Source organism: Hyposmocoma kahamanoa, unplaced genomic scaffold, assembly GCF_003589595.1.
Source record: "Hyposmocoma kahamanoa isolate Upper Pololo Valley unplaced genomic scaffold, ASM358959v1 102, whole genome shotgun sequence".
In the NCBI taxonomy this organism is placed as follows: Eukaryota; Metazoa; Arthropoda; class Insecta; order Lepidoptera; family Cosmopterigidae; genus Hyposmocoma; species Hyposmocoma kahamanoa.
Window position 1 is genome coordinate 12,671,640 of NW_020653337.1, and position 72,089 is coordinate 12,743,728.

The window sequence follows — 72,089 nt, forward strand, 5'->3', positions numbered from 1 at the left end:
ACTCGCCCATTACTCATTAATTTCCCTCTGTAAATATTGCGTCCGTATTATGCGATTGTTTTACGATTCTTTCTCCACCCGTCCTTTTTTTTCATTTTAGAGTTCCGTTTTAAGTTCTTCGAACGTGGAACGAACTTCTTGTAACTCAATAAAAATGTCAAAAAGGCGTCAAAATGATTGCCAATAAACATTATCACGTGAGTCTAAAATACTTTTGATTTATCGTTTTCTGTAATATTTAATCCTATTAAATAGATACAAAAACTTGGTATACCATTTATTCCAAAAAACATTTACACTTAAGGCTAAAATTAACAATACAAATTATCACAAAACGCAAACCCCATTATGTTTTTCTCGTTTAGAGTTCCAAAAGATTAATCGAAATTTAAAACAATAAACTGGAATGCGGAAAAGTACATATCACAAATTTTATAGCTTAAAATTAATGTCCGCCTTACATCTCTACATCGTTATACCCACTTACGCAGTTCAGAGTTTCGGACAAGTTAAAATTATGTGACAATAATCACATGTTGTGCGGATTTAACATTTTCCTCGTGCCAATAACAAAGATTGCGCGGATTAACCGTAACAGTACATGTCAATAATTCAACTGGACATGAAGCGTATTCGTCCAATCTTTTCAACAATTTATCTGAATATCGCGAACTGTAATTATGGAACTTACATTCGACGGCGCTGTTACAATTAAACTAGCGGTGCATTCGCGAAATAATAAATAAACGAGATTACATCAACAACATTCATCGGCGTGTTTGCGAGAATTATTCGCGTGATTGTTGAGCACTTAGCGCATATCTTGTCGAGTAGAAAAATAAAACTAATATTTATTCGAGTAGGTAGAAAAAGGTTCTTCCAGTAAAAAAATCGTACAAAAATACATAACAATAGACTAGAACGTAAAAAATATAAAAATATTAGTCACTGTGTTTCTATAAAACCTACATTAAGCAATAAAATAAAAAGCTATAAACTGATTTTGAAGAGAATTAAGTACTTATTACAATTTTTAAATGCATGAATTAAAAATAGCAGCTTATTATTATTTGAGTACATTATGTTAAGAATTATTTTACATAAATGTTGTAAGTAGGTATTATTCGAGTACCAGGTTTTCGCGGTAGCTGTACATTGAAAATGAAACCATTTTCTCTGATCTAAGTCGCGTGTGTTTGTTTTTTCAAACAAACCAAAGTTTCGGGCTTTTTACAGGTCCCATGTCCACGGCTGACTGACAGCCAGTGGCCTGTACTAAAGAGCCCGAAATATCGGTTTGTTCGTAAAAACAAATATACACGAGAACTTACATAACTGTTGAGTTTCACGCTTCAACCCCGTCAACACCATAAAAAGAGCTAGGATACACGTATAGGAAAACACTAGACATGGCAAAAATGGCTGTTTGTCATTAACTAATTGCACTGTAATGCTGTTGTTTGTAACAACTGTTATTGTAAACTGTTGTCAGAAAACCTGTTATTCTGCTGTTTGTAGTTTTGCATAATGTGTAGTGTTGCCAGATGATTACATTTCTTACATTTTTCGTAACATTTGATCTTTTTGCGTAATAGGTAAGTAATTTTTGTTTTTAAGGCAACTTTCGTAACTTTTGAGGCAATCTAACAATATTTGTTAAAACGAGCGCACCCAAATTAGACAAAAACGTAACTTATATATAGTGCAAACAAGATGAAATCAATCAATTACTGGTTATAGCTTGATTTTTCTTGAACGTACTTACTTTATTTATTTTTAGGATTTAGGCGTATATATTATATTTCACAGTTACAATTTTTTATTAAAAAAACGAACATGTAAAATGTTAATTATGCAGACAAAAATGTAACTATTTCGATTCAAGGGCCCTGGCAACACTACGGCAACACTGTTGTGTAACCTGTTATTTGCGACTTAATCACGGTTTATGGTTAGCTATACGGGATTCCCGTAACGAAATGAAATCAGACTCTGTACTCTCGTTCTCCGTGCGACATCCGTCCGAAACAAATACTGTCAAATAAGTAATACTCGGCTAAATTAAAAGAAGCACGATGCGAATGAAGCTTCATACTTGACATCCTCTCTTACTTGGTCGAGTATTACTTATTTGACAGTAATTGTCTCGGACGGATGTCAGACGGAGAACGAGAGAAGACCCACTGCTACGTTATAAAGCTATTGTAGCCATTAAACAGTACCTAAACCAAAACGTATTGGCTGGTTTCGCCACCAGTAGCATTTAAATTAATTGATATTAACATCGACATTATTCCTATTGCATAAAGCACAAAATCGTAGTTTCAAATATCGTGGCCTTACTTTCTCAAACTTGTATCTTAAAGCACAAATGCAAAAAAAAAAAAAAGATTGTGTATACAAATTTTGCAGGCTGATTTCACATCACATTTCCTTCATATTCACACAATGGCTTTACCTATTCTTAAAGTAATGTATCCAAATTGTCACCCTTGATAAGAAATTTGAAATAAATACAAAGTTTTGCCATCTCCTGAATAATCACGCGTTTGAGAAAGTAAGGCATTGATATGTGACTTATAATAGTAACATAGTAGATAACAATAAAATATAAAATGAGAAAGAGAACTTTATGTTGTGCACTGAAAGATCGTAAAATTTACAAATCGTAGCATCGTCCAATCACTTAATTAGTGCCAATTCTATCTCACTGCCTTATTGGCTATTGCATACTTGCTTGTTCGCGCGACTCAATCGTAACAGCAGAATAGCAATATAACAAGAGCAGTTTAAACAGTTGATCGATAATGAGTTATACATTGCGTAAGAATAATGCATTACATAATCTGCTGTTGTAATTATGACCACCTCTAGAAAACACTAATATTACTTAAATAAAAAGGAATGTCTATTATCATTGCACACTAATACTGCGATGTACCTAACAAACAGGGCGTCACACGGCTATTCCACACGGAGGGAAAGTACCTACCTCAAATACGATAGATAGAAAATTTTACTGAAAGAAGACTTAATTTTGATTTTAAAAACAATTCGAACTGCATTGAAAAATTTTTAAATAATCGCCTATCTGAACCGGGAATCGAACCCGCTAAATGTGAAAAAAAAAACCTGTAATTTTATTATACTGATCGTACGCCTCAATCAAGGATAGTTTTCTTCTAAATAACATAGCATCTTAAACAAGAGGAAGACCACGAAATTTAACATTTGATAAAATTATTAGGTACATTTAGATGCAACTTACATCAATTTAAATTATCAAACGCTCAAAATGTGCCCTATTGTAATAGCATACAAATTCTCACTCTTTTGATAATTTCGATACATAATTACGTATTTCGCAAGTTTGTGCTCATTAGTAATACTTTGAAATGATAATGTCGGTTGTTGTAAGCGCGGCAAAGTCGGAGAAAAGGCTGAACAAAATTTCAAATTAAATGTTAAATTTATTTCAAATGCTATGTTTAAAAGAAAACTGTCCTTATGATTGAGGCTTTCGATCAGTATAGTAAAATTACATGTGTTTTTTGTTTCACATTACCGGGTTCGATTCCCGGTTAAGACAGGCGATTATTTAAAAATCTTTGAATGCTGTTTGAATTGTTTTTAAAACCGAAATGAAGTTTTCTTTCAAGAAAATTCTCTATATTAAATACTACGGTATTGAAGGAACTTTCACTCCTTGTGGCATAGCCGTGAGACGGCCTGTATACTGTTTGTGAATACTGAGTTACGATACTACGAGGTTACAATTTTTTAAAATCGATTATTAAGTCATGATTATGTATGTGTAATAATAAAGCAGCCCTTATTAATAAATACCTCAATATAAGTTTACAGTTCAATATGTTGGCCTTTCAAGTTGGCGGCGTCTATGAAGTTCCTGAAGTCTCGTCGGTTACGTACGTGCTTTGCGCACTTTGCCACTAGTCGTACAAACTCCTTAACGTCAAAAGAGTAGTTAGTGAACTTCGCGTGTGCCTTTTCGGGATCTGGACCCAAGCCCTAAGTACAAAATAAATGGTTAAATAGGAACACTTTATGAAGACGGTTTGTCTTTATTATGGTTTTCTTTCAGGTGTCGATATTGGGGTTCTGAAATACAAACTAATACAATCTTCCGTATTTCAGCGCAACGACCTGTGATAACCTAACAATACACTCTTTATTTTGTATCAATAATAAACGTTCGAACCGACACAAATTCCTTCGATCCGGTTGGATTTGAATTTTTCTTTGTTTGTTGGAACACAAAACTACGGGAGTATTTTCACAAAAAAAATTTAATTTTTTTTTTTAATTTAATAAAAGTATGACATTCAATATATAATAATAAGACATTTATTCATAAGCACATTTACAATAAAAAGGTTAACAGTTACCAATTTCAGAAATGTGGACTCTAGTGCCAATAAAAAGGATGGAATCTCAGCACTACATGCTGCTTTTCAGGTTCCACCTTCATACATCCACTGCTGACAATTGTCAAACTTCATAAAAATTACATTTAAAATTTGTAAGACATGCTTAAAATTAATTTATTACATGTAAAAGAACATTAATACTAGATACAAACTTTTAGTTTTAACTAAAATATATGATAGTTTAGTTAAAACTGAAATTTGGAAATATTCCGTTTTTGATGACCTCTGTGGCCCAGAGATTAACAACGAGGGCGCTAAAGAGGAGGTATCTGTTTCGACTCCTGATAGGAACAATATGGAAAACTAAATTTCTAAACTGGTCCTGGCCTGGGTGTTCTGGGTAGTCCTCGGAGTTCATTTCGTTGCTCTGGTGCTCATGGTAGTGAATTTCCGTTTGAGACCAGGTAATCCGTGCGGTTGTTTGGCACTATTACTTTTAATATAACCGCCTCCATGGAACATGCTGGTCTGCCACTGTCACGGTCCCGGGTTCGAATCCCGGGATGAGAGAAATACAATATTCATTTATTTCTCTCGTGAGTTTGGGTGTAGTATGTGGTTGTCTATGCGTGTGTCTATGGCACACGCGATAGAGGCTTTCCTTAGTGCGGGACTATGAGTGTGCGCGTTGTTTTATTTTAATTACTATATTATGTACGGTTTAGAAGGAAAATTTCTGATGTCATTTGTAAAATATGTGTTAAATTTACTATAAACTTTGTGTATAATTATAAGTTATAATTACCTTGTGATCATGTTGGATCATCTTATCTTTATTTTCCCAAGTAACGTATTTCACTCCTCTCAGTCTCGCCAAGTCGAAATAACAATTCGGATCTTTGCAGTTATATCTAAAAAGATAAATAATTATTTTCAATTTATCTTATTTCAATTAAAATTATTATGTGTCACGCGTGTACGGCAGGCAAATACAATTCAAATATTTTAATACTGTACTATATGTAACTTACACTTCAAAAACTGCTGCCCAATCGGGTAGGAACAGTAGATGAGAAAGTCCAGCGCCGTGCATGCCTATAAAAACGTCCGTATTATGCGTTATCTCCAACTGCTTGATGAAAGGAATATTTTTGTCATATACTACTCTTTGAAAGTGATAACTCTTCTCCTTCAACAGCGCTTCCACGATCTCATTTTCGTTCGTTATAGCTCTAAATGTAGTGCCTCTTGAAAGCAAAGTAACCCGTATTTTATCGTTGGTTCGCAGCTGAGGTTTTACGTTTAACCCGTGTAGAATATGTTTTGAAAATGCGTGGAATAATCCGCTCCTGTCGCATCCATAAATCTGAAATGAAAATAATTGCTCTTACTACTTAATAAAAGAATCAAAGAAAAGGCTCACAAGCTACTTTCACTTTATTTTACACTTACATTACATAGTGTTATAATCTCCTTTGTATATTTATCTTATTATTACAGACATTTATTTTACATTCCTACAAAAGTATTTAAGCATCTTATTATACGAGTATAATATTATTATTATTTGTATATTTCTTCTAATAATGTATGGTATTTGATATTATAGTTTATTTATTTACTTTATTGATGAGTAGTGCACTTTCATTGCAAGATATTCTTTGGTTGCACCTCCCATTCCAACTGTTAAATTTCTATACTAAGGTTGCCTGTAAGAAATTGCTACTTAGCAATAAGGCCGCCTGTTGTCTTACTCTGTGATACTTACATTACTGTTCTGTTTGGTCATTGTAATTTTTAATGTTCAATAAAGAATATTTCATTCTTTTTGTTGGAACCTGGCCATCAGATCATGTGTTTGTACTGTGACTTATATGAAATGACAATACAAGTTTGGGTAAAAATCATGTAAAAATTGTTTTATTACTTTTCAACCTTAATGTTTAGGTTGACAGTAGAAGAAACGAATTGTTTGTTTTCATTATTTACGACGCAATGGTATTGATTTAGCAAAACATAGAAATTGAAATCACCAGAAGTGACCTAGGAGACCCAAATACATATTATTATAGGCATAGTAAACCCAGGAGGATGCTGATATTCTTGGACGAGCTCAGGTGGCACGAGTAGGACCTAGCACGCACGCAAAATAGGTGCCAAGACGTCGAGTTGCAGGCAGCAACCCATTACATCGCACCATACCACACATACAGGATGTAATCGTTATGTAAGTCTAGGTGATTATTCCGTAAATTAAAGAGATACCAAAAATCTTTAAACTGATGTCGAAAGCATTTTCTACGAATGTTATATTAAATACATGGGAGCATTTGAATAGTTATGGTTGTCATTGTACTAATTAGGTAGCGTACTTTCGATATCAATTTAAAGGTTTTTTATATCTCTTATATTTACGGAATAATCGCCTATCTACTAACTACATAGGAAAGTTCAAGTGTAGGAAATAGAAGCTTCGGGTCCATTTGAGTATTAAGGAAGTTGATGATTGAATCATTAGCCTATTTGAGTCCAATAAAAAATAATAATGTACCAGATAACCTCATCTATTCCCTGGCCTCAAATTAGGGAATTCCCTGTACTATGACTACCAAAGCAACGGAGTTCACTCCAGGGCACTACCCAAACTGGAACCAAATCAGAATGTTCATTTCTTACATTGGTTCTACCGCGAATCGAATTCGGTTCTCCTCCCACTACGCCCACAATTGATAGAGCGTTGCCCTAGATTGGCATACAGACACAGGTTCGTGTCCTGTCAGATCTACGAAATTTTTCTTAGTCGATCTTTGTTTTAACAATTATAACGACCTATATAGTGCAAATTTCACAAAAATAATTTAATATCAGATAGTAAACCATCATGAAGTACAATAAAATCAATATATTAATTTTGTAAATAATTATCACATTATAAAATCGGTATAATACTTACTAAAGGAGTATTATAATAAAGTCCAAATATCATTCTTGGTAAAAGTGGAAACACAACATTTTTAAAACATACAACTTTTCCTCTAAACTCTTTCAAGTCCCAAATAGGATTTTTTGTAAATGCTTTGAAAGCATCCTGGAATGCTGAATAGTATGTAAAAGTTTCCCATATCAGAATGTTGTTGTCTTTCGAGAAAGTAGAGGGGTGTGTTGAGTTGACGTGGAGTGAAGCATACAGGTTGAAGAAATCGCAGAAGTGGTGATACATGTTCACAGCTGCAACAAAAGAGGAGTAATTAATATATTATTCAAACTTTTGTTACAGCAATCGTCAGAAACCATTTTTGTAGTAGTTTGTTCTACTACAAGAACAAGTGAAAGATCTAGAGTTAGATCTTCAATCGCGAACTAAAGACCTACTTTCTACGCAGAAACAACTAGAAGAACTTTTAGCTGCAACTAATGAGCTTTTAAAGCTGGGTACTGAGTATAGAGAACTTACTCAAGTCCTTCTTCAGGATGAGCTTAGTGAAACAAATGATCCAGTAGAAATAAATCAGACTCCATCCCCACCACCCACATCATCAACGCAACCAGCACGTGCACCGTATGCCAGCGTTGCTGCAGGAAAACGCATCTGCTCCACTACAACTGTTGAAGTTCGACACAGTCAACGGTCAACCAAGACTATTAGAACTCTTACCAGGCCATCCAGAAGAACGGTAGTTTTTTCTGATAAAATAGGCGTAGGACTAGGCCACCACCTAAGTAACCACTTAAAACAAAGGGTAGTCAACTATTGCTATCCAGGAGCTACTTTTAGTCAAATTATTACACTGTTAAGTGGTTGCAACTTTGATAAATATACAACAGTGATTCTTATAATAGGTGATAGTAATAAAATTAGTAAAAAAAGAAGTACCTAAATAGTAGCATTGACGTGTTCTTGAGATTTCATGAGAAGTGTGGGTCTAAATTCATACTAAGTGCATTCCCTTACTGCTCTAACCTTTTTTTTCTTTTATTTTTAACCTAAGCATCGGTCGTAATAAGTATATATATAACATAAATTGGCAAATTCATAACTTGACTTGTCGTCATAGTGACGTTATAATTTGTTTCGACATTAATAAGTTCGTAAGGAACTTCAAACTTTTTGAGGATAATTTACTTTTACCCATAAGATATCTAAAACGTATAGCTAGTGTACTATCTTTTAATATTAAGGACGCTGTTATAGGAGATATAACACAGTCCCACGACAATGCTCCTACTTTAAGTAGCAACAGTATACTTTTTACTAACCATAATTTAAACTGAAAAACACGACAACAGAAAAGTCTAATCGTTTCCATGTAGTACATAAAAATATTCAAGACTTTTCTGGCAAAACATTAGAAATAAGTCTTTTTTTGCACGATATTTCCGTTGACGTGTTTTGTGTTGTTTGTTACAGAACACTGGTTGAAAGACTACGAAGCAATTAACCACATAGAAAATTATGTAATAGTCAGTTCGTTCATAAGAAAGAGCTTAAGTAGAGGCGGATCCATGATTATTATTAAACGTAACTTAAAATTTCAACAAATCTTTCTACTGAACGAACTACTGAGATTTCATGTGTGGAATTGGATCAGTTTGTCGTCTTATGTGTATACAGGCCCCCCTCTGCTAATTTTAATGACTTTGAATTAATTATGGAAGACAGTTTAAAGCGGATTTTTCCAACCAAAAAAAACGTAGTAATATGTGGAGATTTCAATGTAAACCTGTTGGAAAACTGTTCTACTTCTGTAAGACTCATTAATTTATTTAAAAGTTTTAACTTGATTAATCTTTTCTTAGAACCAACTCGCATCACTGCCTCCTCTTTGACTTGTATTGATAACATCTTTTGTAATAGAGACGCAGTGTCTAAATCAATAATAAATTGCTTAAGATCAGACCATAGTGGCCAATTGGCTTCTTTTAATTGTACAATGAGCAAGAAGGTAGACCAATTTCTCTGCAGACCGATTACCACAGAACGAATTATTAGATTTCAAAATAATATCGGCAATAGTTTAAATTCCCTACCCCATATACCGGAGGTTCCAAATACTTTATGTAGCACGATATTTGGTTTAATTAAAAATGAATTTGATAATATATTTAAATCGAAAACGTTAACTCTCCACAGAGAGACTAAATTCAAGGACTGGGCAACAGTAGGTATTCATAATAGTAGGTCTCGTTTGTATGAGCTACATGCTATGAAAGCTTATATTACTAATTCCAATTTTATAGAATATGTTAGAATTTATTCAAAAATATTTAAAAAGGTATGTGTAGCTGCTAAGGTTAACTTTCGCAGCGACAAAATTAGACAATCGATAAATAAATCTAAAACTACTTGGAGCATAATAAATAAAGAGTCAGGCAGAGTTAAACAACACGATGGAGATATAGTGTTAGAATTAGACAGCAAACTTATAAAATCTAAAGATAAAGTAGCCCAAGCTTTTGAATCTTTCTTTTCGGAAATTGCTGTGAACACTACAGAATCATTAAATTCCTCCCCTTCACTTGCTATTAATCTTCTAAAGAAAAATGTTAACGTTTGTGGCAGTTTATTTAATTTCCGTCATGTTAATCCACAAGACAACATATAAGCTTTTAAATCAATACATGTTAAAAAAACTGAAGATCTCTGGGGCATACCAACTAAAGTTATAGACTCAGTTATTGATCTAATTTCCCCACATTTAGCTGTAGCTTTCAATAGGTGCGTTGACGAAGGTGTTTTTCCCGATTTAATGAAATACAGCAAGGTTATTCCCTTATTCAAAAGCGGTAGAAAAGTTGGTCCTAGCAACTTTAGGCCAATTTTACCAGGTTTAAGTAAAATATTCGAAAAGGTTATGCTGACTCAATTACTGTCCTATTTCGGTAGGAATCATATTTTTCATAGTAAACAATACGAGTTTACTAGTGGTAGATCGACTAGCGATGCGGAGGTAGCGTTACTAAAACACATCTTTGATGCTTGGGAAAGGTTCCAGAACGCTGTTGGTGTTTTCTGTGAACTCTCAAAGGCATTTGATTGCGTTGATCATATTACTCTTATTAGGAAGCTGGAACATTACGGTGTAAATGGCAAGGCGTCGAAACTAGTCGCGTCATATCTCAACGGTAGAATTCAGAAAGTAGACATAAATGGAGTGACTTCTTTGGGTTTGGAGCTTTGGTTATGGAGTGACTCCGGTAAAAGTGGGTGCTTCGCAGGGCTCAATACTTGGACCTTTCTTATTTCTGATTTATATTAATGATCTGCCATTCTTTGTTAAGGACCATTGCGAAATAGTGTTGTTTGGTGATAACACATCCTTGATTTTTAAAACAGACAGACATGACATTAACCATGACCATATTAATGATACCCCTTCTGAGGTAGTTTATTGGTTTAATGCTAATAATTTATTGCTTAATGCCAAGAAGACAAAATATGTTAAATTTGAATTACCTAACGTAAAATCGACTAGTCCAAGCATAGAAATAAACGGAGAAAAGTTAGACCTTGTTAATAAAGCAGTCTTCTTGGGAGTGACCTTAGATAGTAAACTTCAATGGTTTCCACATATATCTTCCGTGGCCAACAGAGTATACTCCGCTGCATACGCAGTCCGCAGAATACGTGAGCTTACCGATGTTAGTACTGCTAGACTAGTTTACTTTAGTTACTTCCATAATATTATGTCCTACGGGATTCTCATGTGGGGTAAAGCGGCAGATATTCAAACCATATTTGTATTGTAAAAACGAGCGATTCGTTCTGTGTACCGTCTAGGCTCTCGGGTTTCTCTCAGAGAAAAGTTTAAGGAGGCTGGTATCATGACTGTGGCATCACAGTACATTTACTCAAATGTTTTATATGCCCGTAAAATATATAATTTCAATAAGAAAGAAGATATCAATAATATTAACCTTAGAGCTAAGTCCAAATTCATGGTACCACGATTTCGTTTAACCAAAGTAAACAACTCTTTTATGGGGAACTGTATACGTTTTTACAATAAGATTCCGGAGCATATATTAAATTTATCATTTCCTAAGTTTAAAAACTACATTAAAAATATTTTGATCGAAAAATCATATTACAAAATTGAAGACTACGTGTTAGATAAAGATGTATGGAAAGACGACACGGCTCCAGAATCCATACAAATTTGATTCAAAGTGTATTCCATTGCATTTAAGTTTATTTGAAAAGAGCAATCCCTAGAGTTTCTTGCTCGTTCTTCTCAGAAAGGTCAGCGTAGTTAACGAGCAGTACCTTAAATGTGACGTTTTCAAGTGTAAATATATTTTACCTATGGAATAAATAATCTTTGACTTTGGACTAAATTTACATGAGAATGCTAGTACCTAGCTTAGAAACGCATTACTGTTATTCTGTGTGATAAAAAAAACACACTTACTAGCATCAATTTTCATAATATATGTAGGTTTGTCAATGGTAACATCACATACTCCAGCTGCAATAGGTTTCTCTGGAGTTTGAACAAAGTTGATAAGTTCTGGAGCCCAAGACTGCAATGCGCTCCTATGTTCTGATTCTTTTAGCAACCTGTCTTTGTAAAAGTTGCAGTAACCACCTGTAATAAAAAAAAGTATTATGGCAGTCAATTTATTTTGATTTGATTTATTTCAATTTATTTCTTTTATTTTCGTGGTTTGTAATGTGGCCGCAGGATGAGGTCTCAAGTTAGATTTCCGGTAGGACCAATTTGGGAAATAAACTTTCTGAATTGTTTCTAGTCTGGGTGTTCCAGTTAGTACATTTGAAAATGGAACTCTTTGGCTGTAGAATACAGTTCGTTTCATCTGACTGTCTTGGTTTTAAATTGTGGCGTCATTTTAGAAATTGGTTGTCTACATCGCCATGGATTTAACTCGTGAAAATTTCCACTTTCTTAAGTGTAATTTAACAGCTCAGCGAAGCTTCGCGTGGCTTCAAACTGCGTAACAACGTAAGTATCGTTATTACATGAATTAAAAATAAATCAAATAAGTACGTGAGGTGCCCTATTAGTTTCCGGATTTTGTAAGAAAAAAATACTATAAATGATCAAAAATTAATTTATTGGTTCTCAAAATATTCTCCGTTAGCGTTAATGCGGTTTTTCATACAATAGAAATATAAATTACAATTAACTTAATTGTACACTATACTACAAATTTTCTGGGATAATCCCTGTGACACTTCACTAAAGTCTACATAATATAACCGTGTAACGACGTCCACTAATTTACGGATTTTATAAACTATTTTTATAAGTCTCGCTTTTAAGTAAATAAATTTTGTTTACGCAAATACATAAAATTAAAGTAAAAGTAATACCAAATTAGTGAGAAATGAGCAAAGAAACATTTTTTGGCTTGGATGTACAAAGGTTTTTTTTTAATTATCTGTCTTCGTTTAATTATGTTTCTGTAAATATGGCCGCCACAAAGAGGATAGGCAATTTGAGGCGGCGTGTTTGGATTGACTCGCGATTCCTTACAACGGGCCGATACGGGTATTTTAGTTCGAGATTCGTATAATTTCGCGTTTTAATCTTCGATTAAGGCACAATAGCACTATCCTACTCTACTTTAAACTAGATTTCACAAAATAATTGAAAGTCAAAATAAAAACGACACTTTTCCCTCCAAAAGGCCCAGAGCGAATCCAAAGGTTATTTCATTAGACTGCATTTGCTAGAGATGAGGTATAACGATAAAAAATTTTCGATGTTTTAATGAATAAATACATAGTATGTACACGAGTTCAATATATTAGGTAATTAGTGATATGATATTAATATTTTTAATCTACATTATGAGTCTTATAAACAAAAACTGACTTTACATTTATATCTTCTCTGGTACCTACTACATAGAAAAATCGGTTCGGATATCAAAAATAAAATAAATATTATTTATAGACAATTCATGGGATTTTTTTAAAACTAAATTTTTTTTAAGCCATTATATTATACAAGGCTGTATAAGTGATAACCTTTGCTTCAAGAATCAATGAAACCAAAAATCTATCGACTTTACCTCATCCCTATGACGATTTGTCATGGATATCGTCCTACAAAATTTGTAGTACAGCAAAAAGAAACTAAAACAAATAAGACACAAAACAAGAGAAGGTGTAACATGAAGGCTTATTGCTCTTTTGCTGTAACAATTGCACTCGCACTGCAATACAAATGCACTCAAACTAAATGACGACCTCATATTCCAAAGGTTGCACACTGGTTTTCATGGTGTCGCCATCTCTGAGTTCCCAGGTTTGATCCCCGGCCAGGTCAATGTAGAAAACTGACTTTTGTATATTGTCTCGCGTCTGGGTGTTTGTAGTACCGTCGTTGTTTTCGATTTCCATAACACAAGTGCTTTAGTTACTTTGAGATCAGAGCAACATATGTGGTGTTCTCTAATATTTAATATATACAAAAATATGATCTTATATTAAAATATTAATTTTCATTGCTTAAATATAGCTTAACCACTGTAACGTTCATCTTACCTATTTGTCCACGGGCCAATATATCTGTTTTGTATCTTAAATTGTCGCCTCTGCCCACTAGACCAGTGAAGTTCAACATTATGTTTCTTCCACGGCAGAATCTGCAAATTATAAGCATACAAATTGATAAATAATGACCTTTTTTAGATTGTAATTATTATTTAATTTGCTGTGTTCCACTAGTGCGGTAAACTGGTACCCCAGCCAAAAATGACAATTATATGTTAAATAATAATCAATACATAAAGATTGTAAGTGCCCATGCAATTGTAAAAAATAATGCCCTAAATTGTATTTGTGAATTGTTTTTACGACAAAACTTCAAAATAAACTGTAAAAATATAAATTGTATGATTGGAAAATAAATATTAATAAATTAATCAGCAAATAAACAACAAATTTTGCTTACAATCCCAATCATTATATACTACCATTTTTTCAGTCTGTGGACATATACCATATTAGAGTTTGTAAATTGAAACTTGAATAAAATTATTATGTTATTTTGATGTTTTACATGTTGTGGGCAGTAATGTGGATGACATTTTCATATGAAAAAGAACAAAAATTAACCAATTATATTAGCTGACAATTTGACGACATGTACAAATGAAGAGCATCAGAACAACAATTGCTAAGTAACATTTGGACTTATTATTTTTATAAATGCTAAAAAACAGTAGTTTTTACAAATAATTTATCCAACCGCTACAACCACCTTAAAAATGTTTCAAATGCACAGATCAGGATACAATGCGAAAAATCCATTCAAGAATGAGACTAGTCAGTCTTTTTTGAAGACGGAGTAAAATGACAGTTCATTGTTAAAAGGTGTTGCCCGCTTGAGTGCAGCTAGTGATTGCAGTTGATAAAGATTCTATCAACAGAATGTTGGTCACGCTTATGAAATAAATAGGAAAACTTGTTTCATTTGAATCATCCTCGACCAATTATTCATCCAATCACTGAGCACAAGTTCAATTGAACTGTCAATTTTTGTAACTTAAATACACTGTATTTAGAACTATGTTTATGAAAAATACAAAGGAGACATATTTTAATGTTTTTCATTTTAATTCAATATTAAAATGAAATTCATTTTAATTCAATATTAAAATGAAAATCATTTTTATTCAATATTAAAATGAAAATCATTTTTATTCAATATTAAAATGAAAATCTTTTTATTATGTTGCTTAAAAAGTATATGAACAATAATTGATCTCAATACTAGTACGTCAACTGTCAAAATAAGAATAAAGAAGGAAATAATGCAATTAGTCATCATTAGAATGTCTTAACATTCATAATTTAATCATTTTTGAGAAATTTTTATCTTCTTTCACAATTTATCAATAAAACAATTGACAACATCTACATAACTATTTACAATTTTATGAAAGCTAGCAACACTACAAATGTTATTTTATTCCGTCTTCAAAAAAGACGAAGATGGAATTGAAATTTATCAAATTGACCAGTCCTTGTTCTAAAGCTCCTTAAATATAAATATTACATTCACTTATGTTTTGAAAATATTTCATTATAATATATAGTGTGTACCTTAAATATTTAGAGCACTCCAAAGAAGAGTCACCTTGAAATGAAGCCTCACACATGACCATTGAATCTTCTATCTGCTCCTTTACATATCCTGAAAAGAAAATCAGGAAAACCAATTTAATCTTTAAGAATCTGTGTGAACTGTCCAAAAAAACTATGTACATAATTGCGTGCGTTACATGCACTGTTTACTCATCTTTGCACTTTCCCATAACAAAAGTGTGTAATAGTGATAATAAGACATCAATGTTAAAAAGAAGCGAAGAAGCTTACCAAAATCAGCTTGCGTGTAGAAGGTATCGTACTGCGCATCTTTTGTTTGCACCCACCCACGGTGGTCTCCAGGGCATTGCGGTCTCACGTGGTAAGAATTTGATACGTTGCAATCACGTTCATAGCCCCAACAAACTTTTTTACCTACAACTGCTTTATAGGGACATTCGGGATTTTGTTCACAATCTTTAGCAAGTTTTGGAAAAGCATTGAAAAAGTAAGGAATGTGCTCAGGAGGTAATTCTACATCCTTTAAATCTATTGAGAGTACTGTAGTCGCAACAAAACAAAAGCTGAATAGTTTTAGCCACATTTTACTTAAAATAGACGAGGTCACCTAAGAATATTGATGATTCAGTAATATTAGTTAGTATTCCGTAACATTTCCAATCAATAATTTCTATGCCACAAAATAAAAAACGTAAACCCGCTTCACTTTTTATTTTTGATAAGGCTTCATCTCCATCATATGAACACCGGTCTTTGACTTTGACGGTTTCGTTGACAACCACTTGACAACCGTGAACGAATGAATAAATTGAGGCTGTATGGCTAGTAACTAGCGTTGAGTCATGGAAAAATTTGCATATTGAAAAAAATCATATTTTACAGAAAAATAAATATTTTTCCATTGATTTACAAATAAATGGACGACGGGTCTAATACAAAAACCACGAAAATAATGTCCCAAGTCAACCTATTTAAACGTAGTGACATGTAAAGGAATATGAAAAAGCTAAAACGTTGAATTTAAATTATAATGTCATCGCAATACTGTCTAATTTTGCTTGCTTCGCTGTCAGTCGAACAAACAAAGACTAAAGCGTGAATGACGCTCTGTATACGATTTTAACGCCCTACAAGTTCGGACACTTTTTAGCGCGGACCCGACGTCCATATAATTGTAAAGTCAATGTATTTTTCCATTACTTTTTCTATACTTTCCACATTGACACCTATCAAAAGTTGAAGTTACTCAACGAAAACGATAGAACCGTTTCTCGTAATGTGGCTTTTATTTATCAAGTTTATTTTATAAATTCACGTTTAAGAAAACTTCAAAAGATGTTTCTAAACGTAGAACGCAATATGTATGAGCCTTCTAAATTATATTTTAAATTTGTCCAAAATTGTTCGGGAATTTTTCCGGAAAAATGTCCATTATTTGACATTTTTCGTAATATATCTCAACAGTACTAACAAATGTCATTGAAAATTGTATTTTTTTATTACAGCTGTCATTCCAATACAATTGCTAACCATAAACAAACCCCGGGACATAAAAATGTCGCAAATAGTTTTCACCTTATATCCCTGTACCTCGTAAGTTAGAGTAAAGCTAACTTGCTTTCAGGACTATTTTATTTTATAATTATTACGCTAAAATAAAACTTCAAAAGATATATAACCTAAACGTGGAACATAATATGAGCCTTCGTTTTATATTTTTCCAGATAATCCGATATTCAGGATTTTTTCCGGAAAATTACCGAAGCGCAACAGTAGCCGCATGTTCCGTATCTTTTGAGTAAAAAAATATAAAATATTGTCTATGAGACATCGTTAATAAGTTTCTCGTGTATCCGCTAGATGTCACGTTTTGTTTGGCGCCTTTTCCGGATATTCCAGCCAGCGTCATCCAATCAGCTGGTTTTGATCCCGCCCGCCTGCTGACTCCTTCCGCTTGTCCTCGCGCTATTTTGCTCAGTGTTTGGTTATTTTTCATGTGAATATTATTTAATAAAACAGTGTTAAAGGCTCCCAAAGGGTCTAGTGATTAATGCAAGAATTAAGATTTTATTTTAGCATTTTTTATCCTTCATACTTTATCCCAATAATGTCGCCATTTTGACCATCGTACAGTTGAGTAAATAGTTTTGTTTGGTTTGGTCGACAAATAATTAATAATTTCTGCTTGTTGAATAATGTAAATGGATGTACGATTGCAAGGAATTTGGAGAAAATGTCCCAGAAAAATAGTACGCTAAATTTCTTAATACATGACGCCAATGGTTAGTAGAGACGCTGGTAGGCGCTTTATCCCTTTTTGTTTATTTGTAGGCAGCATATGATCATACTGTTGCTTGTATGGGTACTATTAGTTGCTTTATCATTCACAAATGTATGTCAATAACACCGTAAGTTGTGTAGGTATACTTGCAAATTATATAAAAATGCGGCGTCAATCGCAGAAACGAGCGCTGACCTCCCGGGGATCCCGGCATTAGTTCGTGTTGTGATTGGGGCTGTACAATTTTTTTTATACAATTTTCCGAGTCACATCAGAAGCAATGTTCAGTTTCATTTCTTCAGTTTACATTTCCTTCCGTAATACAATTCTAACATCTGTTTGCTTTGTGTGAAAAGATGTTTAGGACTTAACCTACAACATTATATCAGGGATAGCTTAACTTTACACTCGTACTTTCAATGATTGAATATAGTTACTAATTAATTAGTAATTATAGTTATTTCAGTCTTATGTTTTAGGTCAACCTCAAATGGTGAAAGTTGTCAAAAACACTGGCAACCAACCCATTAGCCACATAAAAATCAAGCCTAATCCTGTTAAAGTTATTAAACTACCTTCATCTGGTGAAGGTAGCACTCAGGTAAATTAAACCAAATTTCCTAATGAACTGATTGCTTGAACACCTTTTATTTGCCAACATTCAGTTTCAAAATAACAAAAAATGTGTATGCTTAAGACTAATTAGTTAATTAGTAAGTTCTATTGTGTTTATGCAAGTTCATTTTATTTACAGACTCCAATAATCCAAACATTAAAATTGACTGGCCTTAGCTGCTCATCAAGTAAGTCTACAAAGCTCTGCCAAATAAATTTATATATGTTTTAACAAATTACTATGAATTGTACAATACAACACATATTTTCAGAATTGGTACAAGTACCTGTTGAGACATTAGCTCGTCTTCAGCAAATTACACCGAAACCAGAGCCAGTTGAACTTCAGGAAGAAGAGGTAAGATGACTTGCCAAACTTTTCAAAAAACATTACTTACTGGAATGGCAAACTAAATATCTTATGATAAATAAAATCTTTTTTAATAAGTAAATGACTGCCACATAAATAATTCTCACTTATATGTATAATAGGTAGGTAGATTGTTTTTCAATAAACATTCAAATATGGCAGATATTCTCTATTCCTAAAGCTAGTTGGCAAGAAATTTTGCTTGACTTAACATATTCTTTGTAGACTTTAAAAAGTATTGAAATGAAATGAGAGTATCTGCTAATTGTTTACTTAAACAATGTAGATTGCTTTTTGGTTCTATGTTAAATGTGATATAACAATTTATGAGTAAATAAAAATCTTGTGGCATTCTTCAAAAGTATAAATTTTGTGTAAAAATTTTGAGCACAAATATGACTTAACATAAATTAGATGAATGCTTGGCTACAATCTAAACTGAGGTTTAGTAACAATGTCACGCGTTTTCCTTGTAAACTGCCTAATCTTCACTCTAGCCTTGAATATACCTGGATTGCAGCTTTTAGGGAAGCAGATGCCTACAGATTTGTATTAAGTAGAAAGAAATTTTTTCCAGGTAGAAGACGTTGAAGTCATAGTCAGTGAGTCGGGACCTGACGTGATAGAAGCAGTTCCAGAACTAGTTCCAATCAGTACAATAGTAGAGTCACAGCCAGTAACAAGTACCAGTACTGCCCCTCCTAAGGTCAGCAACACGCCAACCATGTCTCACCATACATCACGACGGAGACATGACTCTGATAATGAAACTCCTCCTGAGTAGTAAGTGTTAATCCTTACTAATTTTTCTTTTAATGGTATAGTTGACTACCAGTAGTATTATATATTAGAGGTTATGAACAAAATGCTCTAATTTATTTCATTATTGTGCAATGGAAGTTATTAATTGGAAATGTTTATTGTTTGTTTATTATGTTTATTATTTTGGTCAAAAAGGCTATTAGTATGAAAAGATACAACAAAGATAACTATGTTTTGCTGTATTTGTCATTATCGGGTTAGTGTTAATATCCATATATATATTTTAGTACTTGAATATTACTGTGAAGTATTATTTCATATTTTGCAATAATATACTCAAAGTGAATGATAAAAATTGCCACACAAATCAGGCAGATAACACTAACCAAAGAATGACCTGTATATCAATCTAGGATGAATAGGTTTATTATCTATGTTAAGATACAATTAAAAGTGTTACTTAAATACTTATTTTCCTGAAATTTGTTTACTGAATAGGTTTCAAATCTTCTATAATTTTTTAAACTTCAGCACCACAAAAAGACGCAAACACGCAGATAAAGTTGGCAAGGGTTTGAGACATTTCTCCATGAAAGTGTGTGAAAAAGTCAGAAACAAAGGTTTTACTTCTTACAATGAAGTTGCTGATGAGTTGGTGTTGGAATTTGCGACTGGAATGCATGGATCTGCAGACAGCCAAGTATGTTTTTAGACTATATTATTTTTTTAATGTTTTCATAATTGTTGCTTTTTTTTATTCATACTAGTTAATTCTGAGATAATTACAGGTTGAATTCTCTATTATTCTTTGAGTTTCTGTTGAGACTTTGGAAAAGTGATTCCAGTATAATTTTAATTCAGATTAATTAAACCTTCCAGCAATATGACCAAAAGAACATTCGGCGGAGAGTGTATGACGCACTAAACGTGTTAATGGCGATGAATATTATCTCAAAGGAGAAAAAAGAAATCAGATGGCTTGGATTACCTACTAACTCAGTACAAGAATGCACATCTTTAGAAAAAGAAAAACAGACTAGGCTTGAACAGATACAAAAAAAGACACAGCAGTTACATGAACTAATATTGCAGGTTATTGTTACAATAATATTTCAGTGAATTATACATATACCATATTCCATTTTCAATGGAAGTCTAAGAGCTATCCTTTCTTTTTCAGCACATCTCATTCAAGAGTTTAATAGACAGGAATAAGGATGCAGAGAGCAGAGGTGTGAAACCATCATCTTCCTCAGCCATTCATCTTCCCTTCATTGTGGTGAACACAAGTGACAAAGCTCTCATAGACTGTAGTATTTCTAATGACAAGTAAGTCTGCTGCTTCAAGTAATTATAGGGTCAGATTAGAAGGGCTTATGTAATGTAACATACGATAAGAATTTAATTAACCGGCTTGAACAATTGGCTGTTGAATAGTAAATCCCCATGAACACGTCAGACGAGAATTAGGGAGTTTTGGGAAAAAAATACTAAATGCCCTCCGACCTCAGTGGATAATACTTCAGGCGCTTAATGATGATCCCAGATTCGATTCCTGGTGTGGACCCGCTTGGATAACAAACTTTTTTTACTAAATTGCTTCTGGGTGTTGCAGATAGTGCCCTGGAATTACATTATTGTATATTGCACTCAATTCATAGTACACAAAATTCACTATACTTTGTTTTTTTACCATTACAAATAAACGTCAAAGAGGTTTTTTATCGAACACGATATCGCGGAAAAGTAAATAAATTGCCAAAATATTTCCTTTTTTTTCTCACAAAAACGCATTTCAATTTTATTAATAATTTACAAAATATGTATTTTGCAGTTATTTATTTAATTGATTAAATGATGACACATTTAGTATCTAATTTATTTGTAATAATTATTCATATGAATGTTGCACGGTAAAAGACCCAGAGAAGCAGAACAAATGTTTACTACCTCTGCTGCATTTGGAATGTTTTAACGTTTATTTATTATATTATTGCAATACATTAATACGAAGTCCCACAATAAGAAGTATTTCACGTTTTTTATATTTTAATTGGTTGTATTAATTTATCTACCAACAAATGAACATCGGGTATAATACAAAAACCACGAAAAAATTGTCCGAGGTTAACCTATACAAACATAGTGACATGTAACGAAATATAAAAAACTAAAACATTTAATTTAAATTGTATCGTCATTGCAGTACTGCCTAAATTTGCTTACAAAAATTTAAGGGCCCAAAAACACCATATTCAGCTTCTACTGGAAAGTTAACAAAATGCACCATATTTAGCTTCGACTGAAAATTACTTGAACACAAGAGTAATGGAATATATATATATATAATAGCCTTTCTTGTAAATATTAATTATTTTTTTATATATATTATTATGTCGAATTTTGTACAAATTCACTTAAAGGTATAATAAAGAGTTGGGCAGATACATACATACAATTATTACTACAAACGTGAAAAAAAGCGTGTACTATAAGAAATGTACCGATATTCTAACTAAACGTAAACTCAAATATCCATAATTCTGATTTATAACAAAACCGTTACGCTTTCGAGTTATTTTGATGCTTTTTACATAGATAAAATTAGCTTTTGTTTTGTAATCTTCGTAAAAACACATGAAAATTCGAGCTAATGTTATTTCGGGCAAATGTATTTTCTGACTTCTTATAGGTAATCCCATGCCGTAAAACGAGTACAACAATATTTTGTTAGTTATTGCTAAGGTTTAATAAAAAAAATCAATTTAAAAATAGGATTAAAATTAAAGCAACTCTACAGTTTCTTTGTTCTAAATATTTCAATCGCTTGTGGTTCGAACAATTGAACATGACCAAGAAGTTTATATAAACTTCTTGAAACTGACCTAATGGGTCTCTTTCCATCTTTTGCGCACGCAATGTGTAGAAAAAGGACAGTTAGCTATTTCATTATTTCGTGTGCTTTTGTAATTTATATTTATGATTCAGTTATATATAAATTAAATACTATAAAACTGTACAAAATAACACTTTTAACTGACAATTATGATAACACAATATACCTATTTGTTTAGTGAAAATATGATACAATATCCTGTTTTCACACTTTACTGCAGTAATTTTTACAAGTCATTATTGCATGATTGACAACCGCGCTGTCACTCGAACAAACGAAGACTATTGCGCGATTGACGCTCTGTTTGCGATTTTAACGCCCTACAGGTGCGGACACTTTTTAGCGCGAACCCGACGTCCATTTATTGGTAGGTCAATGGTTGTATTACCTTATATAATTATTGTGTCTCTGTTATTCTTTTGAGTCGCTGTGTTTTTATAATTTTCTCTTCAACTTTACTGGTAATAGGGCTTTATATTAACTTTCACTTGATGAAGTGTGTTGAAGACAGTCAAATCCTTGCTGGCCTTAATGGGTTGCAAAGTCAATTCAATTCTTTATTGCAAAAAAGTCAAAATGTTTTGTAATAACCTAACCTCCGGTTAAAAAGCCAATCTCAAAAATTATTCATCCCCTAGTTTTCCACCTTTAGAGGTAGAATATTTTCTTGAAATTTAAATGGGACCACATCTGAGGTATCTTTGCAACAAAAAAATTATCATCAAAATTGGTTCACAAATGGCGGAGTTATCGCGTAAACATACAAACAAAAAAAAAAACAAAAACATACAGACGAATTGTGAACCTCCTCTTTTTTTTAAAGTCGGTTAAAAAAACAACTATGGTTAGTAATTTGGGTTTGATTATTTGACTTTCAGTATTTTTACAAGCCTAAACTACTTTGTAATGTCAAAGTTAGTAATTTCACAAGTGTGATTAAGTGTTTTATTGAATGTCAGGATGTTTCACCACTACGATATTAAATTTTTTTTGTTTGTGAAATTACTCCACTGGTTTATTATAATTATTAATACAAAAATCGAACGCTTAGAAAAAATTCCTTCGAACCGACATCTTCTAGCAAAACGTGGCAGACGCTATGCCAATTAAGCCACGGAACGAACCAGCGGACCTCACGTATTTTTCTATGTGCTTGTTTGTCGGATCTTTGTGTCTGGTTGTTAACGACTTTTAGCCGTAGCGCCATCTTTGAGAAATCTATGAAACTAGTTCGTCACCCAGTTAGGCAGGCGCCTTTACACACAAAAAAAAAATAATATCAGGGTGGTGAAACATCATGACATTTAATAAAACACTTAATTACAGTGAATAGCGACAGCGCTAGCCAGGGCTGGTAGCTGTATAGCTGGTAGGTGTATACCCTAGAGGTGTGCAGTGGGATTAGCAGCGCCGTACCCTGACGGGGATAATAGGGCAGGATCTCTCGCTGCCGAGCGTGGTTGCCGCCATGCTCGGTAGCGAGGAATCCTAGGAGGCGGTGGCCTCCTTTTGCGGAGAGGTTATGTCGCAAAAGGAGGCTGCGGAGCGGGTGCACGAGGACGCGGCGGACGCGCACCCGCTTCGGCGCAAACTTACGGGGAGAAGGCGAAGGCAGTTCGCTGCTCGCCTGATCCCCTAGTGAGGCCAGCGGGTTCTGGACAGGGACTCCGGAGCCTGCATTGCACGGCCTCACTCGTCTGGGGAGCGGGTCCGAGGACAACTGACCTGTCCCTCCGTTGGCGCGGGAGCCCTGGCGCAAGCTAGGGCGGCCGGGCGGCGTCGTGGTCAATGTGCACCGACCCCACGGCGCCGACTCAACCGGCGGGAGGTAAACCCGGGGGGGTTTTAGTGTGTAGGCCCTCCAGTCTGGAGGGAGAGTTGTTTTTGAGTTGCGGGGGCATAACCCCCGAGTCTCCCTGGGCTCGGGGGTATCTATAAAGATGTCCCCCGTAAAAAAAAAAAGCTGGTAGCTGTAAAGGTGCCTAACTGGGTGACGTAATACTTTCATAGATTTCTCATAGATGGCGATACGGCTAAAAAGTCGTTAAAAACCAATTCAACCAACCACCAGAAACAAAGATTGACAAACAAGCACATAGAAAAATTCATGAGGTCCGCTGGCACGGAACGCCGTGGCTTATTAGTTGCTGGTTAGTTGGCATAGCGTCTAGCACGGTTTGCTAGAAGACATCGGTTCGAATCCGGCCGGATCGAAGGAATTTTTTCTAAGTGTTCGATCTTTGTATTGATAATTTCACAAGTGTAATTTTTATTAATAAGGGTATTCATCCATACTTGAGATAATGAAAAGGAGAGGTCTGTAGTACTATATAATAGGCAAAATGAACTATGTTGCCTACAGAGGTTTATGATAACCTTTTTATAAGAGCTGTTTATTAACTGTAACCAATCCTGCCAACCACTAAGACCCATCAAATAATGACTGCAAGCCTATTCACAATTCGTCGGGAATAGTGCAATCCGCGTACGTAGTATTGAATTCCCTTTTTATTGCTTATGTAGAACTGGAAAAATGACAATCATTAAATTCTTGTAAATTTCTGGAGAAAAATAGTTACAAACCCAGCTTCTCTGTTTACCTTATTTCTAATGTTAAGAAAACGAAGTATAACTTGAGATTAAGTAGACAGATAATACACTTTATTGCTCACACACAAAAAACAAACAGTACATAGACAACATAAAATTAATGTGGGCAAAGGCGGCCTTATCGCTGAGAGCAATCTCATTCAGACAACCTTTGGGGCAGAGGAGAACTGAACAGAGAGGGAGACGTGGTGTGTCAGTGATAAAAATTTAAATGCATGATTAAAAACTTAACACTATTATATTATGAAATAATAAATGACCATAATCATTGACTTACAATTATAAGTCAATGACCATAATATTATATATCTACATATATATTTGTTTACACATATGTGTGTGTGTATTTGTTTATTAGCCCAATTATGTATAGTATGATTCCTCCTAATGCATTATCTGCATTTCACAGGACAGAGTACATGTTTAATTTCAACAAGCGTTTCCAAATTCATGATGACATAGACATTTTGAAACGAATGGGTCTTTTATTTGGTAAGCATATATGGTTTAAGCTCTTGAGATTTATTCTTAAAATTAGCACTATGGCCTTTACTGGTTTTTAATTTCAGGATTAGATAAAGGAGAATGTTCAGAAGAAGAAATTGACAGAGCTAAAAGTATGGTGCCTAAATCACTGGAATCATATGTGGAACGTTAGTATTATTTAAGTTTCATTTCAAGATGTGACTAGTACAAAATGTAAAGTCAAAATTGCTGCAGCAGAAAAAGTAATAAATGTCCCTTTTTTCAGAAATGGGTAGAGGCACAACTTCTAAAATTACTGACATGTTATTGTATGAGGAAGAAGATATCAATGAAGCAGCTGTTGAAGAGGAACATTTAGAGGAAGATCTTGGAGAAGGAGAGGCAGGTGCTGGTGAGCGGGAGGAAGACCACGATGCAGAGGGCAACGACTATAGCGACGACAGTAGTGACGTCGATGTCTAGCGACCGCAATTCGCGCAATCAAGCGCGGCCTCTGTTTTATTATAGTATAGATGTTAAAGTTTCACAGCTATGCTAAGCTTGAGTAATATGTCGATAGGCTCAGCATTATTATAAGTAAAGTTTAACATGGCACCCTTGATTGTTTTTGTCAAATGAATTAGCTACAATGAGATGTAGTACAATATCTTTGTTGATGAATGTTTATACTAGAATAGTCTTACCTGTAGTTAGCACATTCACACAGCTAAATATCAATTTTGAAGTACCTGCGATGATCAACACTGGTATTAAAAGAAGTATGAATGTTCTATCATACAGTTCATTGTTATTATTAATTTCATATACTGATAAATTTAGTTTCTCTTAAGTATAGGCCATGATCAGTGCATTTTGATAGAAATATGAAATTCCCAACTATTTTTATAGTTTCCAAACTTGCTTGTTAATTATGTACCAACAAATATTTAAACCATTAAGTTCATCTTTTTCACTAAGAATATTATGATCTCGCAAAATGCTCTTTGAATAACTCCATTTAATATGTTCATTATTGATAGATGGTTAAATTTGAGAATCATTGTCAGTCATAAGCTTTATGTTGCAGGCACAACAATCAGTGCATAATAAACACAAAATTTGTATTATACAATAAAATGGGAAATGCCATGATATTTTTATCTGATGTCCATTTTTTAGCAAATCTATTCATAATTTAGATTTGAAATGTTTAAAAATAAAAAATAAAACATTTGATTAAGCATTTATTTATTAACTCTACTGCAGGTGTTAGAAATTTGATTGAACTCTGAAACCAGTTGAACTGGATCTTCACTTTAAGTCGTCATCATCAAACAAATCTTCAAAATCTGAAAACAAAGCATTTCTTTTGTTTATAACATATGGAAGATAAGTGAAGTTATAACTGTCTTTCAATTTAACATATCATATAAAAAACTTGGAAATACCTGACAATGTACTTTATTTACAAACCATTGAAAAAATCTGCATGGACTGCCTTTTCATTAGCTGCTAAATCCATGAGGAGGTTAGAAGGTCCACCAGCCTGAAATAAAGAGATTGGTACTTAATACCAACTGAAAGCACAATAAAGGTATTTCTTTTATTGTGATTTTCAAGATGGTGCAATTAGGACTAGCTAAAAAGCAGTCGTAAAATAGTCAAGACAGATATAACAATAAAAAACATCAATGCCCAACATAGTATAGACGGATGGGCGAAAGACTCGGTTTTCTGATGGGAACCAAAAGAAGCAGTTTTAGCTTTATGAGCCATTATCTAAAAACTTCCGACTTTCTAAAACGCCTTGGAAATCTAAGTTCATCTGAGTAAACCTAGACTATACACTCTTAACACTATGTTTAACAAAAACGTTAAATAAATGTATCACAGGTGCATGTCTACTTCATTTGTTTTTTCTTTTTCAGGAATAAATGTTAAAATATAGGTACATGAAATAAGAGGCTAAAAACTTGATTGTTATCTTATTAGTACTGCGAAAACTAAAGCTAAATTTATGTTTACCTCTTCCAAATCCATATAAGGTCCAACGCCTTCTGGGAACATTTCATCGGCTGCAACTGTCGGTTTCATCTTATTGCAAAAACACACCTCTGAAAATTTAGGTCTAGGAAACTTCCTCCAAACAATACAACACGCATAAAATATTCGTTTTTGTTCAAGCGAAGCTATTATAATCACAAATTAGAAAGATATGGATTATAATCTTAGAGGATGGAAAAAAGTATACTAGATTTCTTCACAGAATACTATTACGCGACATTCAAATCAAAATTTTGACATTGACAATGTTATATTGAAGGCACGAATTTGTCAGATTTGTCTAATTCATAGACAAGTCCGTGATTGAGGGTCGTATTCCAGAACTCTACTCAATGCTCAAATCAGGACTTGAGTATGATTCAAGCACTGGAAATACGACCCTAAATTGAGTAGAGTTCTGGAACACAGTCACTATTCGAGTATTCGCGAATGTGACTTTATTTGTTTGTTCAATTCTGATTGAAATGTTTGTCGAACATGCTGTTGGGTAATTATCCGAAAAATTTCAAATAGTGGAAATTTTTCTGGCAAAATTCCCGAAAAATTGGAACAATATAATTTGGATGATTCATATTATGTCCTACGTTCAAAATATCTTTTGAAGTTTTATTTAGCATGAATTATAAAATAAACTTGTATAGCTAAAACAAAAAAGTCATTTCACAACGGCGTAAAAACCACCAACAACCACGCCACCACTACTTGTTGTTGGCCCATCATTTTCGTTTAGTAACTACAATGTTTTTGACAGATGTCAACGTCGGATGTGGAAAATTATAGGTTTATTTTTGTGAAAAATGTGACTTGAAAAAAAATGGAAATTTTTCCAAGACCCGACTCTAATCGAACGACATTTGTCTATTGCAAGTTATGACACCATGGTATGTTCTTGTTACTGAGCGAAAATTTTTTCAGGCATTTTCAACAGGTACGGTTTTTCACCTAATTTTGGTGACAATTTTTAATTTTGTGTTTTAAGCAAATATTATGGGTAGGTATTATATTATAAATTAATTCCAAAAAGAATATTTTACCAGCCCTTCAAAATGTCAAGTAGTTTTAAAGATATATGGAAATGAAATTTTGTTTGATCACCAAACTTGAACATTGTCACCAAAATTAGTACACTGGAGAAAAAAACACAAATTAAATCAGAAAAAATATTTAATAGGTAGCCATGTATACCAGACCAGGACCTTAGGTGTTGAGTTTCATACGGCTAATTGCTTGGACCTTCTGCTAACAACCGAGCTAGAGCGATACTCTGTGAGAAGGATGCCCCACTGGGTACTTCCGACCATTGTCTGGTGAAAACTGTAGCCGTATACCGATCAGAACCCTAGTGGTATAAGATGGGTGTGATACAGGTTGGCAGATTGGGACGAAATGCGCCATTTCTTTGCTTCATATCCCTGGAAGACTTGCTTTTCTTCAGGAGACCAGTCGAGCTGCGCTGATGCTGTAGTCGAAGTTTTGTGTTTGGGTATGGAGTATTACATTCCATACTTTGAGGTACCCAATGGTCCTCAAGCTCGGCCATGGTTTAGCGCTGACTGTAGTCGTGCTGATGCACAAAAACAGTCCGCGTACCAAGCTTGGCAGACGTTCGGCTACGCAGAGCTCCAAGCACTCGGATTCTGAAGAATCTTTTTAATAAGGCCGCCAAGAAGTACAAAAACGTGTTACGTAGGGCCAATTTCGACCATATCGTAGGGCCAATTTCGACCATATACGCTGCATAAGAGCCAAGGTTGCCTCTTATCCAGCAGGTAGCAAATCCTTTTGGTCCCTAGTCAAAGCGGTCGAAACTAACTTTTGTCGCCTATCTTTACCACTTCTGCTGAAGCCGGACGGCTCGCTGACCTATACTATGGAAAAGAAGACGAATCTATTTGCCTCACTTTTTGCAGAGAGTTCGCATCTGGATGCCGCAAGGAACCTACCATCTACCTTACCTCAGGCTGGCTGCACTATGGCATTAGTTTGCATACGCCAAAAAGAGGTACTTAGATCTCTGCGCAGTCAAGACGTGGGCCAGATGGAATTCCAGCAATAGTGCTACGTAATTGTGCGCCTGAGTTGTCTCCTGTTCTCACACGACTACATCGCCTCTCACTACAGACTGATGTAGCTCCCAGGTCGCGGAAGCTTGCAAACATGCAACCTGTGCCGATAAAAGAAAGCAGAGCTGACTCTGTCAAGTATAGAACTATATCAGTCACTTCCATTGTATGCAAGACTATGGAACTTGTACTCCACAACCGTCTCCTGTCACGCCTTGACGACAACGACCTCCTTAGTGATTGCCAAAACGGATTCGGGCGGGGGCGACCTACTGAGGATCTTGTGTATGCCTGTGACATATGGAGCGAGGCTATAGAAAAGCAAGGCGAAGTCCTCTTTTGGGCCTCCCACTGACCTTTACAATTGGATCTCGGATTTCTTCACGAAATGTCCTATTCGAGTATTCTTAGAACGACTACTACTACTACAACTACTTAGAACTACTTTTCCGAACATCGGGTGATTAATGCCAGAGTTCCTTAGAGTTCCATACTGTCTACAACTCTCTTTCTGCTGCATATCAATGATATGTTAATTCCAGGTGCATTTGGAGTGGAGTACTGCTGCCACCTATGTGATGGCTCTGCTACATACCAACTGGTCACGTTGGATTCAATCGACAAGCGTGCCAAGAGGTTTACAGGCAACACGAAATTAGTAGATGCGAAGCTCAGAGCCTTGAACATTGCCGTAAACTCTTCTGCTTATCGATATTCTACAGGATATACCATGGAGAGTATGCACTGGAATTACACGATTTAATTTCGCCTTCCCCTTCACCGGGGGACTAGACGTAGGCTTGGCTTCCACCCCTATGTTGTGGATATGCCAAAGATTCGCATGAAGAGTTACGCTTCCACATTTATATGGCAAACGGCTATGGAGTGGAATTAACTGCCTGTAGACTTATTTCCTGAATGCTATACCTTGGGCCTTTTCAAGACGAGAGTGAATAGGCAATAATTATCACTGTCCACCAGGTGAAATGACGGTCAAATGCGCAACTTGCATTTTGTATAAAAAAAGAGTCGTTATCATGCGTGATCGTAAATTTTCTGTGTGAGTAAAAATATTTTTAATTAAGAAAATTTATTAATTAAATGAACTTTAAATTGTTTTCCAACATTATTGATTTGTAGCCAACAACAATCTTATTATGACAGCAAAAACTACTTACTTTCTAATTTTGGTGATAAGATACAATTTTGGTGAACACAGAATCACCAAAATCATCAAAACTGTGCCACCAAAACTGGAAATAGAGCAAAAAGTTATTTTAAACAACGCACTATTTAAGTTAAGGAAACATTAACTATAGCATATCAAAGGTTCCCAAAACGAACATTCAAATGCATAAACCTTAATTAAATAATAAAACAAGAAATCTTATTTGTTTCCTCGGTAAAATGATCACAAAAATTGTTCAATTTTGGCCCCATGTCACCAAGTATTAGTACTTACCTTTTTGGCGGGTACAGAAGCACGATCTCCGCACAACCCACACAATCCGATCTCCGCATGACCTCCGCACAATCACATCGCGCATTAGCGCGACTCTGGAGGGGGCGGGAGGTAGTGATCGGAAAGTTCTCCAAAGCTTACAGAATTTGCTAGTGAGAATTTAAAATTATTCACCAAAATTAGGCTCCTCCCGCGGACGATTGTTCTTGGTACGATATTACTTGATATTCGACCATTTAATTAATCATTTATTTAATTACAGACATTATATTCACTGAGAATACGGGTGTGCTAGTATTTTTTCAAAATATGGTTCGATTTTTTTTCAATCATGAAAACAAGTTTGCTTATTCTTCTGGACTTCAGCAGTGAATTCAACTCTGTTGACTATGACGTGAGACTTTTCGTTCCTTCAATATTTCTCTTTCGGTTACGGCTTGGTTTGATTCCTACCTTAGAGGCCGACTGCGATGTGTTCGCTCTGATGAGGCTGCATCTGATTGGTGTGACTTAGCTGTGGGCGTTCCTCAGGGTGGCGTTCGTTCTCCTCTTTTATTTCTATTTTTATTAATTCTGTCACTTCTGTTTCGTCCTCTAACTTTCATCTCTATGCTGACGATTTGCAGCTCTACGTAGCTTTAAGGCATCTGATATTGTTATAGCCGTTGAAGCGCTTAACGCTGACTTACGAAGTATCGCCCATTGGGCTGAGTCCTTTGGCTTGGTGGTGAATCCCAAAAAGTCGCAGGCTATGATTGTGGGAAGTGGGCATATGCGTGGCACATTGGATATAAATTCTATTCCACTTATAAAGTATAACTTCATGCCTATAGCTTATGCACCCACTGCAACTAATCTTGATTTACTTTGAGATTGCAATTTGACTTTGTCACCTCATATGAATGAAGTCAGTCGAAAAGTCCATTTCTCCTTACACTCGCTTAAGCGTCTCCAAAATTTTTTACATTTTAAATCTAAGATCTATTTAGCCCAATTTCTTATTTTACCCTTTTTAAGCTATGCTGATTTCTGCTATTTGGATGCTACAGAAGAGTTGCTAAATAAACTTGAACGGTTGCAAAATTTATGTATCAGGTTTATCTTTGGCATACGTAAATTTGACCGAATCTCACACTATCGCAATCAACTCAAGTGGCTTCCCATTCGTCTTTGCAGGAATTTGCGTATTATTTCTGTTCTCTACAATATAACAAACATAACCCTTCATCTCCCGTATATCTGAAAGAGCGTTTCAGCTTCCTCAGATCTCAGGATAAACCCTGTCGCTCTCTCGTTAGGTCCCAGTTATCTTTTCCTTCCTTCAATTCCGGTTTTTATTCTCACTCCTTCACTGTTCATGCAGTCAGACTTTGGAATGCAGTTCCCATTTCTGTACACGAAAGTACATCATTTGCTACTTTTAAATTGAGAGTTAAGGAGCATTATTTATCTACTATTCCATCTAGTTTATAGGTCTTACATTTTAAAATATGTATTTATCTGAGTATTTATCTAGTTTATAATAGTTTAATATTGTTTTACATAATATTAGATTTTTGCACGTAAGCCCGATTTTACAATTAGGTATTTTGTCCTGTATTTAGGTTTGCAGGAAGTAATTTCGTATAGAAATAAGCAGTACCTTTTGTTTGTGTTTTCCTTTTATTCAATGTATTCTGTGCTTTTTTCTTGTGCAATAAATATTATTAAAAAAAGTTTCAGACACAGGTTGTAGACGCGTCACCAAAATTAGAAATCAGTACTAAAAAAAGTTATAAATATACTATAACGTCGATGTAGGAATTTTGTTTTAGTGGCTCCAGGTGAACATTTTGGTATACTTGACTACAAAAAATATTACATCTCTATTTTGGCAACTTATACTACGACTTTCGACCACGCCGCGCAAAAATCACAGCTGGGAAAATCACTCTTTTCCTTAGAGGATAGAAAACTTTTCCATGCTCTAAGGCGAAAATAGACAATTTTTGTCGGTATATTCCACAAATCCCCACTAAAAAAAATCCCCTTCTTATCATTCAATCTTAACATTTTATTAAATTTTATTCCACAAATCTCCACTCACGTGGTACTTGCTATGCAGTGGGGATTTGTGGAATAAAAATCCCCACTAAGATATTATTTTATACAGGCTGCTCCTGTTGTGTTTTCCTTAAATTGAAAATGGAGTCAAACATGTTTTTTGCCCTTGAACGCGTAAAGAAGGTGACCAGGTTCTTCCACAAGTATATTTATTACAGTTTATAAAAGTTATTATAAGTTCTACTACAAGGGTACCTGTTTTTGTAGTCTTTTGTTCATAATATAATAAAAACATAGTTCTGTTTAAATTGTAAATGATTTTTATATGCTTGCATACGGGAACATAAAATAGCCAATAATCTTTTTGTAGAAGCATTGTTCGCAATTTTACAAAGTTAATAAACGGCTATTGACTTAAAGAACTTCAATCAGACTGTTTCTTAAAAAAATACGTATTTAGATTAACAACTAGAATACTTATAGAACTAAAACACGACATTAAAACTTGTAAATAATAAGTAAAAACAACAAGTCAACAAAAATTTGTTCATATTAATTATTTAAATGTAAGTAGAAGCACAGTTCACAATTGTAGAAAGTGACTAAATTAAGAAACAATATTAGCACTCCAGGTAGCCGCAAGGGATGCAAGAGTTATAAAAAAATCAACCAATTACGAGCGGCAGGCCAAAAATGTTAGCCAATCGTAACACAGCCAATTGTGATTTCGCGTTAAATTTGTTCTATACAAATATTAGCGCACAATAAGTAAAAACCCGTTTTCCTCGTGTTATTTTGAAACCGAAACACACGTTTCATGTTATATCACAGCAATATTTTATGATAAATAGACTACAAGACATTTTGAATATCCTTGTAATAGAACTAAAGTTAACTTTTCTTTGAGTATAAAAAAAAATGTTTGAGTGTACAAATGCTACTCTTAAATAAGAATAATTCAATATTTTAAAGGAAGTTCAAAACTCCAATTTAAATTTAAGGTAAAACTCTATATTGACCTATGTGTCGTAATATTGACGCGACATTAGTGCTGAAATCAAAATAGGCATTTTATGCTAACCACAAATCTGTCATCTAAAAAAGTATTAAATTATATAAATTAATATCTTACTGGGGATTTTATTTCACAAAACCCCACTCCGTAGCAAGTATTACGTTACTGGGGATTTGTGGAATAAAATTTAATAAAATGCTAAGATCCCCACTAAATAGTAGAATATACCTTTTTGCCGACCCAATAATCCATTTTGGAGCCCAAAACTATGGTCGCATGTTACTGATCCGATCCATTAACATTCAACCAAGAATCACTGATCCAAGAATTACCGACCCGATAATGCAAATACATTTTGGTTTCCATTATTGGCTGTCTGTTATTGGGCTGGGAGAATTAGGTCGGTAGTTATTTGGTCGTGTGTTATCAGTTCATTTCGCAAATTTTCGGGCAGGAATCATCACCTACCCAATAATCCGTGTACGTACATGGACTTGAATTATTGGCCGAGCATTTTCGGGTTGTAATGTTATTATGGTGGTCGTACATTATTGGCTCCCGTGGAACACCTCCGGCTTCAAATGTCATGTTGAATGTTGGAATTAAGGGTTATGTTCGTATTTATGTTTAAGTAAAATACAATAGCTATGATTTCCTACGAGAACAAATTAATACTTGCACCTATGGTGCGTGTTGGAACTTTGCCAATGCGTCTTCTGGCCCTTAAGTATGGGGCCGATTTGGTTTACACTGAGGAATTAATAGATTGGAAATTCCTTCGTTCAAAGCGAAGAAATAATGGTTAGTATTAATTAATGTGCTCCTAGCAATGACGTAAATTATAAAAAATATAATTATAAAAATGAAAATTATAAAAAGTTCCGTTTTTTTACTAGATTTCATTCATTTGTGTTGTGATAAAAAAACATCATTATTTCAGATATTTTAAAAACGGTGGATTACGTCGATCAAACAGATGGTACAATAGTTTTCCGAACCTGTGACACAGAAAAAGACAAAGTAGTGTTGCAACTTGGCACATGCGATGCTGAAAGAGCTTTAAAAGTTGCTAAACTTGTGTAAGATTCTTATAAATTTATTTTTTTTTAATTAAAAATAATTAGTGGTTTGTGTTTCTGTTGCATCTGGGTATGTGTATGATTTTCTCACAGCCATAACATTTTACAGAAGAAGGAGGAAAGCTGCTAAACAGATTTTGTAGACTTCACTGATGTTATATTTTTGGGAAGCTATTAAACTCATAAATAATATAAGGTTTGAGACTAAAAATATGAATAAAAAATGAAATAAAAGAAATTTCTTCAAAAAACACGGACACTAACACATGAAAATTATTTATTTAACAAAGCAAATTGTGTGCTGTTTTACTGGAGATATTGGTCTATTTATTTTTAAATAATAATTTATTTCAATACCTTAAAATTGGTTGTATTGTAATTGTTCTTTACAGTGAAAATGATGTTGCAGCAATTGATATAAATATGGGATGCCCAAAGGAGTTCTCCATTAAGGGAGGAATGGGAGTAGCCCTCATGGCTAATCCAGAAAGGGCATTGAGCATATTGAAGACCTTAGTAAATAACCTGTCAATACCCGTGACCTGCAAGATAAGAATATTTGAAACTCAGGAAAATACCCTAAAACTTGTGGAGTTGTTGGTGAGTTCAGGAATTAAAGCCATATCAATACATGGCAGGACACGAGATGAGAGGCCACAGCATGCAGTACATACTGATATAATTCGTTATGTTGCAGAGAATGTATCTATACCAGTAATTGCCAAGTAAGTATTTCAAGTTTTGTAATAACTTATTTATTTATATATAATTTATTTTATTGTAAATTTAAAACTGAAAAATTGGTAACCACTCAAAACATTAGATTTAAAGTAAGAACTATTTGATAAAAAACTTATGAATTTTTTTCTGTTTTCAGTGGTGGTTCTAAAGAAATAGAGAAACATGGCGATATCTACAAATTTAAAGAGTTGACTGGATGCACAAGTGTGATGCTTGCAAGGGCAGCTGAATGGAACTGCTCCATATTCAGGAAAGAAGGTCTTTTACCAATAGACACAGTTATAAAGGACTATCTCAAATTAGCAGTTGATTATGACAACTCCCCTTCTAATACAAAGTACTGTGTACAAAATATTTTAAGGGAACTACAGGAAACTCCAAGAGGAAAGCAGTTCCTGGAATGTCAAACATTAGAACAAATATGGTAAACTTGTTTTTAATATAATTTACATGTTTTATACTAGACACTGGACTGTAACATTTAATAAATTGCATCTAGATGGCCTCCATTGTTGCGTACCTTGCACACCGGTTTCGATGGTGTCGCCATCTCTGTGGTTAAGAGTTTGATCTCCAAGATCAATGCAGAAACTAACTTTTCTTATATTGTCTCGAGTCTGGGTATTTGTGGTACCAAAGTTGTTTCCAATTTCCATAACATAAGTGCTTTAGTTACTTACTTTGGGATCAGTGCAATATATGTGATGTTGATGTTGTATAATATTTATTTATTTCTAAAAAGAAATTGGTTGTGTTACTTACAGTGCAATCTGGGACCTAGGAGAATATTGTCAAGAGAAACAGTCACAGTACCAGAAAATGGGCATACAGGGGAGATGGCAAGTTACTCCAGATGAATTAGAGCCTCCTCACAAGAAAAGCAAAGTCATGGATCAAATTGAAGTAGAGGGAATTACTCAGATGAAAGTGGGTTTCATCAAGTACATTAATAATTACGTCATACTTTCTTGGTATATACCTAAAGTGAGACAGCAACTTGAATTGGCTTTATTGGATTAGAAGTTACGTTTACAGTCATATACATAAGATACCTGACCCCCTAACATGCCCAAACTGACCTTTTGGTTCTGAGAGCCATCTTACATATAGAAACAAAGAAAAAATTAAAGCAATTTCAACTTTATTGTGTAAGCTATACAGTGGAATGTTGCTTGAAGATAATCAACACTTCTTTAAAACATATTTTTAACAGCATTGTTTCACTTTTTAATGTTAATGTTGACAAATCACAATATTTGATCACTAGAAGTTGCCTAAGGTGGGTGGATACATATTATTAATAAAGCGTAGGGTAGGTATGGATAGATTAACAAATCACGAATTCGCTCTGCAGTTTGCATACGATCATGACTTCTGTGTGATTACGCATTGTGCCACGTTTTGTTCCTATTTGTCTATTCGGTTTTAATTACTTTCAAGGTTTTTGTGATTTTTTTTTAGTTTAGTGTCAAAGTTTTCTTTCTTGTTTTAATATGCAGCACTTAACGGAATTATTAAAATTAGAAATTATTGTTCTGTATGAACAAGACTTAGACATTCCTTGCATCTATCCACACATTAAAAACAAAAAACAATATTATAGTCATAGCTAAACAATATTTTATTTTTAAAGTGACTACTCAAACCATGCTTGCCTCAAATTGCAAAGCAATCCTTATACCTTTTGGCCATGACGGCGTTACTAAAGCTGGTTGAAATTTGTGTTCTGTATTTAAGTAAGAACCACATGTTAAAGATGAAATTCACTTAAAAACTTTCTTACAATGTCATTCACTAATGAGCCGACCAGGGAGTCATACCAAAATAATTTTTACGGCTCACAGGTTAAAGATTAAGTTTGTTTATCAATTTTCTCCACATTTTTGTGCTCAGAACCAAAAGGTCGACAAAGCGGCTTGGGGGGTCAGGTATCTTGTGTACATGACTACATTGTAGAGCCATTGACACTGACAGTAAATCCAATTTTACTTTCACCGCCATTGACTTACATTATTATATGGACGTCGGGTCCGCGCTAAAAAGTGTCTGAACTTATAGGGCGTTAAAATCGTATACAGAGCGTCATTCACGCTCTAGTCTTCGTTTGTTTGACTGACAGCGAACCAAGCAAAATTAGACAGTACTGCGATGACATTACAATTTAAATTCAACGTTTAAATAGGTTGACTTGGGACATTTTTTTGTAATTTTTGTATTAGACCCGTCATCCATTTATCTGTAAGTCAATGTTCACCACAATAATATAAAAGATTTATTATTTTTGCTCATTTGTTATTGTTTCTTAACAATATGTTTTTTTTTGTACAGGTATGCTTCATTCGTGCCAATTTTAATGATTTGAACTTACCAAAAGTAAGGCTTCACGAATGGGCTGGGAAAAATGGCCACAAGCTGCCAACATATGATACTCAACAAGTTGAAAAATTATTTAGAACAATACTGACATTTAATGGGAAGAAGTACACATCATCTTTTTGGGAGAAAAATAAAAAGTTTGCTGAGCAAGGTGCAGCATTAGTATGCTTATTCCATTTAGGATTGACAACTGAAGATGAATTAAAAAAAGTTGGTAGTATTATGAAATAAAAGAAATGTTCATCAAATGACTTATATTTATTCAAGTATTAAAAATATTTTATATATATAAATTACAATGTTGTGAATTTATGAAATAAATAAGTACTAAACACATCACTTGAATGGAATGACTGAATAGAAAGAAATGCATATAAATCAATTCTTGCCATTTGTTATCTATCACTAACAAAGAATAAAAGTCCAACACATAAGCTTATTACATATCACTAGTTGTGGGTGATTGTAACCACGACTTAAAATGTTAATCATTCGAGTCACTTGGCATGCGCCCTCATACATTCGATGTTCTCCACCAACTTCATATTCAATTCTTCCAATTTCGAACTCAGTTCGCTGTATTTTGAGAGATCTTCTTCTAATTGCTTGCAGTTCACAAAACTTTCGTACGCATTTCGTATAATTTCCTCTTCAGCTGGTATGTTCAGTGGCTGATTTGGACGAATTATTGCAGAGTCTGAAAGGTCTTCTAAAATATGTTGCATAACTGGTAAATTAGGCACAGTATACTTGTTACTGTCCATAATGATTTTAAAGTTATATATTTTCTAAAATTTTCCTAAATTGTAATAAAAAATAAAGAATGAGTTGAGCCAATCAGCTGTTCCAGTTGTCAAATAGAACATTTGTTTTCATTAAGAGTTTTGGCTTGGATATAAGTCCTTGAGCCATGTCTTAGTTTAATTATCGGGATCCTCAGGAAGATTTTCCATTGTGTTCTAATGCATTATGTTTTCACTTTCTAAATAACTTAGTTCACTTATTTGGATTTTTTAAATAGTCTTATGCGGCGGGAGTCAATATTTATGTTTTCACTTTCACTTAAATCACAAACAAAAAGTTTGGATTCGTAATTATTGGAATTTTTAGGACGAAGACTTGTAATTTGGTTTAAAATAAGAAATATAGTTCTAACTTTCTTTTCACTATTTCTTTCTTCGTAATATACTTAAAATAAAAATAATCTTTGTAAAAGCTGTACTTGTAACTTCAAAAGCCCGCCATTTCAATAGAACATTTAGGGTCGTATTCTAGAACTGTACTCAATGCTCAAGTCAGGATTGCAATTGAAACACAAGCACTGGAAATACGACCCTAATGGCAGGGACTTGAGTATGATTTCGAGTGCTTTAAACCATACTCAAATCCTGCGGATTTCTAGTGTTTTGAATCATACTCAAGTCCTGACTTGAGCATTGAGTAGAGTTCTGGAATACGACTCCGAGTGCTTGAAATGATTTCAAGCACTGGAAATACGACCCTAATGGCAAGGACTTGAGTATGATTTCCAGTGCTTGAAATCATACTCAAGCCCTGACTTAAGCATTGAGTGAGAGTTCTGGAATACGACCCTGAATGTCAAACTTTATATAGTGCGCACCTAAATAAAAAATCGGTTTACCGGTTACCGGTTTAATATAATTTACATGGCGAATATGTTGGGCCCTCTAGCAACATGTCGTGTGTGCCATTTTGGATGTAAAACACAAAGTGTTAACAATAATGATCAATAAGTATAAAGTGACTATTTAACGTTGTAATGAAGCCTGCAAAAGAAATTGAACATATTCTAAACAGCAGGATTTTTAATTAATAGTGACAAGCTGACAGTACCAAATAAGAGATTGACAGATACTTAAACGCACTGCGCACTTTAATGTCACTTTGCAAAACAATGTTGCCATGTTTATTGTATAGTGATGCCTTAGTTCAGTTCCCAATGAACTAACTCCTAAACCAGAATCAGATAATAGATTTCGCTGTATAGCGAAACCGAAAAAAACGCTTTTCTTGTATTATTAATTTGCACTCCACATATTTCTATTATTTCTCTATCATCCAATTCTTGATTGTGTTTTAAATTACAAAGTATTACAAACATACTTATTTATTTATAACGTCAGGTGCAAGCGTTCAGTGTGAGTCAAGCTTAATGATAAGTTTAATTCTGTTTACTGGTCATAGATGGCGATAAATATCAACAATTGTTTTAATATCACTCAATAATACTTTTAATATAACAAAACCCTTTCTATGAATTTTAAGTAGTCTCTTATTTTTATACCTACCTTGTTTAAAAGTATTATAAGGCAAGAAATTGTGTAAGGGGTTTGAATTCTTACTAATGAGCCTGTTCTCTTGAGCTCTTGTTCGCATCTCCTTTAATATTTTTTTTTATGTAGGTAAGCGCAAATGCATGCAAATCGATAACAGAAATAAATGCAATAAGACACTTTAAATAACAAAATATAACAATAATAATACTAGTGCCAGACAACCACGCCAACTACGTGATATCAAATTAGGAAATTCCTTGCACTGTGAGTACCACAACAAATTTAAATATCATATCCTATTTGAAAAAAGAACAAGATGTAGGCCAAAAGACTTGAATCCCTTTTAACATGCTCTAGTGCGTTTTTAAACACAGAATGCATCTTCAATGGAGGACACGTCCACAAATAATTTAATATATTTTATAAAGATATAGAGAGGAGAGTCCCACATAACCAACGTCAACTGACGGTCATGTCCCGCAACACGATAAATTGCGGCAATAAATTGCCAGAATTTGTGCGTTATGAATCCACTTTTAAGGATTGTCCAGAGAAGTTTTTCTACCTTAGTTTTAGCGCCCGTCCCCGACCCTTTTGGCCAGTTTATCTGCTGCGTCATTGTCACGTGAGGCCTTGATGGATGGACGGATGGATGGACAGATAGATAGATGGATAAACACTTTATTGACTGATATAAGACAAATACCGATTAAACAGAAACGACAAAAACATAACATTATTGTCATAGCTGTGAAAAAATTGTAGTTGTCTATATAGTAGCTCCGTGTGTCGCGCTCCTAATTTTTATGTGAATAACTACATGGAACCTTAGGGAATAATAACTAAATGGAAACTACTATTTCAGAACATTGTTATTAATTACATTTTGATATTTCCTAAAGAAAGCCTTATGTGGACCCGCCAATAACAAAATAAGCTTTGCGTATTCTAGTAATCATTACCAGCATCAATTTTGGTTATGATACTGGATATCGACTATAATATAAAACAAAAACGTCGGACTGTGCGCTGGAGTGTATTGTAAGTTATTTAGGTGGATAGTTTGCGGTTTCCTGCGGCAACCGCGACTGCACCGGCCTCCATTCCGAGAGCTCGTGTTGCGCTAACGCTTTAGAAATAAAACGGATTTAACATTATTGCCTTTCTGCGGCTTATATTTCTACATACCATTGAACTACCCTTAAGTGGTTTTAACTCATATTGGTAGGTACGTAAATAGGAACACATTTTTCAGTACCTACACAAACTTGACAAGATTATTGTTCTTTATAATTAAGAGATTGGTGCCTCTATCTCGGGATTACAGTTACATTTGTTGTTAGAGACTGCGTAAAATATTAGAAAATTTTGTGTGGCAAATTCTACAACGTCTCTGGCGGTGACGAGAAGAAGTACTTAATAGTTAATAAATAAATATTTTGGGCGACCGGTAGCGACAAATATCACTGTAAATTCGAACAAGGTGAACCAGTGAAGAAATAATTGCCTGTGGTTCACCCTGGTGAAACAGGCAGGCGGTCCACGGGCAAGAAGCGAAAACTGATAATGTAAGCAAGCTTACTAAGCTTGCATTAACTATTTGTACAGGGTCAACAGTACCGTCAAGCTTTATAGTTTTAGTTTCTTTTAATTAAATTTAAGTGCAATTCTTTGCCGCTTGTGACAAGTACAATCCAAAGTTCAAAGTGTAAAGCTTGATTTGCTCTCGATTGTACATTTTGCTTGTTGAAAAAGACTTTTTAACCAACTTACAAAGAAGGAGGAGGTTCTCGGAGAATCGTATGCATATTTTTATGTATGTTACGCGATTACTCCGACATTTGTGAACTGATTTCGATGGTTCTTTTTTATTGGAAAGGGACTAGGTACGTTAGTAGTGGTACCATTTAGAAGTGAAGAAAATGTTTCATCTCTGAGGGAGACAAATTAGAGGTGAATCCGGTTTATTGGATGTCACTGACTTTTCGTTAACTAATGTCAATAAAACTTGACAAATAAGTGTAATTCCACAACCTTTTAACTATGGTTTTTTAAATAAAAAAGGTTTATGTAATGTGTTTTTATCATTGTACAAACACACGCAAATCCGATTTTTTTTTAAATAAACGTAGATCGACGTTACGAATCAAACGTTGTAAAATAATATAATCCCATTAAAATATTAGCTAGTTAATTTTGGATCCAACACAAGAATATTTATTTTAACTTTTATTTAAACAATTCATTGTACTCAAGATACTTACCAGCAAAGATTACAATAAAAGTGAAACATTAACAACAGGTACAGCACATTTTTGTAAAGAACTTTGTTACAGGGCGAAATATGATTTTCGTTTATTGTTCTGTACCTTAAAAATATATTAAAGAATTTTTATATCGTGCTATATCCATAATGTGCGCTGTGATCCTCATTACATTACATACTACAAGCTATTCATTCGTGTGTGAAATACGGTCGAAGTCAGTGTTGAAATGGAATCATCGTGGTCGACAGCGGAGACGCAGCACACGTGTGGTCGAGCCATCTACGGCCGTGGCGAGTGACGCTCGAATTACTTGCGGTCATATCGCATAATGTCTTTTCTTAGATGAACATGTAATTATTGATACCTTGATGCTGCTACTTTTACCTATAAACACTTGGCAGGGACAAGGCGTGACTCATATGAGCATAAAAGTTATGTATTAAATAATTTCTGGGAGTTCAATGAATATGCCACTGCCCATGCATAAGTAAGACTTGCCTCTTAGGCAGCCAACACATGGACTGCACGTCTGCAGTTAATGGGTATTGTCGTGAGAGCTCCTGAAATAGGCGAGTGACAATAATTGCATGAAGTCAGTGTACTGCATGCAGTCAGTGTTTCTGCATGCAATCGGTTTAACTGCATGCAGAATAATATCGACTTCGTGCTTGCAATCCGTAAGTAGTATTAATATCTTCATTTCAAGAGTGTATTAAATTAAACTGCATTTAAATCATTATTAGATACATGTGAAAATGAACTTTATTGCTGCGAATACAACAGTTCACTTCTTATACAATTAAAAAGCACTATATATTACCATCAATAAATCATTGACCAATATCTGTTATCAATAAACCAATGTCTATTTTATTATATACGTTTATTATACAACCCTTTCCTATTTTTAGCCATTATGGGAATGAGCGTAACACAATCATTTTAACGCGAACTATAATCGAACGGCCGTGGAACGAATTGGCAGAACACAGGAACAAACTTAATTTATATATATTGCTATCGTTTGTGTTATATTTTTAAACAGATTTTTAGGCTCAACTCACAATGGCGCAGAGTCGAAGCGTCGCGACGCGTCATGTTTTTCGCCTATAGCATATTCATCTCTATTTTCCCATTATTAAGGTACAAATGTGTGTTCTGCACATATGGAATCGCGTGTCGCCACGCGTCGCCGTGCGTTCCTTGCGTGCAGTGGGCGTCAGACGCCGCCGCCGACCACACTGTGTTCCGGATGCGCTAATACGCTCGACGACGCGCTTCGCCATGCGTTGTAATTGAAAAGCAGGACGCGACGCGACGCTTCGACTCTGTGCCAATGTGAGTTGAGCCTTAGAGAGTATTGATTAGCGGCATAACTCTTGCATTTATTCACGTGAAATTGATGAAATTGACATGCATTTTTCCGTATTACCTATTTATAAATAGTTAAGTAGGAACTGACATACACATATACGAGTATAACTTTCCATTAGCGTAAAATTATTTATTTTTGAAAACACTTGATTACGTACTCGCAGCAGTAAAGATCCTTGTGAAAAAGTTCGTCGAAAGAAGTACTGCCACCTTACCTATTTCTGCCACCAAGCAGTAATGTCAGCATTACTGTGTTTCGGTTTTGAAGAGTAACTGTGAAGGGTGCTGGTGACATTACAGGCATATGAGACTTGTCAACTTGTCTCAGGGTGATGGTGTAGTAAAGCTCTGAGTGGCACTGCAACTGTTATGGACAGGCGTGTAGCTTACCATCACGCGCACAACTTGTTCGTCCTGTCACTTGATATTATAAAAAAAAGTTTGAAGTAGGGTGTCGCCATCTCCGAAGTTCCAGCTTCGATCCCCGACCGGATCAGTGTAGAAAGTACTTTTTATATAGTTTTGGGTCTGGGTGCTTGTGGTATCGTCGTTGTTTCCAATTTCCATAACACAAAATGCTACTTGGTTTGGGACCAGAGCAACGTATGTGATGTTATCTAATATTTATTATTTATTTATATTTGTACGTCTATAGTGCTTTTATCACATGAAACTCATAAAAATAATACGATCTGCATGAAACAAATTACGTACATGTAAAATGTAGTCACTCTCCACTAATCTCGTTGGAAGAGTCTTCTCTCTATTGAAAAGTTTTGTATAAGTAAAATAAATTGCGGTACCCTGCAGGGTTACATGGCTGGACTTTATATTAATTTAAGAAGTTTTGTACATTACCCATGTGATGCAATGATTAAATGATTGTGATTATGATTATTATTATGATCATAAGTTATACTTAGGTATTTTGCAGATATGAGCTCTAATGAGCTGTAATCATCTAGATGTAATCATCGAGGGTGCCAATTCTCGTCAAATTCTTTTAAACGTATTACAAAGTACTATGAAATATGTTGGTGATGACATCTTGTAGAATTGAAGGCGCGTTCTAATGAGTTTTTTTGATTTACAGCCCCATTCTCAGAGAGAATGTCCGCTGTTGTAGCTAAACCGCGAAATTACACGCAAAGATTCGAGTCGACGGCTGACCGCAGCTTTTCTTCGCTGCGGTGAGACCCGCATAAGAAATCTTAATGAAACTTATTTCGCTTGAAGTCTGCGATTGTTGCGCTATTTTGAGAACTTTCAAGAAAAAATATATTATTTTCATTAAACTCAGTGCCAAGTGCCAGTCTACATAGGTATGTACCAAGCGGAGTTTAGCTTGTAGTAAATTCGTATACTTAAATCCCCCCATACAATTAAGCAATTACATACTAACAATAGTCACTATCTATAACGAAAAATTATGAAAGAAATATCGAATGCCAATTGTATGCTACCTCCGTGGCCGAACGGTTACCATGCCGGACTGCCACGCAGAGGTCCCAGGTTCGATTCCCGGGCCGAGAGAAATATTTGTATGACCTACATTTATTTCTCTCGTGAGTTTGGGTGTAATTTGTGGTTGTCAATGTGTGTGTCCATGGCACCCGCGACACAGGGTTTCCCTAGTGCGGGGCTATGTTGAGTGTGTGCGTTATTATGTTATTATATTTGTTATTATATGCTTGTCGAGTAATCCGTGGTAGGTACACATACTTATATAGGAAAACAATGATGGGTAAGGAAAACAATGGCATATTTTATTGAATTAACAAATTCATTTAATGTTTGTAGCTTTAACGGTGTTTGAACTTAGAGGGACTTTGTATTGACAGCGACAATGGCCTGTCACGATGCGTCACCCTGCTTTGTATCGGGTATTCAAATGACAAGCAACGCGACACTCAACGTGAAAGGCATATTTTTGACAATTGAATGAGCGGCACTTCAAATCGCGACATGGAGCATCTCATTACCGCGGGGGTCGCAAAATTAAATTTAAAAGTTTCCTAGTGCTTATGTTTATACTTCAAACATTGCATTTAGGGGTGCGAGGGACACACAGGGTCACTGAGTAAGGGTGAATATTAGAGCACATTGATATGCGGGTACAATAGGTCTTTTGGCTTCGTGAGTATTCCTGACGCAATATTATACGTATCAAATAAATGTTATCTGTGTTGCCGTAATACTTATTCATATCTAAGTTGCACGCTACTTACCTCATCGCTTACTGTCACTTAAGGAAAAATCAATAAGTATTATTCAATGTGCGCATAAAACAATAATTAGTTATAGGTACAGTAAATTAATGCTCATTGTGTATCCTAAATGGCCAAGTAATTATTCAGGATTAACTTCTAACAACAGACGTTGACGACGAGCCCAGTTATCTATGACGCATATGCTACCAATCATGTCCAATTCTGTACCTGTGTTGTGATAGAGTGCTTAAGGGAGTTAATTTGTGGTGAAGAGACTGATTGGTTTCTGATTTACCATATTTAAAATACAAAGCCACAAGGTTGTCAATTTAGTTCGCCCGAAAACAGGATTCACATAAAAGTTTTTTTTTTGTTATTAATATATTTAAAATGAAAGTCACAACTATACAAGTTCCATTAGGCAAGTACTTATTGACACCCCGTAAGGTATGGCACTTAGTCACTACTTTTAGGTTTACATTATTTTACATATTACAAAATATAATAAATAATCGTGCAGAGTACTAAAAAAAACCGATCTCAAAAGTCATACATCCCCTAGTTTCCCACCCTTAGAGGTGAAATATTTTCTTCAAATCTAAACGAGAGCAGTACTGAGGTACATTCTTTCCAACAAAAAAGAATCATCACAATCGGCTCACAAGTTATCGCGTGTAACACATATAAAAAAAAACATACAGTCGAATTGAGACGTCCTCCTTTTTTGAATTCGGTTAAAAATACAGTTCAGATTAATATAACATGTCAATTTCACTTTGTGTGCGCGGTGTGTGTACAGCAGGAAGACCAATGGCTGGATTTTGTTTAGTATAGAATCATATGTAATAAAACGAACATTTCAATTGCTAGTTTTATATTATGTTTATATTATGGCAAAAAATCGACAGGTAACTTGAATGACATAACAAAATTAAAGACTAACTGGGTATAATGTTTAATAACTATAAACTCTATTCTCCTAGTTACTAAAGCTAAACTGAGTTGAAGAATAGAAATTAATTGACATACAAAGTCCCTCTTAATTTAAATAATCATCACAATCACAAATAAATAGGCACTTCATTTCATGTGTACGCTTAACGTCTATTCAAATTCAGATAAAAATAATGACGAGGAAGCGAGCCTAAATTGTCGTCGAGTACTATTAGGCCGAGACGCGTGTCGAGACATAATCAGTAGATCTCATAAATAAATTGTGAGCTTTGTGTAGAAAAACAAAAGGGGGTTAAGTTATTAGACTTGGAAAAGGGAGCGCGTGCCGACGCGGCGACGGTTGATGCGAGGCGAGGTGGCAGCGCGGGTGGCACTATACCTCACAACACGGGCTTGACGCAAATAAATTGGTTTCGGAGACAGATGATGTTCGGAAAGAATGTTTTTATATCCTTCGAAATTACTCTGAAGCTTAGAATTCTAAAGTTATACATATTCTTAGGAAACTACTTTTTTAAAAAAAAAAAAGGTTTTGTAGATTAAAATTATCTATCAAAGTTCGAGCATAGTTTTTTAAGAACTTCTTGTTGACCGTTCTTGTCTACGATGGAACGAGCTTGCCCAAACGATGCTAATTCAGTCGCTCTTTAACCCTAAGACCCAGACCCAGCAAACTACAGTAGGAAAAGCGCTAAACGCACATTGTGCATTAAAATGTACCATACTTGTACACAAATGTACAAGTATGGTACATGCACAAGTATGACTTTTATATGAAAAACGTATTTTTGTAGGTCATATAGCGCTAAATTTAAATGTGATATTTTCATTATAACGTACACAGGGCTTACGATCATAGGAATAAGGTTGTCGGGGTCTGAATTACTTAACATAATTATTATATACATTTTGGTGAACACGGGGAACACGGGTTGTCACAGTCGCAGGCAGTTCGTATTGGTACTCGATTATGCGTATTTTTAACCGACTTCAAAAAAGGAGGGAGTTCTCAATTCGACTGTATGTTTTTTTATGTATGTTACGCGATAACTCCGGCTTTGTGATTTTGATGATTCTTTTTTTGTTGGAAAGAGTGTGTGTGTCCTATTTAAATTTCAAGAAAATATTCCACCTCTGAGGGTGGCAAAGTAGGGGATGAACGTCTTTTGAGGTCGGTTTTTTTTTGTACTCTGTACTAAGATTATCGAATAGAATATTGTCACTAAATCTTTACGTTTGTACAGGTATCCAAATATCGTCGGTGTTGTAAGCGACGTTTCGTTGATTTTGTCAGGAGAGTTTTAGGTTTTAACATACTTACGTACTGATTTAAACTTAAATTAATTAATAATAATATAACAACATATTCATAGCCCCGCACTGGGGAAACCACACATAGACAACTATAAATTATACCCAAACTCACGAGAGAAATAAATGTAGGCCATACAAATATTTCCCGGGAATCGAATACGGGACCTCTGTAATTAAAACTAAAATTGAATTTTGAACCGAGTAAGTAAATATTTTAAAAGAATCGTTTAAACCTAAAACAAGCTGGCCTAAATAAATATAGGAAATTTTGGTTACGTCCTTTTTACAAGACACCGTCGATTTATTCTTTACAGTAGCGTCAGGTAGTCTTATCTTACGGGTTTAAAACACATCGAAAAATTTCTACAAGTTAAACAATTCGGTGTTAAAGAGTAAGTAAGTTAGTAATGTCAACTATCTTACAGAGTACTAAATAGTCACTAAATCCGCTGTTGTTAAATAAATCGGAATGATATATGTGTAGCGACGACACGACACGAGCCAACTGCTCCAGTTGTTCACGGAATTTACGACCGGGCCGAACACGGCAAATACATTTGTTAATAGACACATTAGCAGTTAAATGAGCCCCGGCACCGCTCGACACTTAATTGCTGACGTATTGTCGAATCTGTAGATTCTTTGTAGTTCGTTTCTATGCTGCAATTACCACATTAGTACTGTGTGGAAATGTACTCGGTGTAAGTATAGTTGTCTGTCGCCGATTAAATTTGGTCGGCACTTCCGGGTCATACTTTGATTTAGTATGTGAAATTGTATTGATATACATATATTTACGTGGCGTTGAAGTATAGCCTTGTGTAGGTTAAAACCGTACACGTACTTACGTGTCGCAATACACAAAAATGAAATGTATCATTGTATTGTATAAATATACAAATCAAACACCGCAGTGTCTTTTTAACATAGCTTGTAAATGTTTAAAACAACTGCGCTGTCCCAGTTCATTTGTCGTTTACAAACATTAAATACTTTAAAGGGGTTGAAAATGTATTGAAAACAAAAGCTATGTGCAATTAGCGTAATGGCTACGTAGGATTTGTATTGTTTTAGCGCAGTAGCTTGGTGCGTCGCTAACGAGTATCAAGTGGCGCGTGCGCCGCGGGCCTCGGACGCTCTTTGTTACTCCACCCCCCCCGTATGTCACTAGTCACTTGGATTTAGGTATTATTCGAATTCTGTTAAACTAACAATGAACTTGATATATTTTTGCCTAAGTAATCGACAGACGAATCTCTTTCCACGGCGAGCAACAGACCGGACTAGTAATCGAATCTCTTTCCACGGTGAGTGACAGACCGGACTAGTAATTTTAATTAATATTTCATCGTCAAATACACAGCCTGATTTCCCGCATTGGTGGGTATATCCTGCTTTAGTTTGGGCTATCTACTGTGAACCTACTGCTAGTCTCACATATCTATGGCCCATGACTTTTACGATACCGTCTACAAATCTCGCTACAGGATGTCTACGTTTTTATAGCTGTTTCTCTAACATATTTTTGTAGTTCTCTTTACGATAGGTATTCCCAATATTAGCATACTGGGCAAATATCTCCAACCTCTCATTTCTTATTAAGATAGTGGGATTTGTAATGGTGGAACGTTCGCCATAATCTTCGTCCTGGATATATTCATCCATATAAACATACAACAAGATCAAGGGAGAATGCATAAAGAGGCATCAAAACGAAATTTAACATCGTCTGGAAGCTAAATTTAACTACTACAATAATTTTCAGCAAGTTGACACCATTAATGTCTAATCCGAGTTTTAACTAGTTTAGCACTTTTATGTTGTCCACAAGGACGGCAGTTGTTATGGCAGTTAATATTTGTCTATATTTCAATTTATTTTTTTGTAAAATGCTTTTACTGCTTGTTGTTAACAATCAGCAACACAAAGTATATTTCAACAAACAAAAGTACAAAAATGCAGAAACTACAATTGTAAGACGTCACAATGTCTACCGATATCAATAAGTGCAACTATTTGGTTGGATGCACTCGATTGAGACTGAGATAAGTATGTTCTAACGACCATTCATTGAGGATGGAGCTGTGCAAAGGGGGTTTTAAAAGGATGAGAATAGTAATCTACATTGAGAGGCAGAAAGCGAGCGGACCACCGGCGATGGCGGCAGCTTTTTCAGCCATTGACGCATATTCTACGATCGTAGTGATTTAGCATCAATAGCGTTTGATATGTTCCCGAAAATATATTATTAAATATATTATTACTTGCAGTGAAATACATAGAATATGCATATTTGACAATGTTTATTGAACAAAACCATCTCTATCAAAGCAGGTAAGTGAACGTAGCGTAAAGTTACAGGATAACAATAGTTCAAAGTCAGTACGGAGTTAGTCCTAGTCCGATAAATAACGTTTGAAAGCTACAGAAGTTGTTAATGTGCACATTAGGACGTCATGCATCAAATGATTTGGATGGGTGGTTCAATAGTTGTATTGTCAAGTATCCATTCATCGCACTGCTATTGAATACCAATCAATACTTGTCTGAAGATCTCTTGTTCACGCATACTTTAACAAACAACAAACAACGTTGCAACTCGCGCATCGCACCTCGCTCGCTACCCTCCAAAACTGCCATCTCTATATTTATCCTTATATGAAATGTACATAAAGTCGACTTTTACAATAGAGATAACTGGGTTGGAGGCGGCATATCATAACACAAGGTAATGTTATTCTTAGTTAATCTTTTGTACAAGTTCAAGTTTTTACAACATCTTTTATTGAAATGTTTGGCTCTCTGCAGTAATTCTATAAAAGAGAATCCAATGTCGAATGCTTACAATAGCTCTCCTTTGAGAATGTAATCGAGATTGAGAAGGAACTATTCCTTTATTCGCGTTAATCTTATTTCTTTTCTTTGTCCTCTCAACTTTACATAAAAATTTAAGGAGCCATCTCAGGATATTGCCCAAAATGACCAACTAATACTTTACTCAGTAACAACGTAGACAAATTTACCTCACATAAATTTATTACCTATAAATAATTAAATAATAAATATTAGATAACATCACTTACTTTGCTCTGATCCCAAAGTAAGTAACTAAAGGACTTGTGTTATGGAAACTCGTAAACAACGACGGTACCACAAACACCCAGATCTGAGACAATATTGATAAGTTAGTTAATTTCTACGTCGACCTGTCCGGGGATCGAACCTGGGACCTCACAGATGGTGAAATGGTGACCTGAGAGAGACGCTGACCTCAGAGGTGATGAAAACCGGTGAGCGAGTCCCGAAATCACGAAGGTCGTCAAAATTTATATAATATTTGCACGTTCGTGTCGTTCCATAAACATGTAACTCATCGAATTGGAAAATTGCTTTCCACCGGCTTCTTAAGACTCAAGTTAATTTACTAAATTTTATCTTCAATGCATATTCTATGCCTTAATAGTTAAATTCATATAAATATACAGCTTATTTGATTGTTTTGTTTTAGTAATGACGTAGGTAAACTTGAAATGAATAAAAAATATCGCTTAGAACGATTATTAGAGGAACAAATGACTGCAATCACAAGCAGCTGCTAGTTTACGCTTTACGTATGCAGGCAATATGAATCGTGATGGACCGTGGGCCCCAGAGCCGAGTTTTATAGCTATACACACGAACAGATTGCGTGAACTTACCGTCTTCCTATGTATAATAATTAATAGCTTGAAATTGTGGATTGCAGTAGCATTAGAGTTTTCTGTGAAAGAGTTCGTCCTGGGAAGTACTGCCACCATCACCATTTTACAGGTCATACCTGATAGATATGTATGACCTACCAATTATGGAATCTTTCATTCGGGCCCTGATCGAATAGGTTCACAAGAGTCTATTGGACCAGGATGAGAGTGAGAGGTAGTAGCTTGCCACTTTTATAATCTAATTTTTGAGTAACTTTTTGTACTAGTTATTATTATTAATACTTACCTAGTCTTTAAGTTATTTTTGGAAGTTTACTAACACATTTGGACCTTAAAAAATTTAGTTGTCTGAATAAACTATTATATTATTAATATTCTTATCTATTTTTACCGCCAAGCAGTAACGTGAGCATTACTGCACACCGGTTTTTGAAGGGTAAGGTGCTGGAGAAATTATGGGCACATGAGACATCGACTTATGTCTCAGGGTGACAGACGCAGTGTTCCTCTGATCTTAGCGATTTAAAGCTCTGACTGGCACTGCAACTGTTATGGACAGGCGTGTCGCTTAATACCAGGCGTACGACGTGTTCATCCGTTCCCTTAGCATCGTAAAAAAAGAAGACTTACACAAGCTTGTCTGTATATTCGCATATACGAAAGACATCAACGACGTAATAAACGTAGGTTATATGGAACATACGAAACATAACACAAAATAACCAAAAAATACTGATACATAAAAATAACGGCCTCTGTGGCCCAACGGTTACCATGCTGAACTGCCACGTAGAGATCTCGGATTCGATTCCCGGGCCGGGGGAAATATTTGTATGGCCTACATTTATCGCTCTCGTGAGTTTGGGTGTAATTTATGGTTATCTACCTATGCGTGTGTCCATGGCACCCGCGATACAGGGTTTCCCTAGTGCGGGTCTACGAGTGTGCTGCGTTATTATTATTATATCTATTTTAGACTTTCACCTCTCCAAACGCCTAAAAGATTAATTTTGAGTTTTTAAATGGGAGAGACGATATTCCCGAGCAATGGCCGGCCGGAGTCAGGGCGTCAGGTTCAAGAACTGGCGAACAATACTTGCCGTATCGAGCAGGACCGCCTTCTGCATTTGAGCTGGAAGCAACACGCCACAGAAATCCAACAGCCTCAAGCTGTTGGCAAGGCTGACTGGAATAATTAATGGTATTATTATTATTATACGAACTCAAAGCTCACGATCCCGAAATTTGTAAATTTAATTTCTACTTTTTCTAATCATTAGCACAAAGTTCGAACTCAAAGAAATATTCCTTCTAACTGACTGGACTCGAACCAGCGTCTGTGCTATACCAGGGCGGCCAACCTACCAACTGAGCTACTAGTCGAGTCAGCGAACTTTACCAATTTTCTTTACTTTTGTCCAGACGTAAATATAGCATGAAAACAATGAAGTGCATTGTTTTTGTATGTGTTTCAATTGTTAAGAGGCAAGACATGCAATGCAAAGATTTTGAGTCGTGTGGGTCTATGCGTTCCCAATAGGGATGTGGAGCGCCGGCACCGGCCTCAGTTGTTGGCGATTCCTCGTGGGAGAACCAACCTGCTGAACAGCGCGCCACTGACACGAGCGATGAGACCTTTGAATGTTATTGACGGGAAAATTTTACTATTTGCTTGTTCTCTGTGTGAGTTCAATAAAATAACTTTATTTGTATGTGTTTTGGATATAATAACAGTTTGTAATATAATATGGTATAATATAACTTAGTAGATATGACATAATTTTGAATATAATATTAAAGTAGTCAATAACGTACACGTGGTAATTTTGGCTAGACTATTGCATTATGTTATTCTTGTAATGATAGTTGCTAGCTTGTATATGTAAAATAAATAAAATAAATCAATAATAAAGAAGGATGGCGAAAGCTGACCCAAAATCAACGAAGTGCCGATCATGGACTTTGCTAGTATAATTTTATGTTTTAGTTTATGTCTACTTATTAATATATTTTTGTATATTTTTAGAAGACGGGAACAAAGAATTTGCAAAACAATGTATTTTAGAACAGATGCAAGAACACAACGCAATTGATTCAGTTCGACCATAGATTAGGAAACATTCTTGTATTTACGTTTCATTTTAAGCAAGATTGAATGTTTACCTACCTAAAGTATTGGTTATTTTATAGTACACACACAAAACATTAATGAAATAAAGTAAAAAATAAAACACAGTGTGACAAAAATGTTTAGTTTAGATAAATGAGAGATACGAAAGTTAGCAAAGGAACGTTTTGACAAGAGGCCTCTTGCCAACGTCAACGTCACTTTTATTTTTTTTTTAATTTATTAAGGCTTTGGCAAAGCCATCAGTCTACACATGAAGTTAAATTATGTTTCTGTAAATATGGCCGCCACAAAGAGGATAGGCAATTTGAGGCGGCGTGTTTGGTTTGACTCGGGATTTCTTAAAACGGGACGATACGGGTATTCTAGTTCGAGATTCGTATAATTTCGCGTTTTAATCTTCGATTAAGGCACAATAGCACTATCCTATTCCACTTTAAACTAGATTTCACAAAATAATTGAAAGTCAAAATAAAAACGACACTTTTCCCTCCAAAAGATCCAGAGCGAATCATGTCACTTTGAGATTGAGAACAGTGTGACCATTTGTGGCAGATTAAATTTTTATTGTGATAAAACATGTTAACGTTGTATTAAATTTGGCAGTTTCGCAAATTTAGAAATGTTCTGGAAGTTCGTTATTAAGTTTAGGATCAAGCTGAAAACTCGTTGTTTTTTGCTACTATAAACTAACATCTGAAGCGTAATACAGGACTATGTTCTAAACATAACCTATATCAAGTTTATAACCCCATCTTCTACAGGCTGTACTCTTTAGCTTTTTTGATGCTTTGATAATGAATCATAAGTATCGATAAGTGTCTTTAATGCACGTCGTCAAAAACATTGGGTCACAAAATACACGGGATGTCGCCATCCTTCTTTATTATTTGCTTTGATCGCGTTGGATCAGACTGTGTGACTTAAATTTCAGGTGAACATCACCTGGCTCCGCCTCGTCACGTACGCGGGCGCGGGCCAAGCTTCTGTTATTTCTACTTATTTGCAGTCAGTGCCACAAAATTATCCTTAATATCAAACCCAACGGAAATTAGTTTGTAAACTGCTATTGTTTGTAAATTGAAATAATTTTCATAAATTCTTGTTACTTTTATACGAATAATCGATTTGTGGGTGGAGAACTCGAAACTTGAAACACAAGATTATTTAAATGGTTTAAAGCGACCGGAAATAGATATTTTATCGTTTGAAACTTAATAGTGCACGTCATGTGTTAGTATTTTAATGAACGAGGTAACAGAGCCATTAAAGATCGTTTAACCCGACTGGTAACATACTGTTGATACACCCTCGTTAGTCGCAAGACTACAGTACCATGCGGCCGCCTGAGTCTCTATCCCGTGGGCCTCTTTCTATAAACTGTTTTAGGCCTCGCACACTATATCATCGCATCGGTCGCGCGCGCCTCGCTCCAATTTTATCCCTCCGTAAAATGGTGCAACAGGAAGGGTTGGATTTTAATTACGATATTTTTCTATTATTTCCTCCGCTGTCTTAGTTTTTGCGGGGTCGTGAGATGTAATAAATTCCCATTTTTTTATGAGGTCACGGTTAACCCTCTTGATAACGTTTATCGCACATCTGGTGGAAATCAGAAGGATATTATTGTTCTTGTGTTAATATTAATTTATTTTTATTAAGATGATTTTAAATGCTTTTTTTATTAAATAGTCTCATCATTTGGCGAGCTTGTGCCCATAGATAACTTATGCCCGACACATCCAGTTCCGACCTCGGATGACGTCGGATGTCGTCCATCTAGCGCTGCGGTGGGCTGCCGCGCTTTCTGATGTCTGATGAACCTGTACTAAATTATTTTTTAAATTTACTTTATTATTCGTTAAGTACAGCTGATTATATATATGTAAAAAGTTAATTTAATTCAATCGAAATTCAGACGTAGCAAAATCTCCTAATATTTTCCAAAGACAAATACATTGATACGCGCTGTCACTTTCAAACAGCACGGATCTCGACTCATTCATATAATATTAACATTAATTTTCATTGACCGAAAAGGAAGTGAAATAAAACACCCTCATTTTTTTAACATATATTAGTGCAAAATGTTAATAAACAGTCTATCAATCACCACCATAACAAAAGTACTGATTTTAATCCTTACTTACACCACCTACATTCTCCTAAAATCAGTATCAATGACAGAATGATGAAGTAGAATGAAGTGATCCGTGTATGTCACACGAGAACACGTCACAGTGATTAGCGTTACTTGTATAAAATGAAGTGGTGTATGAAACAACCCCGCTTTACATTTTCGACTGATTGCGCACGCGAAGCGCGACCTTATAATTTTATTGATCACCTTGTTGCGCTTAATAAAAAATATCGAATAAAGGGTTTAATTGTTGCAACGTATTCAACCATATTCTTATAGAAATCTGTTCACACCATTTGTTCAGTTTGAACAAAATTCAGAAAATGGTACGGAATTATTTGAAAACGATAGTTTACTAAATGTGTAATGGGCGCTTGTATTTTCACAAAGTTTAGTTTCTAAAAGAATTTCTGTACTTCTTGTTGACGCAAGACCACTCTGGAATATAAGGAAAACCCTGTAAACAATGCTAATTCTTAAATTTATAAGCTGATTGACTACAGTTCGAGTCAGCAATATCCAAAGTAGAATTCAAATGAAGACCGCTAGTGTTGATTTATTATGAATAAGTATTACTTTGTTCCATTACTTTTATCCTGGGCTTATAGGAATCGATTCACAGAATCCAGGGTTCCCTAAGTGCGAACATCTGTATTTGCGTTCTACGCTCCCACTACACTACACCTATCGCTACAAAGCCGTATGCAAATAACTTTAATCGCTTAAACATACAAATCCATTCTTGCTAACGAATTATAATTATTCATATGCGTCGGCGACAGCACAATCCTTTCGATCCATACGGCATGTTTGCATATAACGCGAATAGTGATTTAAGGCCTAAATTATAAAATATTACGATGACTACGAATGCGAATAAGCACTTTTTATCCGCACCATACCATATCGCCTCCTAGTTTTTATGTTTACTAAGAAACTTCAGAACAAAAACTTTAATTTTAACCTTTTTATTTAAAAAAAATCATTAATACTCTGCGATGAATCCTCCACATGCGGCTATGACATCTCCATAGCTATTTCATCATTTTTTAGCATACATCTCAAATGGACCATGTAGTAACTATATTGAACCCCGTAGGATTGTCGGCCCTGTGATCAATCACCCGACACGTGCTTACAGAGAACAGATTTTTTTAGATAAAAAGGCACTTTTTGCTAAAAAACATTTCTGCTTTTAACAATAGTTCAACATCGCGATAAACGTATGTAAACAGGGAGATAAACAAATATTTGAGCGGGGGCGTATCGGAGCGTGAAACTAGTGAACAAAGGTATTACCCTGGATCAGGATAGGCATTAACGTTATTTGATTACTTAGACGCATATCGTTGTACGGGAACATAAGATCTGCTTTGCTTCTAACAAAGAACGGATCTTTTTCATTTAAGAGGATTTAAGTTTACCTTGAATGGTAACAAACATCGACAAAAAAACACCATAAAATGTATTGTGTTTAATATTTGGATATATACCACTTCCTTCCTTGTACTCAATTTACAATGATAATATCAACTTATCACCTACGGTTTGTTGTAGTAAGTACCAAACCATATAAAATATAACAAATACTAGCTTATCTTACGAGTTAAATTAAAAAGTAAATAAGGCGTATACGAAGTTATTTATCTGGCTGTATTGTGAATTAAGTACCCATACACGTAGTGAAGGTACCCAGTATCGATCGTAGACCGTAGCACACGTACTGTACTACTGCGCAGGCGTGGTTACGCCACCGCCTCTCTTTCTACCTCCGAATCCCCTCTTTATTCATATTCTTATAATATAATATATTTCTATAGATAGTACAGTCTACAGAATACATCAAATTATAAGCCTTTTACATCTTATCACACAATAAACTGTTCTACAGCTTGGTGGGAATATTTATTGAACATTTGTTTCATATTTTTGTAAACGTTATGTTTTTTATTTCATTTATATTATGATTTTTAAACGCCTCTCTACGCTATCTATCACCCACTACAACTTGTGAACAACCGCCATCCTTTTATGTAATGTTTAAACTCTGGATTTAGTTGTATTCACAGGGAGCAGGACAATAACAAAGAATATTTGGCTAAATCGGTAAAATATGGAGCAATAACGCACTGGCATTAATCTTCGGGCGCGCGTGAAATCAAATTACCGTTTACCAGTCGCAGCCAAAGGGTTGCTGTTCCGCGTGACCATACAACCCTATCCCTTTGCACATATTCTCTTCCCATTCCCACTTATGTGAAAACTTGTCGCCGGAAAGAGACAAAGTGTTGAACGTTTGGACGTACACCGCAAATCAAGAATTGTGCAAATCGAAAATGCAAACAAATTTAGACATGAAATCGGTTTTGTGTTGGCGATAAAATAAGTTATTATTCGTAATGAAAATGTCACGATTCGCTCCCCTTTTGGAAAGCAATACAATGGCAACTTTTCCCAAGAGGTTGTGGGAAATGGACAGTGGAACATAACATGCCATGCAGATGATTTAAAAAAACAAGAACAAAAAGCCTATTATACTGAAAAGATTTTACAGATTATTCGTGTCTTCCATAGTTAGCATTATCAAAAATTTGGGTTCAAAAGAACTGGATTCTAATGGAAAAATTTAATCGCTAGATTGACAGCAATATAGACGCGTAGCGAATACAAAAGTGCTTTCTGAAAACGGAGAATTCATGTCAAGCATTAATCCGGAGATTGACTTTTGTAAACGGGGGATCAGTTTTTAATTAGGGCGCATGGTCCGTTTCGGGGCGGAGGCGGACGTGGCCGGCACAATGCCTGTGATTGACACAAATTACCTCTAATCGAGAGCTCCGCACACACGGCATCCGAATCCATAAATCGAACCCATTGTCGATGCCTCTACGCAATTTACAATAAACATTTGCCCTTGTCTACATTGTTCGATTAATTTGTAAAATTGAGAACGAATGTAATTGGTCACTTTCGTACCTGTGAATAAAATGCGCAGTTTCCGATGTATTCAGAAAGGGTTACAAAAACTTTTGTGCTCAATTTAAAATCAAATTTAATTGTATTTTAATCCGTGCGATAAATGTCAATCAAAGTCTCTCTACGGCTGTGATACATGTATCACGAGAGCTCAGCTTACTTTGCGCGCTTCGCACCCCCGATTCAAAAAGGATTTCGAGCAAGGGTGAAATTAAAATGTCAAAATAGTAGCGACGTAGTGCGAGGTATTTGTCTCCGGCTTTATCAGACGCTATTGTGCGTTCTATTCTGTAGAGCTCACGTGACAAACGATACCGTGTAAGCCCCTTATACATACATTTTAAAAATGTTAACTATTAAAGAACTCTTTACCTGCTTGGTTTCGAAAACTGTTTTACTTTTTGCCAGTGTTTGTGCATGCCGTAGAGGTATAAAACATTTCCACAGCATGGTGTCTATAAAAATTGGCTGTTGATAGCCTGAAGCTATTTGCGCAATTCTCATTAGCCTTTACATTTCGAAAATATGACAATAATGAACGCTCAAAAGAGAGGTATGAACATTCCTTGAATTTCGTTCAAGTATTATTGTGCGCACTTATTTGTTTGTCCACTGAACAAGGCGGAGTGGGCACAGTGAGGGAGCAGAGGGCAAATAAATAATTACACGCATTCTGCAGATACTTGCCCCCGAGCAGAGAGCTGCTATTGTCGAGGTGAAGCGGGCATGTGCAATAGATTCGATCGCTGCATCATTATCGCATAATGTACTCAAAAGCGAATAAATCAAAACGAATTTTAGTCATACGAAATAATACATATTAATAATTGAAACTACATACGGAGATAGATGCACCACGTGCATTTGTATATAAACATTATGGTTGATTATGTCTGGAAAATATAGATTAAATATACAGTTGTGAATATGTAATGAAAGAAAACCCTTTAAGTTACATTACAATTACAAATAGACAATTCAGTCAAAACACTTTATATATGACGCACAAATGAATACTTGACTGTTATCGAAAATATTAACGGAAAATTGCGGGGCCCATCAAAATAAGCGCTTTTGTGCTATGTGACGTGCTTTAGTGTGTCAATTAGAGTTCTGTATGCCGACGTCACAGCGTGAAGCGACGGCGCACTGCAGGACGCTCTGCCGGGGGCCGGGGCCTCGCCTCATTGCATATGCTGACAAATTGATCGCGTTGTTTTACAAAATATAATACAAATCTTGCACATGCTATTGTCGCTTCTGTGTAGTTCGGCACAAAAAGCGCCATTGTCCGCTATTATAGTAAAGACGCCAAAGATTAATATTATTTTAGCTAACTTTAATGCTATATTTATAAAACCATATGGAGAAGACTTAGGTAGTACTCCACAACCCAGGCCACGTCCAACTTCGTATGTCTTCGAAGGGTTGAACCTTCTACTACATGCAGTGTTCCTCAAGATCTTTTCCGCATCTACATAACAACTTATATAAATAAATTTACAATCCTTATAATTTAGCTTTTAACTAAAGCAGAAAAAGTAACACAATTTCGACAAAACTCTGTCGGACACTTAAGTAATACTATTGTTTTCTAAATTTTTACATTTGCCGACAGTTAGCTATTCTATAATTATTCGTTCCGTGAATTTTGTTACTCGTGCAACAAAAAGTAAGTATACAATACGCTTTTTATAGGTACAATCACCTATAGTTGAAAAAGCAATTATGACTTTATTCGTAGCTGCGAACATTAGTGTCGAAGCGACCTGCTGTGCTGCCCTATAATTACGCCGCGAGCGACATTCCCAAAGCTATTGAAAACGATAACACGGAAGCTGCATCAAAAACTTAAAAAACTAAGTAAGTATTGTTACTGTAATGCATTTGGGAGTAAATATTGAGTAGGCACAAAGCGGGGTCTGTCAACCCTTGAATGGAGTCCACAGGGTGCCATTAGATCGGCTCAAAGAGTTGGGTGTCGACGGCGAGCGGGCCCGACTTTGTAAATCTAATTAAAATATCAATATGTTCACCGACTCTGCGTTGACAATTTGATTTCACGCCTTGCGCCCTCGCCACCTCTTGGCAAGTAACAAAAATGTTTAATATCAAAACACAACTTCCATGAACTTGAAACACAGCTTTGAACAATATTCATGCGGAACGAAAATCGATTAAAGAGATTGACAGTACATTTCAATAACTTGCGTAAACTGTCCATGTTTGAATGCCGAGAAAATTATAATGCGAATTTTTAACTTAGCAGAATTATTTATGTGAATGGGCATCCATTATCCTACCATCACGATATGTTTTGGCACAACAATAAAGTCAACGACTCCTGTGAAACTGTCATGCACGTGAAAGGGCGCGCACTGTCGTCGCATTCCCAACTTTGGTGTCCTTATTTTTTCACGACATAAAGTTCCAGGTAGTAAAGCAAACATCAATAAAAACGTAACGTATCAATCGATTTTTTGTTGATGTCGTAAATTCGCACAGATCAAACATTGAAGTGTTAAAAATTTTCGATAACAATAAAGTTTTAAAGTCGGCACGACAGGGAGCAGGCGAGGGCATTGTGACTGGGATCATTAGTTAGCAAATGTCAGCCAGAATCCATTTCTATTTCGATCGCTCCTTTTAGTTACAAGAAGGTAATCTCGTAAACAACTTCGAGCATGATTTATGAGTGCCTTTACACGAATCTCAATTTATTTGTACATCACCTGTTTGTTTGTTCACGAACTGATACCAATATTTGATTATATAGCACACTTCGCAACTGACGACAAAACACTGTTTGAATTTCAGGTGACATATAGTGAAGTAAAATCTGTCATGTGACATTTTCGTCATGCAACAACGAAAATCTGTTAATATCAATTAACAACAACACTTTCATAACGCATACTAAAGTACAAATGTTACATTGCACGGCTGGCGCAATATTTCATCACGACATTCTGGCAAAAAGTGAACCCTTTTTTGTTTTCTATTACAATTGTCACCCTTTCACTTCCATTTCAATTAAATAATGTCTGGTCATTTGGGGCGGGCGGGGTGCTGCAACCGAACGGGGAACTAAAACTCGCATGCAAGGGATTACTCAGTATCATAAGTTTTAGTAACCGTTCAAATATTGTCAACAAACTTAAAAGTACATTGCTAGTTCAGTCGAACGTCTAACAGCGATATTTCTAACTGGCGTAGCAATGTATATATACCTCAACTTCATGGATCTATTTTCAACGGTAGATTGTAGCACCGGTATAGTTAAGAGTGTTTTGCAGTTTCGTGTTTGCGCCTCCCTTTGGCCCTTGGCGTAAAGTGCGCGTCATTCTGCGAGCACATTAATCACATCCATTATTAGACTTGTTATTGTGTTCATTCGAAGATAAAGTTTTATACGCGGTGTCGTCCGCTCCTAACAAAATAAGCTTCTGTAATGACGTGTAAGCAACCCCGTAAAAAACGGGCATATAAAAACGTTGATTAATGATGTTTTACTTTTACTAAAACGACGTCGGTTAATCGGATCAGCGGAATAGAACTAAATTATAAACTGCATTAACATCAATGTGAAAACTTGGTGGAAAAATAAGTGATCATAGAAAAAAAAACCTTGATTACGTAACATAGAACAATAGACTGAGATTGCCGCCGAACTGTTTAGCTTTGCTTGAGAGAGGTAAGTTACAATTGGCTGCCAATTTTCTGTAGATGTTAAGGCGCCTTTTGAAGCAAAATCATGTATCTTCATGTTCATGTGCATATTCCATCTATAAATAATATATCGATAACTAATAAGAAGTTTTTTTATTAAGACCTCTACGATTACTAAGGTGGTAATTTACCTGTACCCGGCAAATCGCGATCACTTCCGTAAAAAAACCTACTTAAACAGATCTAACTAATATCTCAATACACAAGAAGTAGGGGATAAACTTAAACCAACCCAAACTAATATACATGTCTCGTATAAACAAATCATTAGAATTATCGTCATAATATTTTAAAAATAATTATCCGTGACGTATAATACAGCGAGTGGGCCCAGAACCTGCCGCGGTGAGAATTAACATTCAATAGCTTTTTTATGTCCTGTGATATCCGCTACCAAGAAACTAACAAGGTCGGAATGAATCATCGTGAGCACTGTCAATGTATACAACGAAGGTGATTCGTAAATTTTACCTCACAGAATGTAAATTCATAATTTTAACCCAACATTATTGTAGAATATTTTCTGAAATAACTAATCACTAACCATTGGACATTTTGTAAATTACATTGCATTTATAAATTGTTTTAAAACCAAAATCATACACGATCATAAGATACTTTGTAATCTTTATTAATATGAAGATCGAGCAAGAAGAAAACAATTAGATCCGGCTATACTCGAAGCAGCGCTCCTTCACCATATCGTGGCTGACGCTTTCTCAACTGAGCTACGGAACGGGCCTGCAGACCTTACTCAATGCAACATAGAAAAATACATAAAGTCTACTGGTTCGTTCCGTAGCTCAGTTGGGAGAGCTTTAGCCATGGTAGAGTGAAGGTGCTGGTTCGAGTCCAGTCGGAACGATGAATTTTGTTTTGCATTCGATCTTTATCGAGTATTTACAATTATAACGAACTAGATGAGTAACTAGGTGAAATTATAGGCACATGGGACTTGTCAACTTATGTCTCAGGGTGACGGGTGCAGTGGTAGTGCCCCTAAGATCTTTGCGATTTAAAGCTCAGAGTGGTATTATGGATAGACGTGTCGCTTAGCACCAGGCGCACAACTTGTTCGTCCCGTTACTTTGTTTTGTAGAAAAAAAAGTGATTTCACAAAAAATATTTGAATATCATGGCAGTAAAACTTCGTGATATTAAATGAACTTAATATTACTGTGTAATCTTTATGTATTTTACCGTCATAATATTGAGCAATACCCAGCCTATTACAAATTTGATATCAAAGACTGCATGCAAAGGTTACGTCCAAAATGGTTACAAGTGACTGGTCAGGTATTTCCGATCCTTGACGCAACCTATTACGTCTACAGCCAAAGAGGCTCGTCGAAACGTTCACTTGTCCACTTCGCTGAATAGCGTAAAAGCCAACATCGAGAAGCGCCGTAGATTTTCCTTATTTGCTTTATTTATTTGCACAATGTTTAGTTTAGTCTTCTTAAAAAAATTTTACTTATATGCTCTACATTTGTGTGTAACGCAAGGTAACAAAATGACAAAAATATGTAAACTTGTTTCGCGATTTGCGATGCGATGTCATATTATACTTTTTAAGAAAGAATCTTCTATATATCTAATTTTATTTTGATAATTTCGAATACTTAGCGAATATTTTTTAGTGTTTAACCATATCTCCTGCATAGAAGTTTTTATGGTAGGGAGTTGCAATAAATTTATAAAAAGCTTAAGTAATTTTGTAAATTCTGTTTGCTATTTTAATGCACTTTAGCAACCTTCTCAAATGTTTATAACAAAATCTCAGATTACATAACCTATTGTTTTGTAATCTGAGAACAACGTGTAGTTTGTTTTGGCTTTTCACTAAAGTTTACCTATATATTTTTATTTTTCTTTTTAAGTATGGCATTCACGTATTCACTGAAAATCGTGGGGTATTGGTTTTTGCTAAATACCTAAACTAAAACCTTATTATTGTTATAATACTTTAGACGACCTCCGCAGTCGAGTGGCTTCATGGCGTTGCCATTTCTGAGGTGCTGGGTTCGATTTTCGGCCGGGTCAACGTAGAAAAAATAACTTTTCTATATAGTTTCGGGTCAGGGTGTTTGTGGTACCGTCGTTTTTTCAGCTTTCCGTAACACGAGTGCTTTCGCTACTTACAATGGGATCAGAGCAACGTATGTGATGTTGTCTAAAGCCGGATACTCACTAGCGAGATGTAACCGTAACCGTTGCACGTTTATATGCTATCAAAAATCATTTTGTGTACGTGGTTGGCGGGATTGTCGCGAGCAGAACGCGTGTGCCTCCCAGTGAGCCGACTATGACCATACTCATTCTTGCAAGTAAAGATTGTTTCACACGTACACGTTAGAACCTCGTTACTTTGTCAGTGACGTTACAGTTACAGCTCGCCAATGAATACTCGACGTATATTTAAAAGAAAACTTAATATTATTATAATATTTAAAAAAAAGTAATTAAATGTGCCTATGGGCTTGCACCAACAATCGGCTTTAAGACCCTATCTGTTTCTCCTGATGATTATGGATGCTTTGACATCGGACATACACTCTGGTGTATGTTGTTCGCCGACGACATTGTTCTTGTCGAGGAGGATGCACTTGAGGTCCAGAGTAGACTGGCAAAATGGCAGGTAAGACTGGAGAGTGTCGGGTTGAAGATTAGCCGGTCGAAAACCAAACAGTTTTTCTTCGACTTTGGCGGTGCCTCCGGTTTCACCAATATTGCCTTAGATGGTGTATCCCATCTGCTCGGATTTTCGGTACCTCAGTTTGTTAATACAAAGCGACGGCGAGATAGATAGAAAAGATGAGGAGTAATAGGTTAGCGTAGCATGGACATATCATGCGGAGGGAGAATGTCATGTGACGAAAAGAGTGTTCGGTGTGAATGTGGAAGGATATAAGGGGAAAGCAAAGCCAAAGAAAAGATGGACGGATTGTGCGAAAGATGACATGGATAAGAAAGATGTAAGTATGGAAATGACGGCTGATAGGGTAGAGTGGAAGAAAAATACATATTGTGCCGACCCCACCTAGCGTGGGATAAGGACAGGAAGAAATATAAAAAGTACTTAATTCGAAGATGTATGCCAAACTAGCGCCATTATTATTATTGTTTTCTATTACTACCATAAAATTTCCTAGTATGCTTTACTGATTTGATCTTATTATACAAATAATGCATATCCACAGCGGCAGTATTAGCGGCGGAAGTGTAGAGTGGATTTTCCATTTACTAACTCTTAAATATTTATGTAATAAAAACCCATTTAAGTATTTATAGAACGAACACATGACAAAATCACGAACTACCGCAATCAAAACTCCAGAGAAATCATCGTGACTTCGTCATTGCGGCTATTGATGACGTAGGGCGGATAGCTCAAGACGTCAACGGAACAATCGTGATTTAATCAAGCGTAATCGGCCAAAACCGGTTTGATATTATTATCCTGTTCGAGGCGGTGTTTGAATAACTAATCATACGGAGGTGAGTGGTCGATAGCTTCGTGTACGAATTCCACGCGTTGTGGGTAAATACGGTTTTTTGCCGAACTTCGCCACTCGTTTCTAATTGAGCATGGGAAAGTCAGAACATTTTGTAAAACACAGTAAAAACTACACAAACTATAAATATACACATACCTACTACAGATACCTACATTCTTTTTTAAATTACCTATATTACACTAATTGTTTCAAATAGAGAACGCAAGTGTCCTTGTACATTTTAAACAACGAGTAAATAGGGTTTCTATAAAGGAACAATATCCTAAAAGTTACTGCTATTTTGCCTGTTGCACCCTCATTATATAACAATAGGCAAACGTTACACGCCCATAAAACAATAGTATCAATAGATCGGTCCGGTCGGACTCGTCCTTAGCTGTCTGCAATTTGGACATTTACAGTTCTAAATTTAACAAAAGCTAATTTTGTTGCATTTTATTGCTTTGAAATAGGTTCAGCAGCCATTAGGGTGCTTTTTGCCACGCCTTTTATTAGGGTGTCGTTGGAAGGCCGCGGCGAAGACAAAGTGCTGACCGGATCGCTCGCATAAACAATGTCTGACGGCTTCTTTGCCAGTTTATGACGGGTCCTGTTTAGACGCGCCGCTGGCTCATATTTAACGGATAAACATAAATTAGGGAAGTCCGCGTTTAGTGTACCTATATCCGTTTTGATTTAAGTATTTCGTTTTCGGCATGTCATTTTATTTCGCTATTAACTAGTAATTAAAATTAATTACTTACAATTCATATTTTTCTTTAAACTGTAAAGAACACATGTTATTTTTTTGTTTTATCATGGGAATTTAAACAAGGGAACGTTGAAGAAATTGGTGAACAAAAAACTATACTATTCAAAGGGTGGCGATAAAATAAAAGATTGTAACAAATGACTCTACTGGCCGAAACGCCTCACATTAAAATACATGTTAATGGGAACACGTTGTAACCCTTTCTTTGTGCTTACTTTTTATTGTTTTATTCACGGGTCAATAGTATAGGTACTTTTTGCTCTACATAGAGGTAAGGTAAAAAGGATTAGTAAAAATATTAAAGAAACTTCGAAATATTGTTTCGTGTGAATTTTATGTAACAATTTTACATCAATTTTAAAAATTTTGAAACTACTCACAAAGTTGTTCATTGTGTAAAAATACGTATTTTGCCATTTATATGACAAAAATAAGACCAAAATTACATATTTATATCAGCACTGTACAAATGTACAGAAACTTTGATTATAAACGTATTGTTACATCTGCACTGCTACACCTAATAAAAGAGAAATACCATGAATACTGAACAATGAACATAGATAGGAGATGAATTTAACTCCACTGATCTCATACATGAAGGCAACAACGGCCAATACTCGTCCGCTTACTCTTTCATACAAGGTCAATGTGTACTTTTTGCATTACAAGCTGTGAAAAGCTTTTATGAATCAATTAATTAAATGTCTCCACGGTCATTGTCGTAGAGCAAATATGTAAATGAGCGTGTACTAACAATGCTTTGATTTATAGGCGACATAAAAAACTGCCCAAGGTGAGAATTGCTCGTCATTTGTTTGGCAGACAGTTTGATTTAAACAATAAGAATGACGTGCTTGCTATTAAATAAAAATGGAATATAGGCCTTGGATGTTGGTAATAGTTTTAAGAACTTAAATTCCTTTTATGCTGACGACTTTAATTGCTGATTGTGAATGTTTAAAAACGCAAAAAAAAATATTTTCGTATTTAAAATAGTGCACCAACTCTAGTAAGCGTCATTACAAGCAAATATATACCGTTGCCTTTTATATAATAACCAGTGACAAAATTGAGGGAGTGAATTTACCTAATCTTCGAATAACGTAGAGAAGAATGTGGACATTTCTTTATACAAATCCCGGGACTTCTCAGCACTGATTATATTTAAACATGCCTATTATTTATTGAAATTTGAGCGATTACAGATACATTGGCGACATATTATTTCTTATTGAGTATTAAGTTTACATTTTTGGCTCAAGAACTAGATTGTAGTTGTATTTCTATAGGTACTTACGTATTTAATAAATATTTTAGCCATTTAAAAAATAAATATGAGGGAACCTCTATTTCGGAATAATAAAAAAAATGTAAGGGATATTTTGGTTATATCATTAAATGGGTATGTTCTTATCAAGATAACGTCAGTCAAATCAAATCATTGATAATAATGCATTATTGCAGAATATTATGATTTTGAAAGTAGACAGCGCGATACGCTTTGTCAGTAGTATTTGGGTTTGGGTGCAGGAAGTTTTTTTTTGCGTAATTGTTACCTAACGTGTAGTCGCTACATTTACAGACAATTTTTATTATAGATAGATTAAAAGACCTCCAATTAACACTACGCCAAATTTATTATCACGTAACATAGGACTTGATTTCAAAGATTTGGATTTCATTAGGACTTTATATTGACAGCAGAGGGCGCGTGTACGATAGATCATGAATTGACAGTAGAGATAGACATCATACTATTTAATATATACGCGGAAGCAATATTTGCAGAAGCCTCCGAAAACGCTGAGGAAGGCATCATAGTAAATGGCCACGCGCTGTCCAACATACGATATGCTGACGATATGATATATTACTGGCGTCAAATTTTAATGATTTCCAGAATTTGCTTCGGCGTGTTGATATTAGTTACGGTCTCAGCATAAACTTAAAAAAGACGAAGATCATAATAGTTGGCAGATCACAACTTCTTACAACAAAAGATCTGGTTGTAAGAAATCAAGTAGTCAAAGAGTCCATTTGTTACAAATACCTTGGCTGCATCGTAAACGACCAATCAAACGATCAAATGTAAGATAGAGCAAGTACGTAACGCATTCCTAAAGTTGAGTTATCTACTCTGCAATCGAACCTTGAAGATCTCTACCAGGGTGCATTCGGCACGTTTTCGGTTCTTCTGTATGGCGTAGAATCCTGGACCTCAACTCAAAATTTGAACAACCGCGTAGAAGCCTTTGAAATGTGGGTCTACAGAAGAATTTTGTAAATATCGTGAAAGGATAGAGTGTCCAATGAAAGAGTATTGCAGATGGTGAATAAGAAATTAGAGATCTTGAGTACTATCAAATGCAAACTACCGAATTTTGGTCATATAATGCGTAATGATAAATAATAAATAGCCGACCTCCGGTAGGAGATGGCACCTCAAGAAGAAAAAGTTCATTGGAGGTATCGAGATAAACATTTTGTTAACTGATATACTATTATAAGATAAATACAGATTAAACACAAAAGTAAAAATATAACATTATTTAATCGGATCAAAGGATTTTTTTCTTTTGTATGAATAATCATAATTTCCATATATCTATACATTGATAGATGTATGGAAAGACAGCAGTCTAAATTCCACACAGTTGTGATTCAAAATGGATTCCATAGCATTTAAGTTTATTGCACAAGAGCAGTTCCTAGAGTTTGTTGCTCGTTCTTCTCAGGAAGGTCAGCGCAGTGTATGAGAAAGTAGCTTAAAAAATGACGTTTTCAAGTACAAAAAATTTACCTAAGGAAGAATTGATTTTGACTTTGACTTTCATTAAAATAATAAATATAACAAAGTGTAAACAGTGCAATATGCACGTTGTTTGCTATAGGTGGAATTTCGTAAATGGCATTTAATTAGTCATATTTTAGTATAACTATAATTATGTAATTAGTAGAGATGCGCCGAGTACTCGTTTGCTACTCGGTACTCGGTGTACTCGGCCGTTTTTTTACTACTCGTACTCGGCCGAATAACTGGGTTCATGAGAAGAGTACTCGGTTAAAATAATAGCAAAGCATTACAGTTATAGACATAATAAAGTAAAGCCTACAATATATTTAAAATAATCAAAAGAGATTTATCACCACAAACTCTAGACAATTGTAACAATTTGTAGCAATTTAGTAATTTTAAAAGAAAGTTTACATTATTAATATTTACACACAAGGCTTTCTACGCTTTCAGGTCATACTCTGTTCCTTTTTTCTTCATACACATTACCCGCTTCGGAAAATGACCTCTCGCTATACACAGTGCTTGCAGGTGCACATAAAAACACTCGTGCTAACTGTGCCAGTTTTGGATAATCTTGATTTATGCCCTGCCCACCATTGGAAAGGACTCTTCTCTCGCGACGATAAACTTTCATTGACATATCGGTCTAATTCTAGAGCAATGGAACTTTTAGGATCATCGCGTTCAGGTTGTAATGAACCGAATAACTCGGCCGATTACTCGGCTCGGCAAATGTTACACCGAGTAATATTCCGTACTCTGTTACTCGGTAAAACTTGTACTCGGCGCATCTCTAGTAATTAGACCGTGAATTTTCATAAAAAGTATAAAATAAAAAAAATTAAATAAAAAATGAAAAATAACCTATTAGCCATGTAAATGCATATGCGAGTGTGAATATAAGTACTACTTACTAATTGTGGTTGTAAATAGGTGTTAGTGTTGTACAATGTGTATAATACAAATAAAGCAATGGATCAAAGTAAAAACAAAATTCTATTCTAGAAAGACCACGGGAAAGCGTACACAGATTTTTAAAGCGAGAGTAGGTGTTGCCGGTACAATGCACAGAGTATAAAATCGCACTACATTCTAAACAACTAATTGATAAAAAACAGCGATTACGTTATTACGTGTATGTCATATCAAAGGATGTGGTTTACGGTATTTCATTTGTTATCAAATGTTGGTCAAAGATTTTCGAATACTATCGACTATTTTAACTTCGTACTAATGTATGTTATTACCGCTCTTATCATAAATAACCTAATAATTTTGGTAGCAGTAGAGCTCCTTGTGAAGGAGTTCGTCCAGGGTAGAACTGCCACCTTACCTATTTCTGCTGCCAAGCAGTAATGTCAGCATTACTTTGTTCCGGTATTGAAGAGTAAGGGTGCTGGTGAAATTACATGGGACTTGTCAACTTATGTCTCAGGGTGACGGGCGTAGTAGTAGTACCCCTCAGAGCTCTGTAACTTAAAGGTTTGAGTGGTACCGTAACTGTTATGCACAGGTTTACTATCAGGCGCACGACTTGTTCGTCCCGCCACTTGATGTTATAAAAAAAAATTAGTATTTTTAGCAAAATGAAGTTATTAACATATCGAAAATCAGCGAAACGAA

At 35.2% G+C, this 72,089-nt stretch overlaps 4 protein-coding genes across 7 annotated transcripts; 2 read left to right on the plus strand and 2 right to left on the minus strand.

The window, feature by feature from the left end:
- Positions 1-3,589: 3,589 nt before the first annotated feature.
- LOC113235643 (EGF domain-specific O-linked N-acetylglucosamine transferase) lies at positions 3,590-16,087 on the minus strand. Its single transcript, XM_026471467.1, has 8 exons — positions 15,736-16,087; positions 15,463-15,553; positions 13,900-14,000; positions 11,798-11,974; positions 7,342-7,616; positions 5,420-5,754; positions 5,194-5,299; positions 3,590-4,029 (listed from the first exon to the last, which is right to left on the minus strand). The coding sequence occupies exons 1-8, from the start codon at positions 16,046-16,048 to the stop codon at positions 3,859-3,861; spliced, it is 1,569 nt and encodes a 522-aa protein (XP_026327252.1). The 5' UTR covers positions 16,049-16,087; the 3' UTR covers positions 3,590-3,858.
- A 1,279-nt stretch (positions 16,088-17,366) lies between these two features.
- On the plus strand, positions 17,367-26,633 carry LOC113234356 (transcription factor Dp-1). 4 transcript variants are annotated; one of them, XM_026469679.1, is made up of 11 exons: positions 17,367-17,747; positions 18,213-18,347; positions 18,501-18,549; positions 18,634-18,719; positions 19,309-19,514; positions 20,025-20,193; positions 20,373-20,585; positions 20,674-20,822; positions 25,409-25,491; positions 25,569-25,652; positions 25,751-26,633. In XM_026469679.1, exons 1-11 carry the CDS (start codon positions 17,736-17,738, stop codon positions 25,945-25,947), a joined length of 1,383 nt encoding a protein of 460 aa, XP_026325464.1. In that variant the 5' UTR covers positions 17,367-17,735; the 3' UTR covers positions 25,948-26,633. The 4 variants fall into 4 exon arrangements, with proteins under 4 accessions (XP_026325464.1, XP_026325471.1, XP_026325450.1 ...); XM_026469686.1 differs by having other exon boundaries at positions 17,367-17,597; positions 18,226-18,347; XM_026469665.1 differs by having other exon boundaries at positions 18,226-18,347; positions 25,751-26,632.
- Positions 26,634-26,694: 61 nt separating this feature from the next.
- LOC113236771 (COP9 signalosome complex subunit 9) lies at positions 26,695-27,743 on the minus strand. Its single transcript, XM_026472942.1, has 3 exons — positions 27,490-27,743; positions 26,938-27,010; positions 26,695-26,813 (listed from the first exon to the last, which is right to left on the minus strand). Exons 1-3 carry the CDS (start codon positions 27,556-27,558, stop codon positions 26,776-26,778), a joined length of 180 nt encoding a protein of 59 aa, XP_026328727.1. The 5' UTR covers positions 27,559-27,743; the 3' UTR covers positions 26,695-26,775.
- Positions 27,744-34,758: 7,015 nt separating this feature from the next.
- Positions 34,759-38,538, plus strand: LOC113236698 (tRNA-dihydrouridine(20) synthase [NAD(P)+]-like). The gene is made up of 6 exons (XM_026472859.1): positions 34,759-34,912; positions 35,052-35,190; positions 35,583-35,915; positions 36,068-36,355; positions 36,696-36,858; positions 38,260-38,538. Exons 1-6 carry the CDS (start codon positions 34,759-34,761, stop codon positions 38,536-38,538), a joined length of 1,356 nt encoding a protein of 451 aa, XP_026328644.1.
- Positions 38,539-72,089: the final 33,551 nt, after the last annotated feature.

Coding starts and splice junctions, on each gene's coding strand:
- LOC113235643 (XM_026471467.1), bottom strand. CDS start 16,048: ATGTGGCTAAAACTATTCAGCTTTTGTTTTGTTGCGACTACAGTACTC. Junction 11,975..13,899: donor ATTGGCCCGTGGACAAATAG/GTAAGATGAACG, acceptor TTTTTATTACAG/GTGGTTACTGCAACTTTTAC. Junction 5,755..7,341: donor TTTATTATAATACTCCTTTA/GTAAGTATTATA, acceptor TTTTCATTTCAG/ATTTATGGATGCGACAGGAG.
- LOC113234356 (XM_026469665.1), top strand. CDS start 17,699: ATGTCCCAGAAAAATAGTACGCTAAATTTCTTAATACATGACGCCAAT. Junction 18,348..18,500: donor CTGGTGAAGGTAGCACTCAG/GTAAATTAAACC, acceptor TTTTATTTACAG/ACTCCAATAATCCAAACATT. Junction 25,492..25,568: donor ACGAATGGGTCTTTTATTTG/GTAAGCATATAT, acceptor TTTTAATTTCAG/GATTAGATAAAGGAGAATGT.
- LOC113236771 (XM_026472942.1), bottom strand. CDS start 27,558: ATGAAACCGACAGTTGCAGCCGATGAAATGTTCCCAGAAGGCGTTGGA. Junction 27,011..27,489: donor CTTATATGGATTTGGAAGAG/GTAAACATAAAT, acceptor TCTTTATTTCAG/GCTGGTGGACCTTCTAACCT. Junction 26,814..26,937: donor CCATGCAGATTTTTTCAATG/GTTTGTAAATAA, acceptor CTTTGTTTTCAG/ATTTTGAAGATTTGTTTGAT.
- LOC113236698 (XM_026472859.1), top strand. CDS start 34,759: ATGATTTCCTACGAGAACAAATTAATACTTGCACCTATGGTGCGTGTT. Junction 35,191..35,582: donor TTAAAAGTTGCTAAACTTGT/GTAAGATTCTTA, acceptor TGTTCTTTACAG/TGAAAATGATGTTGCAGCAA. Junction 36,356..36,695: donor CAAACATTAGAACAAATATG/GTAAACTTGTTT, acceptor TGTTACTTACAG/TGCAATCTGGGACCTAGGAG.